The 64,944-nt window shown below is 45.6% G+C and overlaps 5 protein-coding genes across 6 annotated transcripts; 4 read left to right on the top strand and 1 right to left on the bottom strand.

Moving 5' to 3' along the window:
- Nucleotides 1-5,224: 5,224 nt before the first annotated feature.
- On the bottom strand, nt 5,225-10,395 carry LOC121186576 (lysosomal thioesterase PPT2-A-like). Its single transcript, XM_041045350.1, has 8 exons — nt 10,008-10,395; nt 9,018-9,171; nt 7,478-7,573; nt 7,187-7,294; nt 7,008-7,091; nt 6,838-6,922; nt 5,956-6,010; nt 5,225-5,778 (listed from the first exon to the last, which is right to left on the bottom strand). The coding sequence occupies exons 1-8, from the start codon at nt 10,164-10,166 to the stop codon at nt 5,635-5,637; spliced, it is 885 nt and encodes a 294-aa protein (XP_040901284.1). The 5' UTR covers nt 10,167-10,395; the 3' UTR covers nt 5,225-5,634.
- A 244-nt stretch (nt 10,396-10,639) lies between these two features.
- On the top strand, nt 10,640-25,455 carry dhx16 (DEAH (Asp-Glu-Ala-His) box polypeptide 16). 2 transcript variants are annotated; one of them, XM_041043635.1, is made up of 21 exons: nt 11,144-11,510; nt 12,246-12,448; nt 12,611-12,843; nt 13,176-13,344; nt 13,464-13,520; nt 13,638-13,892; nt 14,006-14,239; nt 14,880-15,071; nt 15,308-15,418; nt 15,625-15,740; nt 16,026-16,236; nt 16,499-16,597; nt 16,716-16,868; nt 17,339-17,479; nt 18,033-18,195; nt 18,336-18,454; nt 19,812-19,879; nt 20,640-20,802; nt 21,895-22,056; nt 24,051-24,224; nt 24,565-25,455. In XM_041043635.1, exons 2-21 carry the CDS (start codon nt 12,251-12,253, stop codon nt 24,691-24,693), a joined length of 3,147 nt encoding a protein of 1,048 aa, XP_040899569.1. In that variant the 5' UTR covers nt 11,144-11,510; nt 12,246-12,250; the 3' UTR covers nt 24,694-25,455. The 2 variants fall into 2 exon arrangements, with proteins under 2 accessions (XP_040899570.1, XP_040899569.1); XM_041043636.1 differs by lacking the exons at nt 20,640-20,802; nt 21,895-22,056; nt 24,051-24,224; nt 24,565-25,455 and adding an exon at nt 10,640-10,788 and having other exon boundaries at nt 19,812-19,883.
- Nucleotides 25,456-26,529: 1,074 nt separating this feature from the next.
- On the top strand, nt 26,530-29,008 carry rnf183 (ring finger protein 183). The gene is made up of 2 exons (XM_041043637.1): nt 26,530-26,736; nt 27,390-29,008. Exon 2 carries the CDS (start codon nt 27,456-27,458, stop codon nt 28,428-28,430), a length of 975 nt encoding a protein of 324 aa, XP_040899571.1. The 5' UTR covers nt 26,530-26,736; nt 27,390-27,455; the 3' UTR covers nt 28,431-29,008.
- A 108-nt stretch (nt 29,009-29,116) lies between these two features.
- On the top strand, nt 29,117-31,839 carry LOC121185470. Its single transcript, XM_041043638.1, has 2 exons — nt 29,117-31,038; nt 31,144-31,839. Exons 1-2 carry the CDS (start codon nt 30,286-30,288, stop codon nt 31,234-31,236), a joined length of 846 nt encoding a protein of 281 aa, XP_040899572.1. The 5' UTR covers nt 29,117-30,285; the 3' UTR covers nt 31,237-31,839.
- A 726-nt stretch (nt 31,840-32,565) lies between these two features.
- mgat1a (alpha-1,3-mannosyl-glycoprotein 2-beta-N-acetylglucosaminyltransferase a) lies at nt 32,566-36,309 on the top strand. Its single transcript, XM_041045230.1, is given in 4 exon segments — nt 32,566-32,823; nt 33,806-34,407; nt 34,409-34,736; nt 34,950-36,309. Coding segments are annotated over 3 exon segments (1,332 nt in total). The 5' UTR covers nt 32,566-32,823; nt 33,806-34,102; the 3' UTR covers nt 35,649-36,309.
- The last annotated feature ends 28,635 nt before the right edge of the window (nt 36,310-64,944 follow it).

Below are 64,944 nucleotides of genomic sequence, written 5' to 3'. Positions count from 1 at the left end.
AATTACGGATTATGGAAAAACCGCATCCTTCAGTGCAAACCCTGTTGCCCAGCAGATGGCACTGTCCTCCAGTACTTTCATGCTTATTGACAATCAGTAAACAGTAACTGCTATCTTTGAACTGAGCTGTTAATTAATACCCAACTATCCCAACAGTATTGTGAATGACTGGGAATGCTAAAGAAGTCCGAACTTAACAGTGATTCACTGATGCATAACTGGCAGAATGATGATTACCAGTCCAGGCCTGATAATAGAAGACCATGTTTGTTATTTGGCATGGCTGATTGTAACCCTACATAATCTTGACTTATATTTTGTGTTGTGAAGCATTGAAATGGTGCTGTTACATTCATGAGATGTGCTCTACAAATACAGACTTATGTCATTTTCAAAGGGTAGTGGTGCTAATACAGATAATATGGTATGTGTTGGGCTTCATTGGTAAAGAGGTTTATGTGTACGTGGGTAAAGAGGGTGTGCTTGAAGAACAGGGCAGTGGGTGTGCTTGTGTAACTGTTTATTTGTAACTGAGTTTTTATTAAGAAACAACAGTTTTTCTACAGTTTTTGGACTCAGTCGGTTTCTTCATTTACAAACTATTTCCCCAGCCTTGGAAAAAAACCCGTTCAGACGGCACAGATGAGGCTGGGGTGGGCATGTGTGTGTGTGTGTGTATTTATATGTACTGAATCTATATGTCTTATCTTTATCTAATGTTTTCTAGGATCATATATCTATATACATATCTATATAACTCTTTATCTATATCTATCTAATTTATATATTATATATCTACTGCTCTATCTACACTGATTCTCCAAAAATACACTATCAAAACTACTAACTCTCAAAACACCTCACAACCGCAACAAACCGATATACTCTGCAAAAAAAATTAAAATAAAATAAAATAAAATAAAAAATAAAAAATAAAAATCAAATGATCGCCACTATGCGGAGCTATTCTATCTCTGAACACACTCGATCCCGCCACGTGATTCACATGACAAACTGAACCAATCAGGTGACCAAATCACACCCCGGCACAGTGGTCCAGTACAACTTCCTCATGAGCTACCGTGCATGTGTCGGAGACTCAGGTGTCGGAGAACCATCGCTAGCTACGACTCCCACACTCTTCCAACCTAACCACCACCATGAGTCAGGGTGCTGTTTCTACATGCATAAGCTGGTGGTGCATGCTGGGAGATGGGGACGGTGCCAATTCCCCACACAGTAATATGATAGATAATAGAAAACAGCTTAGCAGCGCAGATGATTTTTTTTTCACGTGGTTGTGCTGCCCCCCATGTGATGCCACCCAGGGCGGCTGCCCCGTTCGCCCCTGCCAAAAACCACTATCACTGTTTGGCACCCAAGGGGGGAGTTGTAGGTTTCAGCAGTGAGGATCACTTCCGCGTTCAAAAAGCTGCAGTTCCTCGGCTGCCGCTGGGGGCTGGCTCCAGAAGTGAGCAATTCTCCATTGACCCCCATGTTAAAATAGCCAACTTTACAGCCTAAAAAAACATATTTACAGCCTGGTACATTTTTTGTTTTTGGTCTCTATTGATAGTTTCCACCTCCGTGAACACTGTGAGGGGGGTGAATTTTTTTGTACCACAACCGTTTTAGTGTTATTTAGGCTTAATAAATTGGGGCGTGGTTACGTTGAGTGACAGTCCGTAGACAGGCACTGACAGTTAGCGCGTTGCTAAAGCATCGGCTGGGCTAGGCGGCTACATCCAGAGGCCTACGGCTACCTCCAGCGGTTGACAGGAGTTGCAGTGTCCGTGTTTGTTTACCAATGTTCGGATAGGTTTTTGTGACAGTATGGCTTGTTGTAGTGTGGACTGTACTAACCGACCGTCGAAGGAGTCTGTGTTGCAGTTTTTTCGGTAAGTAAATTTCTCAGTATTTTACCTGGATGTTTGCACTAATTAGTACCGGCATATTTTGCCGCTGGCTTATGACTTAATTGCCGATTTATGGTCGCTGCTGATACAGATAGGGGACCGGAGCGGATAATGTTAGGAACGCTGAAATATTAAACATTTTAATATATTATCATCATCATTATTTTTTATCGTTCACTCATTATATATCATTAATAATAACGGCAACAATAACAATAATAATAACAATAATAATAATAATGTTTTAACTTTTTAATATATTTTATGAATATGAAATAATAATGATTGTTTCACAGTTAAATAACAGGCTAGAAATAAATCCCCCCCCCCCCCACAACTCCACCAAACCCTGCAGCTCCACCTAAAACCTCTCTATCTGAAACAGTCATGTTTAAAACACAGCAGCAACATTATGATCTCTGTTGTATGTTCTGTGTCGCGGTTACACGGGGTCGAGCTAGTCGGGTCGGACTCGGGGACTGGATGTAGCTGCGTGTAGCTGCCGCTTAGCTTGTTAGCCTAGCTGATTAGCTGATTAGCTTTAGGCTAGCTCGGTTGGTCCGAGCTAAGTGGCCGGATTCTCGGCCGGCTGACCCGTAGAGTAACCGCCTCTTCGCCAAATATGGAAAGTACACTCCCACTAAAATCCAAGATGGCGCAGCTCAAATGCCCATGGTTTGGTCACAAAAACGACTCTCCAAAACCAATGGGTGACGTCACGGGTGCTACGTCCATGTCTTATACAGTCTATGTTGGCACCATGTTTAACTACCTCGATTAGAAATCCAAATCCTTCATTTAAAATGATATTAAAATGATAAAAATAGTTACAAATGTAAGTGTTCAAATATGTATTGTTCATGTAACTGTTTTTAATGTTTTAATGTTCATGAAATGAACAGAATTTCTAAAGGAAATTGTATTCTAAAACAGCGCACAGGCCAGAGGGCTGTGAGGGCGTGTCCCTGAGTCGAGCCCCCTGAGCAAAGAGCATGTTCACTGTGAATGGGAGAGATGCGGAGGGCACACGCTGGAGGGCACTTTGTGGTACAATGCAATAGAATGCAGTCCAATACAACAACAACACAAACTACAGTGTCAAAAAATCAACTCTTCTGACAGTGTCATCGACTACTGAAAATGTTATGCACTGGGCCACATGACAGTGTAGAGGAGTTTCATTTTTGTGTGTAGCCAGGGCTTATAACTAAAGGTCAACAGTTATGGATGTTTTTTATTTTATAGTTTGGGCGAGTGTCTGTCAAATGAACGTAACCGTTGAAAAATTTAAATAAAAAATAAACAAACATGCCAATAAGAATTTAGAAACGAACATTCTCACAAAAGACTTTAATACAGATACAAAGTACAACATTTTAGATATTCTTTAATGGCGTTTCCCCCTTTGAGTTTAGGTTTCTGTTTCTGTTTCTTAAGCAATCTTTCTTTCATCTCTTTTTTTTCCTTTTTTTCCGAATTTTATTTCTAACCAACTGGGTCAAATTGGGTCAAGTTATAACTAAAGACTGCAAAGTGAAACTCTAGCAGAGCTGCTGATGCTGGCCCCAATGAGCTTCCTTGTCTCTTTGTGGAGGCTGAAAGTGGCAGTCCCGCTCGTTTTCCTCCAGCTCAGCGCGGTGTCACCGGCTTCCATTCCACGCAAGCGCAGGTGACATTAAATCATAACAAGATGATAAAAGCTTGACATTGGCTCATGTTTCCAGCACTCAAAACCACTAAACAGCACTGCAGTGGCAGCTGTGGCCACATGAGATGTCATCTGGCCCGCAGCCCACCTCCCCCAATCAGCACAGAAGCCATAAAAAGTTCATATTTGATGCATATGTCATGATCATTTTCAACACATTCATTTAAAACGGCGGCATTAGGACTTTCCCAGAATTCCAAAGGGCAGTCTCAGCCAAATCCAAGCTAATAATTTGAAAATTCATGCAATTTCAATCTTAAAAAAATGTCTGGCAGGTGACTGTGACATGCAGAGTGTGACAGCTATGGAAATGGCCAAAGGAGACAAGCGGTAACCATCAGTGAGACGAGTGAGACGAGGATGGGCCTTGTGCCCTTTAAATACGGGTGGAACATCTGGGGTTTGTAGAGGTCGCACAGGCCGCTGTTGCTTTGGTTCTACGGTGACGTGCCGTCCGCCAACCTGCAGGAATCGGAGTCCCAAAAAAGGGAGGTTTGTAGACGTCCTGTGGTTGAAGACGCAGTCAAGAGCTGTTAGTGCACACATTCCGGTACCAGGGTGCGACTGCACTTTTGCTATTGTTTGAGTGTTGTGAGTTTGTCATTAAACAAATATTTTCAGCTATAATGCAGATCATATTTAGTGATTTTTAATAACCACCTGCAATTTCATTCTGATGTGGTGGGGAATAGAATAGAATAGAATAGATCTTTATTGTCATTGTCACAGGTACAACGAAATTTAAAGTGCTCTCCAGTCAGTGCATTAAGAAAAATATTAAAAACAATAAATAAATAAAACATATAGAACATATAGTAACATTAGCAGCATACACAACAGACATACACACGCAGTCATACGCACCAAATCATTGCCTAAAAAAACAGAGTATTGCATATTATTTTTTTGCAGTATTGAGGGTTGTTATTGCGGTTGGATAAAAACTGTGTTTGAGTCTGTTTGTCCTTGCATTTATTGACCTGTACCTTCTGCCTGAAGGCAATAGTTCAAACAGGGAGTGACCGGGATGGTGGGTGTCCTTTATAATGTTCTGTGCTTTTTTCAAACAGCGAGAACTGTGTAGCTCTTCCAGTGTGGGAATACTCCCCTAGTCTAGGCAGAGCTGCTGAATGCAGCCTTGAGCCAGCCCCTCCCAAGTCCACTTAATCAGGGTCAGGTTATATGAGACACCTGTGTGCTTTTGTCCGTCTCTCTCTGCCTCCCGCTCTGTCCCTGCTGTGGCTGTGCGTGTGCTGTATGGCATGTGAAGGATTTAGGTGCAAGTTCTGAACATCCTGTGGTGAGTTGGCCTACGACTGTTCTTTTTAATACATTTTCAATAGGCAGTGTGATGAGCTTTGTTAAAATCAAATGACATAAGGCACAAACATCACTAACCTACTGTCTCTACAACACTCTAAAGTACCATAAAGTTCCACCAGAGGGCAGTGATTGATTCACCATTGCTCATGAACTGCCATGATGCATGGTTCAACTGTTACCCGCAGACTATTACCCGTAATAATAACATTAAGGAGCATGTGAGGATGTTTCAATAAACAGAATTTCACTAAAGCAATAAAAACCCAAGACCATCGACTTTTGGTTGAAAGACTTTTTTTTCTTTTATTCATAAGAAATCAAACATATACAGACATGCACCAGATTTAAGAGCTGTTTCAAATACACACATCTGAACACAAAACTGATCATTGAAAAAATATTCATGCTGATTGAACCTTAGCTAATTTGTCAAATATACTATACTATGGTAACTGTTAATTTAAAAACTGGGTAGTTGAACGTACTGGAGTAAGGAAAGAATCCATTGTAATCTCACAAGGAAACCTGTCTCCATAAGGTGAAGGAGAGGCAAAGGAAAAACTATAGATGCTTATAGAGTATTCAAAAACATTAGAGTGTCTGTATGCGTAACCAGTGCTCATCATGTAGTCTATTTCACTTCACTAATACATTACACATATCACACACTCTGTAGGTGAGCTGTTTTCATGTGAGCCATTTCTCCATGCAGCTCATGAACACCGTATGGTTGGAGTGCCAATGAACGTGCTTCACTCCAGACTGAATACACGTCGACACGTCCCCACGACTGTCCAGTGTCTTCAGCCCAAACGTATCATTCCTGTAAAACTTTCAAAGGCAGAGGAGAAGAGAGGGACAGGTGACCCTACACAAAATGCACAAAATGCTGCTGTACCATTTGGTGGAAGGTCTAAAATAAAAATAAACTTGGGTTTACAATACATTTTACTATAAGTGTAAGTTTCACAGAGTTCACACACATACATATGTTGGTCTGTTACTTACCTGCTGGTTCCTCATTTCTACAACATTTTCGTTGTTGTCGTAGAATCCAAAGTGGCTGTGTAGAAAAGAGGAAACAGTTCAGGGAAATCGGTCTCGAAACCTGTGCTGCTGTTCTGACCACTAACAGTTCACCTACCCACCATTACCCACGTAATGAAGGCTCTGTTAGTAACTGCTGCATTGCCATGCACCTGGGTGTCTATCTAAGCCAGTGGCATAATTTTCACTGGGGATTTTCAAAATCCTATTTTTGTGGCACTCACTTTCAAGGTTTCAGCTTGATTTAGTTTCAGTGGTAGCCAAAATCCAGAGGAGAGAAGGGAGATGCTAATAAAAATGTTGATGTGTTGATACTGGTTGATTTCACATATTACAGTGCATTCACAGTACTTAGGCTTTAGAATCCACAGGAAGTGGTTAATGGACTTTTTTAAAAATTCAGGTGCTGTCAAAAAAAAAGCAAAGTAAGATCTGTGCATTTTTAAAACAGTGAAAAAATGGTCTTTCTTTTAATGGTAGGAAAAAAAACTGTCATATTATTGTGGCCACCCATTTTGGATTAAGCTGATATTGTATGTATTAACACTACTGAGTCCAATGTTTTACCCTCTTGTTATTTATAGCAAGTGTTATAATGAGTAATATATAGTTCGAGCATCTTCGCTATGTTTAAGTGTTACCCAGTTAATTTGAAGCAGTTTCACAGCCATATATTTCTTTATATTTTATTATGACACTGATCAGCTTTGCACAGTCTCTATAGAAATGAGGGGAAAAGTTTATAATTTACCATTACACACCTTTATTTTAGTCTTTTCTGGTGGTGATATTATTATTGGCACGGTAAGAAATTATAAAACTTAATTTAAAAGACAGTGAAACCTGGACTGCCATGGCGTGATGACTCCATCATCTGGTCCTCCAATCAGCACAAGCTTCTTAATGCGTAGAAAATTTCCCCTCCATGCTGAGGAAGTGAAATAGATGCACATTCAGTGCACATCCACAGGTTTACATTACTAAATAACCATGACAGTGATTCATTCAGTTACCTTTTATATCCCTGTGAGGTGTCTCACCATTAAGCTTTGGCAGAAAGTTGTTCTTCTCCAGATACAGGGACCTATGGTGAGGGTCTGTGGAGACAAAATAAACAGTAAGGGGTAATGCAAATCCTCCTCAGTTGAAGGTAAATCGTCAAATCACTGATGGCCACCTCCCTCATTCTTACCATTCCAGTATTCGCAAATGGACACTTTCTGTCCTAATGTGTTGTAGCAAAGTTTATACACTGTCTTCTTAAGGCAATCAGGAAATACACACTTCAGGTATTCTGTGTCTGTGGAGTAAGACAGTGAGAAATACTGCATTATGTTGCAGTTGACTATCTATTTCAAATCAGTATTGCTGCTTGACATTTTAAAGGTTCATGTGAATTAATTGAGTCCTAAAATGCCATTGTTCCCTGAAGGACAAGGGTTAAATGTGGACATGCTGTAAACATAAAATGAAGCTCTCCGACCTCCATATTGCCCAGCTAGTGGGGATGACAGCGAAATGAAGGTGTGCACGTTGTGGTCTGGAATTGTGGAGAGAAGTGCTCGACAAATTAGACCACCTACGAAAAATGGAGAGGCAAAATTAGTAACAACATCAGGAGAGTTCAGCCTTATTAATGTTTAATCCCTCAGTGGAGGCCTACCAGTGACGGTTCTACATTGAATTACTCCTCATTGGGCGACCATCACCAGAGGCCCAGCCTCCCTCTGTCGGGGTGCCACTCTTATACACTTCCTCATCGGGTGGCCATCACTAGAGGCCCCGCCCAGCCTCCCTCTGTCGGGGTGCCACTCTTATACACTTCCTCATCGGGCGGCCCCGCCCGGCCTCCCTCATTAATGAAAAGTGAACGACATGAATGTGCTCCTAAATATACATTTTTGCTGTTGAAAATTAGCACACAGTTGTATGTCCAACTTGAGGTTAAAAGTTTGACTTTCCTGTTTGCAAATGTGTTTTTTTCTGCTTCCAAATCTTTGGGTACATAAGATGTGCAAATGTAGTATGAAAATGTAAAAAAATGGTACTTATCTTGGTATGCTAGAAATGTGGAAGTGGAAGGCCTGTGTGTCTCTGATGTGTGTGTCCGTTTTTGTCTACTTCTTCTTGTTAGTGTGAATTAATATTTGGCCACATTTGCTCGTACTGTACTGAGACCTTGTGAAAGGTAAATATGATCAACATCAACAGCCTTTTCACATCCTCCTCAGAGTTTTTTGCTCTGTGTGTACTTTATATTCCTACATATACTCTGTCCCCTTTTATTCTGTGTGATCTAGTGTTGTCCTTGTTAGCGTGTAAAAATTTTACAACAATCCATATTATCACACAGTGAGAAAAGACCTTGGTCTCTGACAGACTAACGCCTCACTTCTCATTATCTTTTCACTAACAGTCCTGCATTAAATCTTCCCTTCATGAAGGTTATGATACTCACTTTGTGGTTGACATTATTTTAGAGAGGTGTTGATTCAACTTTTTGAATGTATTTTTATTTACTTTTGTAGATTGCAGGCTGGAGGCTTTTGTGTTGCCTAATACAGAGAGGTGTTTGTTTCATTTTGACTACCATAATTATAACAACAAAGGTTGGCTAAATAACCCTGCAAATCGCTCTCTTGACAATCGAGAACAAGAACCATTTATTGATGCAGCAGAACCAGGTCTGTTTCATTCCTCATCAGACCCAAATGACGCTGACTCAAAAGACATACTTTGAGGTCGTGGTGAACAACTGTGCCAACTCTGTCATACCAGAGATATATATCCCCTCTTGACGTGCCTGGGGCGATGACTGTTTGTTCACAGAAATTTGCTGCTGCCTCCAAGTTCCCATGAAACACATATGCTAGTAGTTTGATTGCTTGTGACTGCTTTGTTTCCCGGTCTTAAAATATGATGAAGCTGCTAGCATCCTATGTGTTTAAATATATACACACATGCATTTAAAAGTGTTTGCAAGTAGACATACAGCGGCTGTGTGAGTGGGAGAGACAGAGGACCTTGTGAGAAGCACAGAAGATGGATGCCATCGGGAGCCTTTTGCATGATGGGGCTGATGGCATTCCTGAAGCCTTGGACCTGCTTCCACAGTGGCATCAGACTGGCCTTGTTGTTGTACAAGTCAATCACTGACACCTCAGTGCCTGGATGTGTCTGGAAATTAGATCAAAATTTAAAAAAGAACTGAGAAATAAAACTTTTGACCTTTTGATTCTAAAAAAATGGACCGAGTAACAGAAACGGTAAATACTGATTAAAATAAACTATGAGCAAACTATCAGCCTGATGACTGTTAATGCTATCAGCCAACTCAGACAGTTTTCTCAAAGTAAATCTAATCTTGAGGAATAGAAAATAATGAAGGAACAGAAATCATTACCTTGAAACAGCTTGCCGATTTTCACTTCATATAAAATCTGACCACCTTTAGAAAAAACTGTCTACTGTGGTTCAAAAAAAGTTTAACCACTTCCTACTTGAGGGTTGAGGAGGACTTTTGACCACTCACACAATTAAAATTGTCAACATTAAGCCTCGCTGGTGAGTGAAAATATGAAACCAAAGAAGGTTAATTTAATTAATTAATCATTAAAAGTCAAGTATTTTTTTCCCCTGAAATGGATTGCTCTGCATACTGTGGAATTCTCCTGTGGGAGGTGCCGTAGGACTTCGGTCGACCCCGCAACCTGGGCCTGGACCCAGATAAGCGGCAGATGATGACATGACTGTGGAATTCTCAGATAAATTTGTCCTTCTGCTAAATAAAGTTTTGAATGCAGAACACATTTGTCTATACTGTTTTAGTGGTATCTTTATTTTAGTAAAAGATATGAGTATTGCACCCATGGTACCCACTTTTGGAAGTTTCCTTAAATAGAATGCAAAGGATAAAACAGGTAGACCAAATTGCCCAAAATGTATGTATGTATTTTAAAATAACACATTTTTCACTTGTGCACTTTATTCAGCTACATGTCAACTTGACTTACCTTCGTTATGTACAGAGACAGATTTTTTAATTGTGGTGGTCCATCAAAAATGCCATGCACGATGACCACAGGCTTGTACGCGTCAGTGCAAACCCCTGCAAGCAGCAGCACCACCACCACCACCACCGGTGAGCCTCCAATGATCTGCAGAGTCTTCATCTCTATCCGGTCTCAGGTTAGACTTTCGGCCGAGCACAGGCACAGTGGAGGAGCTTACGATGGTCCCAGAGAGAGACTTGGCGCCGGAGGATGAGGTTTTCAGTAGTGCTGATGAGTAATTATTGATCTCCGTGAACTTTTGTGTGTGGACTTAAAGAGCGTGTCCCCGCTTCCTTCCTTCCTTCCCCGCATATCGTGTCACTGCGTCTGCAGACTTGAGTCGTTCGTGATGCTTTTTAAGATCACATCCGTTTTCAGTCTTCACTTGTATCATCCCACTAAACACTCACGCTGCCTTTTAGGATGATTTTTATTCAGTGATGGAAAGTAACTAAGTACATGTACTCAAGTACCTTACTTAATTATTTCCAGTTTCTGCTGCTTTACACTTCGTCTCTTGTGAAGTTCAGAGGCAAATAATGTATTTTATGCTTTACTACATTTACTTTTTAACTTTTGTTACCAGTTACTTTGCAGATTCGGTTTGATATAATAAACCAATAAATTGTGATGTATTAGCCCATATCTCAAAGTAATACTTTACTGATCCCTGGATAGAAATTCACAAGCTACCCAGCATTATATAGAAATTACGCCAGTACTCATTATGTCATTCTGCATGGTGAGTATACTTTCACTTTTGGTACTTAAGGTATATGCTAATTCTTTTACTTAAGTAACATTTTGAAGACAAAGCTTTCACTTGTAAGAGAGTTTTGTCTGTACTATTGTTTTGCTGCTTTTACTTAATTTGCACACTAAACAGCCTTCATTTTTGTCATGTTTTTTTATTTTGAAATTTGCAAAATTCTTTTCGTCTACCTCATTTCAATTTAGTTAGATACAATAACTGATGTTATCAGGATAGAGAGACAGCAAAAAGAAGAATTTCATTACATTGATAACTTGTTTATTTCTGCATTTGGCAATGTTCAGCCTTTGAGCTGAACTGGTTTTAAAATATTTTCTGAAAACAGGTGCAGAGCAGAGCCGATGATTGTTGTCATTCCTCAGATGGCCGCAGGGGGCAGTGAGCGCTGCACCCACTGATGCAGCGGTGCTCTCCTTCCCTAACTTCACATGACGTGTTTCCGCTTTCAACTCCAGCGTGGGCTAAGCTAAGTTAGCAAACACGTATTGTTTATTTAATGTGTTGTTTTGAAGCCACACATAAATACTTTTACATGGCCGTGGAGGGATGTACTTGTTAATTAAATGTCCTTACTGGGAACTTGTGAGCTACAGCTAAAACTAACGCTTATTTTGTAGCTGGAGTTAGCTGAGTTAGCTAACTCACGTCCCTGCTACCATAACAGCAACGCTGTTTGAGCGTTTTGAAAAGCGGTAAGTAAAATTAATCATGGTCTTTTGTCTCAAATAAAGTGTGGGGACGTTTTTAAAATAGACTGCATAAGAAATAGAAGATTAGCTCACTATTTTATCAGTGAATTTGAGGGTCTGACAACAAATACACAGGCACAAGTAAAGTCCGCGAAAGGAAGTTTGTGAATAAGCCAGCTGGTGTCTGGTTTGGATCTTATTCCTGAGATTTGTCGGGGACAGAGCCAGTGTAGTTTGTAGTGCAATTACAGGCGAGGAAGCTATTCATATACACCTCAGACTGTTACTGTGTACTGTGTGTACAGGGTATATGTGCTCTAAGATTGTGTGGCTCGGCACTGTCCTCAGTGTTACTTAAAAAGCTTCCCAGTCACTTATACAATGGTTTGTTTTTGTAATTCAACATGAAATGCAACAAAGCTCAGTATAAATATATATAATTTGTGTATATATATGTAGACACACACACATAGTATGAACTGAAATTAACTTAATGTTGACAACGCTTTAACTGACAAATAGTTTTAGTACAGTGAGCTATGTAACTACACTGTCAGAGAAAATTACGGGCATTTGACCCTTGCCGGGTTTTTGATTTACAGGCTTCCGCAAAAGGGAATGGTAAACAATACCTTTGGATGTTTGGTTTTAACCAGCAGTTTCTGTAACTACATGGCATTAATCTATACCTGGATTATGTGTAACCATGTTCTTGTGTTGTGGCTGCTCCCTTAACAGGCATCATGGCCCATCTAGAGCAGTGGGTTAATGACCGTCTCCATGACATCCTCGGGCTGAGTGACAGATATGTGTCCCAATTCATGATTGGCACTGCCCGGAAAGCACTGAGTCCTCAAGACTTTGTGACTCGCCTTAAGGAGACAGGCACAATTGACATCAACCAGAGTGTGCTTGCTTTTGCGCAGGAGCTCTTTGATAAGGTATAGTTGTAACATTTTGTTGACAGTCCTGCTGAGATTTTGCTTTAACATGTATAAATGAACTTTAAGTGCCTCACATGTTACCATACGTGCTTGCATGTTTGATCTGGGATGTTTTGGTGGGATTGAAACCTCTATTAATATATCATCACTGTGCTACAGATTCCTCGCAAGCAGGTTGTTGAGAAACCATCCCGGGCAATAGAACGACAAGCCATTGAAATGGACAGGAGGAACCGGACATACACGTTACTAGAGGACAGTGACAGTGATGGAGACACTGTGCGGGAGAAACAGAAAGGGAAAAAGAAAAGCAAGGACAAGGACAGAGGAAATAAGAGGAAGCACATCAGACAGAAGAAAGAGTCGTCCAGTGAGGATGAAGCACCTAAACAGTAATACAAACATTTTGACATTTTGCATTTTGTACTGATTTTGTTATGCTTGATTGTTGTTGTTGTTGTTGTTTTTTTTGGCTTAGTATTTTTTGTGAAGTAATATTAGAGTAAGATATGCTTAAACCTCTAGAAAAGAGAACCTCTGTAAATATGTATCATCACAGAACCATTCAGAGCCTTTAAAAATACTAATAAAAAGTTTAAATCAATGCTTAGTTTTGTAATGAAGCTGCTCTTTTCCCCTAACATCAGGAGTAATAAAAATATAATATATTATTATTTATAATTATTTATAATAATAAAGCTTCTGATTGTTTTCCTAACATCAGGGGTAACTCAGGCCAGTCTGTCAAGAAAGAAGAGGAGGAAGAGGAAGAGTGGGAGAAGGAAGAGAGAGAACGACTGCAGGACATTGTAGAGAGAGACGCGTTTGCTGAGCGAGTGAGGCAGAAAGACAAAGACAAGACCCGCAACATAGCAGAGAGGACTGACAAAAAGGTGGGAGACAAATGAATTACAACACAGAATTTTATTTATTTATTTATATATTTTATTTTCAAAGATGACCCTTTATGTCCCTCAGGTAAACAGCTTCATATTTTCTTTGTTTTTTCCAGGCTTATGAGGAAGCTCAGAAGAGGCTGAAGATGGCTGAAGACGATCAGAAGAATATGGTGAGTGCTCGAGCTGGGAGACAAGTTTCTGTGTGTGCTAAAAAAGAATCAGCTTATGTTTATGAACAGAATATTTTGCGGCTCTCAGATTGTTTGTCCTTCTCTTTCCATCTCTAGTTGCCAGAGTTGCGGAAGCGCTCTCGCTGGGATTATCTGAAGAAGAGAGAGGCAGAAAAGCTGGAGGACCTGGAGGCAGAGATCATTGATGATGAGTACCTTTTCGCTACAGATGAGCTGACTGAGAGGGAGAAAAAGGAGTTAGAATACAAGCGCACCCTTCGGGACCTGGCTAAGGATTACAAAAAGGCAGGTGCCAAGGAACAGGAGGAGAGGAAGAACAGATACTATATGCCGGAAGAGAAGAGAAGCAAGGTAGGAACAAGAGATGCTACATATGGTACTAACACAATGTGCAGAAACAGTCACTTAAAGTGCACATAGGTTAAATTGTTCATTTCAACCCTCTCCTTTTCCCCACTGACCAGGAGGTGCCCCAGAGGGACCTGGAGCTGGAGGAAACTCCCATGGAGCTGGGAGGAGAGCAAGGCCGCTGGGAGGAGGAGAGGCTGAAGACGGCCTCCCTCAGCTTTGGGGCCAAGAGAGAGCGAGAGCAAGGGATGAGGCGGGAGCAGGAGAAATACCAGCTGATCCTGGAGGAGGATGAGATGATTGACTTTGTCAGTACTGCCATTACTATGAAAGGAACTCGGACAGAAAAGGTGGGCTTCGTCTGGTGCTTTCTGATTCTTCATTATCATTCGTCTTATTTTATAACTTTTTTATTTCAATTTTAATTTCACTTTCCCAATGATGAAAACACTTTGACTAGTGCATTGGTTTCTCGTCCTCTTGCCACAGTTCAGTTCAGTTTGGAGTCAATCAGTCGATTTTTGGCTAAGATAAGTTTAAAAAAAAAGCTGTTGCAATAATGAAGGCATCAGGAAATTAAAGCATAAAAAACTGTGTCTGTGTCTTGAAGAGCAAGGAAAGATTGTATTTTGGAAGTATTCTTATGATGATAAAAACATGACTGGACCATCTTTGTGGTTTACTTCTCAAAATCTAAATTACTATCAAATAAAACACTAATATTTCTTGCAACAGTCAGTGACCGGGATCTCTGTTTTACTGGTGGAAAAACAGTGGATCTTTGATCTGATTGACTTTTATCAAGAGTTTTTTAGCATTGAAGAGAAAACCCCCACCTGTCTTCTCTCGATATGAAACGGAGGGCAACCAGAAAAAGATACGCAAGTATAATCCTTGCAAGAGCCAGTACGTCCATATGTCCTGTCAACAAATCCCAGAGCAAGACAAAAAGTCTTCCACAGTCATTCATTGCATTTCTGTTACGTTCAGGATCAGGAGGCCCCGGTTCTGTCGCAGGCAGAGCTGAAGAAACAGTCCATGCAGGAGGTCCGACGCAGCCTTCCCATCTTCCCTTACAGAGATGACCTGCTCGCTGCCATCCATGAACACCAGATACTGGTCATTGAAGGAGAGACAGGCTCCGGAAAAACCACCCAGATCCCACAGTACCTCCTGGAAGATGTGAGTGCAGAATCTAATCATGGAGTCATACACGTCCATATTCAGCACATTATTCTATGCTATAAAACTGTGATTAGTATACACAACAAAATCTGTGGATGGGCTACGTAGTATCCTGCAAGAGAGAAGTCAAAAAGAAATCCAAGTCAATTGAAACACCTTAACAAAACTACAACAATCGGCATAACAAGATCTATCGGTCACCAGTGAAAACGAACCTGTTGTTCCTCTCTCAGGGCTACACTAAAGGAGGCATGAAGATCGGATGCACACAGCCTCGCAGAGTGGCAGCAATGTCAGTTGCAGCCAGAGTGGCACAAGAAATGAGCGTCAAGCTTGGGAATGAGGTGAGCTTGGCACATTATCATGCCGATTCAATTTTTCACTGTATTACACACACAGTTTACAATCTGTGTAACAATGAATTCTATATTATACTATAATTCATGTTTTTGTGCGTTCTTTAGTTATTTCTTAGCATTGTTGACTCTTTCTTCAAACAATTTGAAGTGGTTAAAAATTAAAATCATATAAACTTTATTGCTTGATCCAGGTGGGTTACAGCATTCGTTTTGAGGACTGCACATCAGAAAGAACAGTGCTCAAGTACATGACAGATGGTATGCTGCTCCGAGAGTTTCTCACTGAGCCCGACCTGGCCAGCTACAGGTAATGCAAAGAAGGGGAATTACTAAGAGTCGCTAAGCAGATGCTGTATAAATTTTTTCCTGCATCTTTGTTCTTCTGATCTCACCTCTCATTGCATTTTACAAGTTCAGCTTTCACTTTGGCTCAGGTGTCTTCGAATACTTTCCTTCCACTGTTTGACATTCCAGATTTTGAATAAATATGTATGTTCAATTTGTTTTGATAACTTGAAGATATTTACCCTATCTGTTGTGCTTAATCATCTGCTTTCCCAGTGACACTCTTTCTCTGTCTGTCTCTATTTAGTGTGATCATCATAGATGAAGCCCATGAGCGAACCCTTCACACAGACATCCTGTTTGGTCTGATTAAGGACATCGCCAGGTTCAGACCAGACCTGAAGGTGCTGGTGGCCAGCGCTACTCTGGACACTGAGCGCTTCTCTTGCTTTTTCGATGATGCGCCTGTCTTCAGGATCCCCGGCAGGAGGTTCCCTGTTGATATCTTCTACACTAAAGTAGGAACTAGCATGTTATTTAAATGATTTTATACAGTTCACATTACATTTTTTTGTAGATCAACTGACAAATTTATTTATTGATGGTCCCTTTTTTGGTGGAAAAAGGACAGCAATATATGAATGAATGATGAACAATAAAGAAAGAAAGAAACACCAAATTTTTTAAGGATTGTAAATGTTGTCATGGTCAAATAAATCCAGAACACTTCTCCCCCCAGAAATTGAACTAACTCTGTTGTAAATATGTTGTGTTGCCCAGGCTCCAGAGGCAGACTACCTGGAAGCGTGCGTGGTTTCAGTGCTCCAGATCCATGTCACCCAGCCCCCAGGAGACATCCTGGTCTTCCTCACTGGACAGGTATTGTTTACATCAAGAACAGGATTCTGTTTTGTTTTTTGTTTTTTCAACATCCTGGACACATTACAGCACATTGCAGTTGTAATGGGAGATTGTTGGTCTCCTTCTCCTTTTGCAGGAGGAGATTGAAGCATGTTGTGAGATGCTCCAGGAGAGATGCAGGCGGCTGGGATCGAAGATAGCCGAGTTGCTGGTCCTTCCCATCTACGCCAACCTACCATCTGACATGCAGGCGAAGATCTTCAACCCCACTCCACCTGGGGCCCGTAAGGTGAGATGATGTCTTATTCCTGTGCAGAAAATGTTAATTGTTTCCTAATACAGTTGCCCTGGATGTAGTAGGTCGCTAGAGGATTAATATTTCAGCCTGGCAGACGCTAAATAGTCAGGAAACTACCATAATAAGTTTATTCCTCAGAGATATAAATGAAGACAATAGACCTCGTATCAGTTTTTTCTATCAGTTGTGTATTAAGCAAGAGCCTTCTCATATTTACCCAGATTAAATGTCCATGCTATTATTCACCAACAGAGGCTGCTGTAGTACAATGAGATTTGATAGAAAAACTTATCCTAGTTTTTTTTAAGCACTGTTTGATGGGAAAAGCCATTTTTTTGGGATTTTGTCACATTTTTCTTCCTGTTTCTAACAGCTGGGTTTAATCTTTATTCTGCTTTGTTTGAGCGGTGCTTATTCACTTTATCATTTGGCACTGTGTGTTCTCTTCCCATCAATCCAAGGTGGTGGTGGCTACCAATATAGCAGAAACCTCATTGACCATAGATGGCATCATCTACGTCATTGATCCAGGGTTCTGCAAACAGAAGAGTTACAACGCCCGCACTGGCATGGAGTCGCTCATTGTCACGCCCTGCTCACGGGTAACTGCTCACTGTTTTTCTTAACCTTTTAAAAGCAGGAATTCAACGTTGAAATCATGTCATGGTAAATTTTGTCAGAGAGTGTAGTGACTGCAGGTTTTCAGAATACCACAATTTGCATATATTGTATTGACCTTATGTTGCTTTTTTATTTCCTCCATTTCTGGTTTTGTCTTTTAAGTTCCGGCTTCTATTTCTGTCTGTTAAAAAGTCACAGTCCAGATCGGCGCACACAACCTGCTGAACATTTCTCAGAGTTAGAAACACAGGTGCACATTAAAGACACCATCCACTGCAGAAATCAGATTAAAAAACGACAAAATTTGGCACAAAGTAATGTTCTTAGTTGCTTACTGTGAGCTGCTGCTTCTGTAGTGAAATGTTTCTAGGACCTCTGATGCACTAAAACCACAAACGGTCACGAAACCTGATTAGTAACATTGGTTGATGGTGCAGTTGTTACTGTCTGACTTTTGCGGGTACATTGTTAGTCTTTGTTTTTGTTCCTAAATGTCTTACCAGCTTACCCTGTGTGTTTCTGTTTCGCTCTCAGGCTTCAGCCAACCAGAGAGCAGGCCGTGCAGGCAGAGTGGCTGCTGGGAAATGTTTCAGGCTTTACACAGCCTGGGCCTTTAAACATGAGATGGAGGAAACAACCGTGCCTGAGATTCAGAGGACCAACCTTGGAAATGTGGTACTGCTGCTGAAGAGTCTGGGTGAGGGGAGGACCTGCTCTTGGGTGTGATTAGAGTGAAGATTTAACAATGTTTAAAATATGTTATTTTATACACTAAGTCATTAAGATTGATATTTGGTGGCTGTGACTGTGCAATAAGCTAATACTTTTTGCTCACAGGCATCAATGACCTCATACATTTTGATTTCATGGACCCACCTCCTCATGAGACTCTGGTCTTAGCGCTGGAGCAGCTCTACGCCCTGGGAGCTCTCAACCACCTGGGGGAGCTCACCAAGGTACAAACTTTCTTAAACGTCTATTTAGACTTAGTCAATATTTTTGTAATTGTATGAAAAGTGGCATTAATGTGATATGGTTTGCTGAAAGTGACAAACCTGAATCCTGAATCTGCAGCTCCCTCTGGCTTTACCGAACTATGTTAAGATAAATATGGCTGTCAGGTCTGTATCTTTACAGTTCTGGCTCACTCTCATAGCCCTGTTTATGCTTGCCGTAGGCAGCTGTTTTCGAAAAACCCACTGTTTACTACCTGCTCAGCACTAAACAGCAGACAAGGTTAGAGATTATCTAGTGAGCATAGCGGAGCATTTAGAAACGGTAGAGACAGACTCCTTCAGGAGTTGATAGAGACAGGAAAAAAAAGTGAATACTGGACTTACATTCAACAGTTGCACAGAAACACAACTCTAAATAAAAGAAAATCTTGCTTTGTAACTGCTGAATGTGCAGATAAGCAAATGTTTGCTAATAAGTTCACCATATCAACTTCAATGGTGATTATGCAACGTGTCAATGTTGTGTTTACACACTGACAAATCTATGCCCCTAAGCAGCCAGCAAAAATCAGTTATTGGAGGTTTAAGCTCTAATACAGTGAACTCTGGAGCTAATTTCCTGCCAAAACCTAACAAAACAAACAAGCAAAGCATGTTTAACAAATGCCCTACAATTCACCAACACCAAACACAGAGTGGTTCACAAGTACCAAAACATCATTAACAAGCTAATTCATTTTGATTTGCAAATGCTAAACGTACCTATCAAACAAATGCACAACATATTTCTCATACATCATGCTTCACAAACAAACACAGCGTGTCTTACAAGATTTATTTTAAAAATCATGTGACTTTTGGTACAATCTTTCCGCTGTGATTATGCTGAGGATTATTTAATCATTCCCGCTCCATCCCCTGCTGACAGTCAAATCTGTAACGGAGGGTCATAAGTAAACAGACGAAACCTGTTTTTTGTTTTTGCATTCTTAACTTTAATCACAGAACAGAGACATGTAACCTTTGCTTTGGCGTGCATAATCTGTGTCCATCTTCACTCACTGCATATTTGCATGACATACTGTACATACCAAAAGCTTCATATGCTTTGTCATGGCTTCCAGCGCCTGAGAGTCGCTCACTTCCTTGATTCAAAGTGTTGATACATAGAATGGATGACTCATTGTGTTTACAACTCAGGGCTTATACGACCAAGCTAGTCTTGTCAGTCAGTGATTATAAAGGACTCGATAATCTTTTTCAGAAAGTTTGGCTGATTGCATCATTGTTAACTATTACAGGTCACTATTTATTAAATGAATAAATTAAGTGTTTGTTCTTTTTTTTTTTTTATCAGCTGGGCCGCAGGATGGCTGAGTTACCCGTGGACCCCATGCTGAGCAAGATGATCCTGGCCTCTGAGCAGTAAGCGTCCAGTCTGATACCTGCATAAACCATTTGTTCATTTATCAGGACACATTGCCTGCCTAAATACTGTATGGTGCATTAAATGTGTTAAATCAGTTAAAGACATTGGTTTTCTTACATATGATCGTGCAGCTGCGGTTTAAAGTCATGACAATTACTTCAGAAGCAATTCATCACTGTGCCTCCCAATGTGCTGCTAATATGAGTATATGTGAATATATGAATATATGTGTTTGGAGGCCTGAAAGGTTCTGTGGAAGATTTTTATCGCCAGATTGTGCAATAGATATGGATGATAACAGACAAGCCAGAAGAATATTTACACGGGATAAACAACAAAACGGGCACTGGATAAGGAACTTGAATGATATGTGTTGTAAATACGGGTTTAAAGATCACTTCTTCTAGCAGGAGAACACTGATATTGTATCTCTAAGGGATATAGTGATTCAGAAAGTCAAAGGGAGACTGGACAGACGAGATGGGGAGTAAACCAAAGCTGCGTACTTTTTTTTAAAATTATGAAACGATTGTTTTACTGTAAATGACGTACTTTATAATCTATCAAAGACAAAGAGATCTCAGATTTGTGCTGCTATACTCCCCTCTTGCATTGAAATGGTTTGGTAAACTTGGAGAAATAGAAAATTAATATTATTTTGTTTATTGTTTGTTTTTTTATTGACCTTTCTACTGTGAATGTTTGTGTAATGGTATAAATAATATAAAGCGCTTTACAATATGTAAATCTCTCCAGGTACAAGTGTTCAGAGGAAGTGTTGACAATAGCAGCCATGTTGTCGGTGAACAACTCTATTTTCTACCGGCCCAAGGACAAGGTGGTGCATGCCGACAACGCCAGGATGAACTTTGTGGTGCCGGGGGGAGACCACCTGGTGCTGCTCAACGTCTACACGCAGGTATAAACACTACTGGATAACAGCAGTCAGACTTATGTTCAAAATACCTGCTCGAGTGTAACTGTTCGGTCCGATGCCATCCAGTCCAATAAACCTGCATGAAAACACGTATTTATGACGCTTATGATGTATAAATGCGTCCGAGAGGTGTTCATTAGCTTCTACATAAATCTTTTAGGCTTTAGTTAAGTGTTGCTTTTGTGCATTTCATTACAGAATTTTTTCCATTTACCTACATGAGGAGAGAATATTAGAGTTGATCTCTCTGGCAGAGTCTCAATTCAGAATTCAGCATTAGGAGTTAGGAAGGATTAATGGCTTGGTTACTGTTATGAACTGCACAGCTGTTCATGGCTTGTGTCTAACCCTCTTGCAAGGAAATAGGAAGCCACCAAATTTTCAGGTTTTCTGTCACCTGCTATGCAAATATTTGGTGTATCCACAGTTAAAAAGGTTCTGTAGTCAAACTGACCTGTCCTCCTGTTCCTAACCTAGTTTCCTACTTTACCTGCTAAACTGAAAATTTAAACATTTAAAGAGTTTATGACCTGTAACTTACTTTCAAAGTGAATTTTTAAAGGGCAGAATTGATCTTCTAAAACTACGAATTAACAATTACTTGAAAAGCACCAAATTAGCTGTACTCTTTATATAAACATATTGAACACTGGGACTTTGCTTTTCTTTTTTTAATTATGTATTTATTTACAATTTATAGTTCCTAGCCTTTTTGGTTTGTAGATGTATGAGTTTACCATGTGTGATCATCAACCAAATAGTGATTTATTGTTTTATTTTTAAGTTATACAGTGATTCTCAAGAAAACAAGACTAATGTCAGCATACTAACATTTGTCAATACATTTCACTCAAAACACAAACAAATTAAGGTTCTACCGAAGTCATAGTGTTCCTCCTCTGAGGACCATGAAAACCCTTGTTTTGCAGCCCCTTGCAGAATCCAAACCCCCAAATTAGGAGCCACTATTTTACAGCTATTCACTGTGGAAACTAAAAAGCCCTGAAATATTCCCATTCTCACCGAGAACTCAGGTGTTGTGCTAACTGCTGTCATGATGCCTTTCTCCTTCAGTGGGTGGAGAGCGGCTTCTCCACACAGTGGTGCTATGAGAATTTTATCCAGTTCCGCTCCATGAGAAGAGCCCGGGATGTCAGGGACCAGCTGGAGGGTCTTATGGATCGCATTGAGGTGGAGGTGGTCAGCTCCCAAGGAGACAATGTGCCCATTCGCAAGGTTAGTGCTACTGTGAAAGTCATCCAGAGTTTTACCACAGTTCCCTGGCAAAAACATGGCGCCTCAGCTTTGGTGTCTGATATAAATTTAGTGTATGAGTCTGTGTTTGTGGCTCAGTGTGAACATGGCTGCTCTTGAGTTTGGCCACATCTGACGAGCATGTTATGTAGATCCATCTTTTAGCCTGCATATCTCCATACATCATGAGATACAGCCCCCGTTTTTACCCAAGAACACTTCACACAAGAGAATTTTGACAACAGACTGGGCTGTAGTAAAAGTACATTGTTCTGAAAATTGAAAATATGTGAGAAGATCCAAGAGGAAAGCTGTAAGTTATCACTGAACAGAAGCTGTGTGAATAACCTTCTCATATCAGGCTGTGTGTGAGTTGTGAACTCACCCCTAAACCACTTGAGATAAGCAAAGGCGTTTGTTTTATTAAATGGGTTACGCCTTTTTCCATCATGCGCTGTCTTTTCCTGTGTCAAAATCTTGAAGTCAAATAGGTAAAAGCAATCTCACAACATACGTTATTATTATGAATTAAAACTAAGGTAAAAGTAAATCAATAAACAAATGTATAGTTAATATTATTACTGGCTTTAGAAGAAAACTCATTGCTTTATAAGGCTTTGTTGCTTATATTTCTTTTTCACTTTGAGTTGTGTAAAGCGGCTTCTGTAGCATTGAGTGAAGTCCTTGTTTTAAGCCAGGGAGCACTGACTTCTCTATGCTTACTGTACATACAAACACAAACAAAGGGAATTAGTCATTTGAAATTGTTTATATTATTTAAAGCGAAATGACAGACAAACGTATATTTACTCTTTCCGCCACATGAGTGACGGACATTTTCTGTCAGATGAATTTCAGGGTCATGCATTTGTTTTGTGAGCACACCCAGCACCACCTGGCCTGAAATATAGCAGGTGTGAACTGATCAAGTGGAACTGAGGAAAGAAGATTGGGGAAACAGGTCTAAATATTTTGAGTGGAGATGCCTTCGTATGGTATCTGTTAGCCAGTCCCACACCAAACCCACCGTCAGTACAAAACTTGTGAATAACTTGTTCTATACTCAGGAGATGCACTGATATTTCAGTCACAGTATGAATTATGTTCTTTTCCTGCTTCCTGATTCCTGTTGTAGTTTTCTTGAGCAAGACACTGATTCCTGGCAGCTCCACACTGAACAATGAACAATGTATTGTTTCTGCCTTGTTGTGGTTTATGAATGTGTAACAGCACATCAGAGGTTTTTATTACACTTTTATGACGTCTGTCAGGAGGAAAGACAACATAGCACAATGCATGATCCACATAATAATAATAATAACAAGACCAAAGACTTATAATAATAATGTTAAGACAATAATAGGACTAGTATTAGAACGCATAATAAGACTAACCATAATAAGACAAATAATGATTTGAGTAATAATAATTAATGAGACTATTAATGGGGGCGGTAGGTGGCCCACAGCTGGAGATACAGACTCCGGACACAGAAGTACCCGCGGAAAGCAACATGTAAATGAAATGAAAATGGAAGCTCTGACTTGTTTGAAAATGTGTATACATATTAAGCTTAAGGGAAAACCAGCAGAGGCGCTGACTAATTCTAACTAAAAATACCATCAACCATTTGTTGAAATAACACAATTTAGTCTCTTCTCCCTCACCATTAAGCCCTTTCTGTAAAGTCTTTCTGTGAATTATGTTGACTCATCCAGAGTATTGAATAGCTGCTTTATTTGCCCTTCTGTTTCCTTCTTTATCAACTTATTTCTGGAGTTCCAGATAACTTACAAATGTGCCCATGGAAGGAATAATCTGAATAGGGTTTTTTTTTTTTAATTTGACTTTAGATTTATCCCTGAACACGTCACAAAAAACACCAAAATATAGTCAACTGGTTGTTATTCCAAGCACATAATAGTTTTTCTTTTTAAATTTTGTGTCTATCAACCCTGCACCCGTGTCTTTCCCAGGCGGTGACAGCAGGATATTTCTATCACACGGCGCGGCTGAGCAAAGGCGGCTATAAGACGGTGAAGCACCAGCAGACGGTCTACGTTCACCCCAACAGCTCTCTGTTCGAGGAGCAGCCCCGCTGGCTCATCTACCACGAGCTGGTCTTCACCACTAAGGAGTTCATGAGACAGGTCTGCCTGCTCAGCATGTGATATAGCTTCCTTCTAAATGTCTCTCAAATATCTCCAGTGTTAGGAGATGGTAGGTAGTAGCTGCGGTCTGTTTTTCAGAGGCTTGTTTGCTAATGTGGTAGAAAATCATTAAACACAGAAAACAGCTACAGTTTAAAATGTAAATAACATGGTCACACCTCCCATTGAGTCCAGTATGAAGGCTTCCACAGAATAAACTACTAGTGGGCATGAGATAGCACATTGATGAGGAAGTATGACGATGGTTCCTGTACAATATTTAACTGTGTTCCTACTTGTATCAGTATCACATTGCGTATTCTCTCTCCCGTGCATCCAGGTGATTGAGATAGAGAGCAGCTGGCTGCTTGAAGTCGCTCCTCACTACTACAAAAGCAAAGAGCTGGAGGACAGCAGCAGCAAGAAGATGCCCCGCAAGCAGGGGAAAACAAAAGAGGAACTGGGCTGAAGAGAAGACCAAGCCTCAGGGCTCAGATGGCAGAAATAAAAAGTACAGGGGCACGCTCCCGTCCTCTCTCAGGGCAGGGTAAAAGTAGGAAAAAGGACTTTGAAAGCTGGAAATTGCATAAAATAAAGAGGAAAAGTGTGGTAAATGTAGTTGTATGGCACCAATTCAGGACATGAACAGCTTCGTGTTTGTAGCCTGTCTGTACATGTGAAATAATTTTCTGCTGTAGCTTGATAAGGTATTTATCAACCGCGCTTTCTCATGATCAACTTTCAACATAGTAAATTTGGACCAAATTTGGTTGCACAAAGGCAGCCTCAACACAGACGCATGGAGCCGAGTGATGGATTCAGGGAGAAGTGGGTCACAAATGTACCAACTGGTTTAATGATGAACTAGCTGTGTCAGAGGGGCCACTACAGAGACACATGAATGCACTTGGATCTGAGTTTCCTGCATCAGCAGCAGTTCAGACTCACCGTGTGGGTTTTTCAGCCCATTAATCAGCGTGAGAGTTTTGATTTGTTTTTCGGGTGCTTGTGAACACCCACCAGACTGTTTGTGGACTTGCCCTAAATAAATGGGCTTTGTCCGATTTTGCATTTATGAAAGCAGCGCGCTGTTGAAGTGTACAAATGGACTATTACTGAGACGTCTCCACCGAGCTGAAACGACTAATGTCCAAATAACGAGTTTCACTCACATGTGAGGCTCCTTATCTTGTTTTTCATTTTTCTAGAGCAATAAAGTTTTACAACCATCTTTTTTTGTCCTGAGTGATTTGCTGGATAGAATGTTTATATATATTTAGACACCATCTTTGATTTGAACGGCTTCCTATCATCCTGCCGTCATGCTGGTTAAGTTTCACTACAAAAGGACTAACCGTGCAACTTTGGAAATATTTTACAGAATCACTACTGGCACTTTAACATGTCTTTGTAATACCACCTGTGTGTTCATTTTCAACTTGTAAGCCAATACAAAACATGCCATATCCTGCCATCATGACCAGTAATTTCTTCCTTCCTGAAGTCCCTTCTCATGCAGCAGCATGTTTCTGTTGCTTAAAGAGTGACGCATCACTAAGTTTCAGGAAGAGCTGTTCGACAAAGCAAACAAAACTGTTCTGTGTGTGTTTTTAATGCTGTTGATATTTAGTGTAAAATATGTCATGAGTCGTTATCTCAGTCAGGGCGTATTCTCGTATATTCAAAAGGCTCAGATGAAAAGTGAGTAACTAGGACTGTGCGGAGAGAAAAGGTTAAGCTACGTAGCTGTTCTTGTTTGGGTGGTAAACCCACAAAGTGACAGGCAGAGGTATGACAGGTATGAGATGCTGATACGTGCAGTGTTGACAGTACTGTACCTTTGTCTTTTTATGCACCAACAGTGGAATTTTCCCCAACAATCACCACTGCTTTTCTTGATTTGTATCTCACACACAGTCACATGATTGAAAAAAATCATGCCACAGACATCAGCTCTGATGTTTAAAGTTCAGTTAAACAGCAAAGGCTGATATATAAAACAACAGTGGATTGATTATAAAGAGGAAATTGAGTTGTAATCACTGACAGCGCTGCCTCTAAGTAGTAATGTGATGGCAGTATGATACAGCTTCTGCTGTGTGAGCGAACGCATAAGAATTATCTGAGTAAATGGCCTGATTATCTACATATCCCACACAGACCATAAAAAGCACAGCCTCACGACAGCTGGTTCAACTGGTCTGACGAGAGAGGGGAAGAAGGGAGGGCATGAGGCAGCAAGGAGGAGGGTTCAGAGGAGGCAGTACTATGTTACAATTAGACAACAAGATATGAGAGTAAAGAAACTAACAGAAGGGGAAAGCAGGGAGGAGAACAGAGGGACCAAAGATTCCTGAGAGTTTCTGAGTTAACTTTTAGTTGTTTTATTTTTCTTTCTTTCTTTTTTTTTGTAATGAAGTTTAGTGATGTGCACGTTTTTACCGCATTGATACTGGTTGATTACTTGCCAGATCATCTGACGACGTGATCTGACATTCATCTACCTCAGCAGGTCAGTGTGTGTGTGTTTGAATGCAAATTCTGTCCAATTAATTACTTTATTGTTCTTTGTCATAAAACAGGAAACAAACTTTTCTCTGGGGAACCCGCTATGAGAAACTTCTACACTTTTAACTAAACTGAACTAAACTTTTAACTAAACTAAACAAAACTTTAACTCAAACTAGATTTTCTACAATTTGAAGAAAAACAGCTGCTAAAATGTGAATTGTGAACCTCTTTTGAGTTAAACACTTCAAGTTAATGAGTGACTATGAAAGATCGACGGGTATGATGGAATGTTTGCTATGACATTTCAAAAACAATGACGCTGTGCCACATACCAGTTTCACCCTTAGTTTAGTTTTACAGGTTTTGACCCACTAAGACAGGAAGATATTAAAATCCCCGTCAACTAGAACCTAACTGAAGCAGTTCCCGTTCTGCAGTTCTCACTACGGATATGTTTGCTGATGATTTCTGTGCAGGAAAGCCTATTAAACAAACACAGCATTTTAATACAATAGAGATGTTAGATAGCAAGAGAGGTTAGGCTTTATTGCTTCATCATCATGAAACAGCAATGATAACTGTGCAGCTAGTCTGTTTCTTGCTTATCTAGTTAGTGGGAACCAATCAACTTATCTAAGATCTTATTTTCTGCAGCTCCTGCTGGAAAACTGGGAGTCAGATTCCAGTTGGCATCCTAGCCTCTAACATCATCCCTCCAAAATGAGCGATGGCAATGAGAGGCCACAGACTGATGGAAGTTGGAGCCACAGCCACGGTGCCAGACAGGCCCCCAACGTCAAGCCCAAACTCAGCCAGAAAGAGAGGAACAGCAAGGAGGACCATTGGAAGAAGGAGAAGACCACAAAAGTGAGGCGATCCAGGAGTACTGACTCAGAGCGGACGGAAAGAGGGAGGAGGAGAGAAAGAGACAGGCACCAGGGAGAAAGGAGGCAGCGTGGGAGGAGTGAGGAGGCCCGGAGACGAGACAGGAAAGAGGGGGAGAGTGACCGGGGAAAGGTGAGGCCCCCTGAAAATGATGTGGAAGACACTGAGTGCGCTGTGTGCTTCTGCTCCTATGATAATGTCTTCAAGACCCCAAAGTTGCTGGCGTGTGGGCACACCTTCTGTCTAGAGTGCCTTGCTCGCATCAACGTGACCTCCTCTGAGCTCAAGACTCTGTCATGCCCCGTGTGTCGTGAGCTGACTGAGCTCCCCCACGGCCAGGACCTGCCCCGCCTGGGAAACAATCAGGACATCATAGGCAAACTGCCACCAGACATGCAGAGGGCACTGTCCATCCGCTTTAAGCGCAGAAAGGGCAAACTGGTCCTGAAAAACCCTCCTCCCACCAGCCCCACCACATCTAACACCATCACCCTGCCTAAAAAGAGTCAGGATGGCCAGGTGACAGCAGGTGGTGACCTCCACTTGCACACAATGGAGCAGGGAATAGTGCCAACCACTGTGGTGGATGTAGGCAGGCCTCCAAACAGGGTAAGAGGGCGCCTGCGCAGGTTGTTCCGCTCGGACCAGTGCTACTACACCGTGGTGGCGTCCATCATCACCATCACTGTGGCGCTCATGCTGGTGGGGATTCTGGCCTTTGTGATCATACCAAATGTGGTCATTCACCGGAGGCCTGTTCAAATGGTAAACCAAACGGTAGGAAATGGAGATCAATTCACAAGACCCTGAGGAGGCACAGAGGGATGTGCTGTAGAGATGACTCTAAAGTGGGGGGAGAGATTATCACGCTCCTCTTGGGGAGCATTGGTGAAGGAAAAACTAAGCACTGGGACGCACTCAAGCTGGTTCACATGCAGTGAAGAAATGAAGGAAAACGAGGACAGCAACATTTTTTAAATGCAGGACAGACAGGCTTAAAGTTGCACATGAAGGAAACAGGGAAAACTTGCATGTTTTCTTTTCTTTCTTTCTTTTTTTTTTTACCTTTGTGTTCTTTTCTGAGCATGTTTGTGATTACTGTGAAAGTCAGAAACGCTTTGTGTGTGAGGACACTGCTCAGAAGAATTAATAAGCTGTAAATGTTGAAATGCACTAAACTCTGTGGGGAAGGGTCTTGAGTGTCTTTTGATTGCGTCAGGCTGAGCTCAATAACCACTTCAGGGTTTCTAGTTCTTACCTGTTTTGTTTATAGACCAGCTCACTGTACATAGCTATAGATGATTTATATATTTTTAAGTATTCTCTCTTTCCCTCATAAGAATGGACTTTATTCCCTGTCTTATCATCAAATAAAGCCTTTTCTCAGACACTGAGAACTCATTGCTCAGTATTTTCGAAAAATGATGACAATTCTTTTTCTATAAGATAATCTAGATTTTTTTTAAATATCATATTAAACAATGGCTATCTTGCTTTTAACAGTTTCTTTCTTTATGTACTGCTGATTATGGTCTAGAGAGGACTTCCTGACATTTGCCCCCTACTGAGTCAACAGATTTGATGCTTATTTCAGAAACCTGCATGGCTTCTTCAGACACCTGATACCCTCTAGTGGTGTAAACATACCAGTTAAGATGGTGGCTTGAACACTGAATTTCACCTGTTTCTCCTGCTGTGCCTCCCGGCTTTGAGGCTGGCTAACCTGTTTGACAGCATGAGTGTCTCTACCTGCGTGGCAGGTTTTTTTCAGCTGTAATTTTTGACAGTGTGTTGAGATATGTGATCACTTTTGACAGTGTGTTGAGATATGTGATCACTTGCCAGCCAACTCTTTGATGTGGGGAGGACAAAACATCTTAAACATAAATCATGGACGTCCACAATAAAACACTGCAGGAATGACAGAAGAGAACATGAACCCAGTCAGAAGTTAAGTCATCTGACCTTGACTATTTCCATTTGATGCTACTTTAGACTGGAACTCCACCACTTCTCAGCTAGAAATGTTGTACTTTTGATTCCACCACTTATCAGACATCTGGAGCTGCTTCAGAGATTAAGATTTTACATGAAAATCATACTGTGAGTCAACAAATACTCAGATCTTTTACTTTCGAAAAAGTACCAATACCACATTAAAATTAAAAGTTTTGCATTTATAAAAAATTAAAGTTAAAAAAAATAATAAAATAGAACACAGTATATTTATCAATAATAACGCAAATACATAATATAGCAGCTTTACAGTAGTGTGTTAATACACTGTGAAAGGGGCGAGTCTGTATAATGAGTAGTTTTTGTACTTATGGTTCTTAAGTAGATTTTGCTGATGATACTTATGTATGTGAATGCAGGGCTGTACCGGTAACAGTATTTTTACAGTGTGTCGTTAGTACTTATGTGTACTTTTTCCACCACTGCCTAAAGACACACCCCCTGACCCTGCCTTCAGGACCATCGAGGCAAATATGGTCGGGTGAACCAGACCAGAAGAGACCCCCGCCCCCCCTCCCCTGACCCACTCCTTACGCAAATAAACCTTTATACGTTATGTGACTGCTTGGATAGAGTCTGAACATTAGAACCAGTAAACCAGAAAGTCCCCCAAACAGAAAGGGGTCTTTTGTGGACATTATCGACCACCATGGCTTCCACTCCCTCCGCCTCTGCCTTGTCTGCTGTTCTCCGGTGCCGGGGGAATCTCTGGACCAGAAATCCGCAGACCAAGCGGCCTCCCTCCTCGGCGTACAGCCTCGGACTGGCCGGCGGGGCGCTGCGCGACTCGCCGGCTGAGCGCAACCGGGCAAACCAAGCGTCAGTGTGGGAAGCTTTTCTGCGGGGAGAGCGTGTTGTGGTGGGAGGAAGACTGACCGTGGAGTATAAATTGTGCCATGTGGACGGTAAAATTTTAAGAAAAAAAGATTTCAGGGAAATTAATAACTTATATTGTTCAAAGCTTTCGTATTCCTCAGAGGACGCGCATTCAGCTGCGCCTGGTGTCCAAAACGCGCTGGTGCGTCAGCAGACTCACAAACTGACGTCTGACCTGCCCGGAATAGATAAATGCTCTACAACGATCCAAATGAATAAATATGCAGCACGTGTTTGTAAAATGGTATCTCTTAAGGAAGTCACTGAGTTCCCGGCTGGCGTTTTGAAAGTGTCCATAACGGCCCCATGCTTTAAGGAAAATGCAGGACAATCACCGTCTTTCGTCTTCACGGGCTGGTCAGCGCTGAAGAGCACCTGCTTATCTTTGACCAGTCTGGTGTCAGAATTTATGTTCTTGAGGCTGGCCGTATTGTGGAGGTCAAGCAGCAGCCTGGCGTGTGGCGATGCGCCACAGCATCTGCTGTGCCAACAACACGAGAAAATCATCGAAGTCGATGCCCTGCAGGTGGCTTTTCTAAGACTTAAGCGTATGGTTTAAAAACAGAATACGTAATTTACAGTATGCTGTACAGTATGTCACTGTAGACTAAATAATAATTTCCTCTTTCAGGCAGATAGACAGATCCACAGTCCTACTGCCCTCACATCTTCCAAGGACAACTCCGGCTGTGAACAGAAGCTCACAGAGGACAGACCAGACTGAGACAGAGTCCAAGGCTTCAGCACTGAAACTACACACTGTGATCTAACCTTATTTATTGATTTTTACTTGGCTTTCACAATACACATCAGGACTCTGACCCAGTGATAAAAGAAAACAGACGGTTGTTTTTAGGGTATATCTTTTTACTTTTGCTTTAGTCCTCAATGAAAAGTAAGTGATACTATAATAAGTCAATTGTACTTACAACTGTAGCCCTACCTTTTACTTAGGCAGCTCAAATGATGGCAGTAAATTTTATTTTTGAATGCACCCTGTATGTTTAGCACTTAAAATATTACAAACCAGAACTATTCAAATCAATTCCAAGTAAAAACTGGATACTGCAAATGTGGTGGAATAATTGAATTTTTTTTTTTTTTTGCTTACTCTTTCCTCTTTTGTCTTGAAGGTGCTTGCTTTTTTTTCATGCATTGGACTAAAAATATAGAGCCTCACAAACATTCAGTTTCACTAACATAATTCCACTTAAGGATGTATTAATGTCATGTATGTAAAGTATTAATGTCATGATTTCTATCATTGAAATACAAAGGTGGAAAAAGTAATTAAGATCTTTCACTTAAGTAAAAGTGGCTACAAATACTCCTGCTTTCAAAATCTTCCATCTTTTTGTGTTACTTCACATTTCACATTTTTAGAACTCTTCTGTCACAGGATAAGATTTAACCTAAAATATATAATATATATATGATCATATATGATGCATGAGTACATGCACATTATTTGATAGCTGTAGTTACTTTGATTTGATTTTAGAAACAAAACACAATCAGTTTCCCATTGAACAGTCCAATGGGCTGTTACTAAGAACTTACTTAGTAAAAAGTTTTGTTTTTTTTGTTTTTTTTACGAAACAGAAACAGGGAGAAATAGTGCACTGCTTCAGGAGTCATGTTTACTTCTGTACACTTCAAAAATCCACAAAATATATAATTTGCCTAGACTTTTGCATACAAGGTGTATATTAAAAAAAGGGAGGGGGGGGATATGTCGCCTGTGATCAGTTAGGTAGAAGACACAAAGGAAATTTGCATTTGCAGCCAAGCCAGAAAAAAAGGAACATTGTCTCAGTAGCTTGGTTTATATTTAATTCAAATCCACACCCACACACACTCGTCGCTCCCCTTTTCTTGCCTTCCTGCCCCTTCGTTGCCATATGTAGAAGCCACAGTGTGTAAAAGCAGACAGTAAATCCTGGCAGAAACACCAAACGCTGACGCTTTTGTAACGAGCTCCGCAGAGAGCAGCGCACACGTCAAAGTGTTGTGTAATTTCTCAAGGTGACAGTTAGGGCGGGACTTCCCCTCACTGCCTCTGCCCAGGAAGTCGTCGTGTTACTTTTTCTCCTCCTCCTCCTCCTCCAGCCTTGCGAGACACAGCAGAAACTACAGGGGTCTTAAGTTGGTTTAGCAGCTGGAAAACTGGCAAGAGGGCAGTTTTACGCCGGCTCCACCCGTGCTCACGGTTTCTGGCGTTCAGCTTGGCCGGTTGTCATCGAAGAAACGGAGGCTGGGGAGGGGGAAAGAAATGGCCACAGGAGGAAGAAGTAGTGGTCCCACTGTTACGGTAAGGGCTAATTTCAGCACGCTCCTCAAGCTTCAGTATTTACATCTGTCGAGCTGCGGGGAGGTCGAAACTCGGGATTTAGAGTTGGTTATTTTTTCTTCTGTCCGAATAACCCGTTGTTCGGTCTCTTTGACGAGGCAGCCACAGGTGATAGGAGACAATCGATCGCCGACAGTTGGGTGATTCATCACTCAGTAGTTCACGTAAACTTCCAGCGAAAGCGAAATTTGTACATGCCTGCTCGTTTTTTTTCTTTTTTTTTTTACAGCGTTGTTGTGATATTTCAGTGTTTTTTTAAGGCTGCATTCTTTATTCGCATTATTGATTAATCAGCCGATTATTTTCTCGATTCAGTAAGTAGTGCGGAATAAATCACTTAGTCGATCAACAGAAAAAAAAAACATCGGGAATTATTTTTAGTAGTTTATTAATTGAGGAAACTTATAAAATTGTGAAAAAGACACATTCTCAGGTTCCAGTTTCCAGCAAATGGTTGTTCCTCTTTTTGTCACGTGATATTATGGACTTTTGGACTTACGGTCACACAAAAACAAAAAAAAATAAAATAAAGACATTTGAAGAATTCAGCTTAGATCCTATCCTTACTTGTCAGAATAATCAACAATGAAAATAAATATTAGTTGCAGCCAGGATGTAATGTTAGCAAATAGTGAAAATTACCCATTTTAGTTTCCCAGAGTCTAAGATCATATCCTCACATGGCTTGTTTTGTCCAATCAGCAGTCCAAAACACACAGATATTTAGTTTACAAAGAAAAGCAGCAAATTCTCTCATTTGAGAAGCTGGAACCAGAGACAGTTTGACATTTTTGCTTTTTAAAAAAAAGCACTTTGGGGATTAATCTGTTGTCAAAATAGTTGCAGACTAATTTTCAGTTGATCAACTAATTGAGTAAGTACTACTTGTTGCAGCTCTAAAATTGTTATTTTCTTGAAGTACGTTATGTTCTTATTATTTCAGATGGAAGAAGATATTGAAAGTTGAGGATCTCCTAGAATCACAGCTCTGCTCCAAGATGAATCCTGCCCCTCGTCATATTTCATCCATCTTCACCTTCAGTGACACGGTATTGTGTCCTTATAACTTAAGTAGCTGCACAGTGAGCTAACAAGGTGTGACTCCTCGTGTCTGACCATGCACTTGTGATGATACACAGGCTCTTCCCATATCCCATTTTTATTGTCTGTAACAAGGACAAGTCTTCCTATTTAGACCCTGTCCTCCTAACACCCCTCCCTCTCTCTGAGTCTCTGGGCCATGCTCCGCAAGAAAGGTTCCCTCATTCTTTGTGGTACGTTCCTGTTTATCACCTGGAACGCCATACTGGTGCATCTGCTGTGGGGCAGACCCTGGCCTGGGCAGCCGGACGAGCCTGGCCAAAGGCACATCGACGTGGCTGAAAGGCCTACCAATGATGTGGTGGGAGATGTGCTCCGAATGGCAGACACGTTGGAAGCAGAGCTTGAACTGCAGAAACAAATCCTGATCCAGATCCAGAATCACCAGTCACTGTGGGAGCCACCAAAGAAAAACAAACCGAAGGCTGTAGTACCCCCCTGACCCTGTCATTCCTATCCTGGTTATTGCCTGTAACAGGGTCACCGTGCGGCGCAGCTTGGACAAACTCCTGCAGCACCGTCCTTCAGCAGAGCTTTTCCCAATCATAGTGAGTCAGGACTGTGGACATGCTGAAACTGCTGAGGTGATTCGTTCTTATGGAAATAAAGTAACTCACCTGAAACAGCCAGACTTGTCAGACATCGCTGTGAGGCCAGAGCACAAGAAGTTTCAGGGTTACTACAAAATCTCCAGGCATTACCGCTGGGCTCTCAATCAAGTGTTCAAGACCCTTTCTCATTCCTCTGTTGTGATTGTTGAGGATGACTTGGAGGTAAATATGTTGGCAATTACTGTCATTAAATTGCTCCAGTTAATGCGTCTAAAATACAATAAATACATCTAAAAGATAAATTCATTTATAAATGAGTTGATAAACATTGCATAGCTTCCATATTTTACAACTAATAAGTTGTCGTGCTCAGAACAATTGGTTTCACTTGTTGGCATGTGTCTCACAAACTGAATTATTCATCTGCTACTGTAGGTGGCGCCAGACTTCTTTGAGTACTTCCGAGCTTTGCTGCCACTCCTGAAATCCGACCCCAGTCTGTGGTGTGTGTCAGCCTGGAATGACAATGGCAGGGATGGCTACGTGGATCCTGGCAAGGCTAGCCTGCTCTACCGGACAGACTTCTTTCCTGGTCTGGGGTGGATGCTCCTCAGGGAGGTGTGGGAGGAGCTGGAGCCAAAGTGGCCCGCTTCATTCTGGGACGACTGGATGCGTCAGCCAGAGCAGCGCCGCAACCGTGCCTGTATCCGCCCAGAGATTTCACGGACTTTTACATTTGGCAGGCAAGGTGTGAGTCTGGGCCAGTTTTATGACAAGTACCTGCGTTATATTAAACTGAATACCGAATTTGTGCCTTTCAACAAATTAGACCTGAGTTACTTGAAGGAGGAGACGTACAGAGAAAATTTTGAGAAGGAAGTTTACAGTGCCCCTGTGGTTACATATGAAGATGTTAAGCAGGGTCAGCTAAAAGGACCCGGGCCCTTTCGCCTTCAGTACTCAAGTAAGGACAGTTTCAAAGTGTTGGCCAAAAACCTGGGAATCATGGATGACTTGAAGTCTGGAGTCCCAAGAACAGGATACAGAGGAGTTGTCAGTTTCATCTCAAGAGGAAGGAGAATCTATTTAGCCCCTCCTCCTGGATGGACCCAGTATGATCCCACCTGGAGCTGATAATCCAGGAGATTATCAGTACTATGTGCAGTAGCCTTTTTGTAATCTCCAAATGATAGCTGGGGAGAGCATTCCAGACCAAAGAGTGATGTCCTTAAACTTTCTCTTGGATCAAATGATATGTTCTCTAGTTCATTGTCTTTGACAATGCAGAATGGATTGTCCCTCTTTTTGGTGTAGGGATCATTGCCAATGCTACTCAGGTCTTCTTCATTATTCCAAAACATTTCTTACAGTGTAGGATACAGCCTAAACAGTTTGTAAGACAGAACTGCTGTAATTCACCAGAGATCTATTTTTATATTATGCAAATTGTGCACATGACATTCATTAATGCATTCAATGCAGTTACCTAATTTGCCACTTTTGTTTAAATTATTTGTAATTTCTGGTAGCCTATGGTATGAACTGTTTATGTCTGGTATAAATATGAAATCATAATCTGTGGTATGGTTGCTTATGGTGTTGGTGACTGGTCATAACTGTAGTATAATCCGTCATTTGATTCTCATTGTTTTTGTTGTCTATGAAAATCACTTCTTCCGCCTTACATTTTAATTTTGTGAAATGATTCTTCAGTGTTGTACTCCTTGTAAGTTTGTTGCAAACTACAACATTTGTGTGTTTGTATATTTTTTGAATAAAACAACAATACACAATTTTTAATTAGTTAGTTAAATTAACTTTTACAAAAAGAGCAATATGTTCTCAGTTCATATTATTTCATTTGTTACACAATTACTGGTTAATATCCTTTTAGGGAGTTATTACAAACTCAGCATGTGCATCTAAACAGTCAAAGCCAACAAAACATTAGTTTAAATTATATTACAGTTCTGAAATATACCAAATATGTGGGGCTGAAACTTGGGGGTAGCAGCTTAGAGTTTCTATCCCAGTTTCTACTCTTGATTTAGGCTTCTTCATTTCAGGGCCTCAGGAGTGGTTTGGACCCCCCTTTTTGTGGTACTTTTTGTCAAGCTGAAGTTGGTGTTTCGGGTGGTTAAGAGTGTACAGGGCTCACAGGCCCTGAACACGCCTGTGAGCCCTAGAAAGTGTCTAGGAGTGCGTTTCGGGGCCTCAGGAGTGGTTTGGACCCCCCTTTTTGTGGTACTTTTTGTCAAGCTGAAGTTGGTGTTTCGGGTGGTTAAGAGTGTACAGGGCTCACAGGCCTAAGTGTGAGAGGCCAAAAGTGTTCCCCCAGAAAGTGTCTAGGAGCGCGTTTCGGGGCCTCAGGAGTGGTTTGGACCCCCCTTTTTGTGGTACTTTTTGTCAAGCTGAAGTTGGTGTTTCGGGTGGTTAAGAGTGTACAGGGCTCACAGGCCTAAGTGTGAGAGGCCAAAAGTGTTCCCCCAGAAAGTGTCTAGGAGCGCGTTTCGGGGCCTCAGGAGTGGTTTGGACCCCCCTTTTTGTGGTACTTTTTGTCAAGCTGAAGTTGGTGTTTCGGGTGGTTAAGAGTGTACAGGGCTCACAGGCCTAAGTGTGAGAGGCCAAAAGTGTTCCCCCAGAAAGTGTCTAGGAGCGCGTTTCGGGGCCTCAGGAGTGGTTTGGACCCCCCTTTTTGTGGTACTTTTTGTCAAGCTGAAGTTGGTGTTTCGGGTGGTTAAGAGTGTACAGGGCTCACAGGCCTAAGTGTGAGAGGCCAAAAGTGTTCCCCCAGAAAGTGTCTAGGAGCGCGTTTCGGGGCCTCAGGAGTGGTTTGGACCCCCCTTTTTGTGGTACTTTTTGTCAAGCTGAAGTTGGTGTTTCGGGTGGTTAAGAGTGTACAGGGCTCACAGGCCTAAGTGTGAGAGGCCAAAAGTGTTCCCCCAGAAAGTGTCTAGGAGCGCGTTTCGGGGCCTCAGGAGTGGTTTGGACCCCCCTTTTTGTGGTACTTTTTGTCAAGCTGAAGTTGGTGTTTCGGGTGGTTAAGAGTGTACAGGGCTCACAGGCCTAAGTGTGAGAGGCCAAAAGTGTTCCCCCAGAAAGTGTCTAGGAGCGCGTTTCGGGGCCTCAGGAGTGGTTTGGACCCCCCTTTTTGTGGTACTTTTTGTCAAGCTGAAGTTGGTGTTTCGGGTGGTTAAGAGTGTACAGGGCTCACAGGCCTAAGTGTGAGAGGCCAAAAGTGTTCCCCCAGAAAGTGTCTAGGAGCGCGTTTCGGGGCCTCAGGAGTGGTTTGGACCCCCCTTTTTGTGGTACTTTTTGTCAAGCTGAAGTTGGTGTTTCGGGTGGTTAAGAGTGTACAGGGCTCACAGGCCTAAGTGTGAGAGGCCAAAAATGGTTCCCCCAGAAAGTGTCTAGGAGCGCGTTTCGGGGCCTCAGGAGTGGTTTGGACCCCCCTTTTTGTGGTACTTTTTGTCAAGCTGAAGTTGGTGTTTCGGGTGGTTAAGAGTGTACAGGGCTCACAGGCCTAAGTGTGAGAGGCCAAAAGTGTTCCCCCAGAAAGTGTCTAGGAGCGCGTTTCGGGGCCTCAGGAGTGGTTTGGACCTCCCTTTTTGTGGTACTTTTTGTCAAGCTGAAGTTGGTGTTTCGGGTGGTTAAGAGTGTACAGGGCTCACAGGCCTAAGTGTGAGAGGCCAAAAGTGTTCCCCCAGAAAGTGTCTAGGAGCGCGTTTCGGGGCCTCAGGAGTGGTTTGGACCCCCCTTTTTGTGGTACTTTTTGTCAAGCTGAAGTTGGTGTTTCGGGTGGTTAAGAGTGTACAGGGCTCACAGGCCTAAGTGTGAGAGGCCAAAAGTGTTCCCCCAGAAAGTGTCTAGGAGCGCGTTTCGGGGCCTCAGGAGTGGTTTGGACCCCCCTTTTTGTGGTACTTTTTGTCAAGCTGAAGTTGGTGTTTCGGGTGGTTAAGAGTGCACAGGGCTTGGAGTTTTAACCAGGGTCTGTTTTGACCGATTCTCAGGGGAGCAAGATAGAGACATGGGACCTTGTCCTACCCCCCCATTTGTGTGTACCCCGAGTCCAACGGTACCACCCTCGAGTCTCTAGGACTTAGGGTTCTGGAGTTATGAGCATTTGAAGTTCCCCCAAATAAGGGATTTGGGAGAGTGAAAATTTGGGGTTTTAACCAGGGTCAGTTTTAACCGATTCTCAGGGGAGCAAGATAAAGACATGGGACCTTGTCCTACCCCCCCATTTGTGGGTACCCCGAGTCCAACGGTACCACCCTTGAGTCTCTAGGACTTAGGGTTCCAGAGTTATGAGCATTTGAAGTTCCTCCATATAAGTGAGTTGGGAGAGTGAAAATTTGCCGAAGTGTGAGAGGCCAAAAGTGTTCCCCCAGAAAGTGTCTAGGAGCGCGTTTCGGGGCCTCAGGAGTGGTTTGGACCCCCCTTTTTGTGGTACTTTTTGTCAAGCTGAAGTTGGTGTTTCGGGTGGTTAAGAGTGTACAGGGCTCACAGGCCTAAGTGTGAGAGGCCAAAAGTGTTCCCCCAGAAAGTGTCTAGGAGCGCGTTTCGGGGCCTCAGGAGTGGTTTGGACCCCCCTTTTTGTGGTACTTTTTGTCAAGCTGAAGTTGGTGTTTCGGGTGGTTAAGAGTGTACAGGGCTCACAGGCCTAAGTGTGAGAGGCCAAAAGTGTTCCCCCAGAAAGTGTCTAGGAGCGCGTTTCGGGGCCTCAGGAGTGGTTTGGACCCCCCTTTTTGTGGTACTTTTTGTCAAGCTGAAGTTGGTGTTTCGGGTGGTTAAGAGTGTACAGGGCTCACAGGCCTAAGTGTGAGAGGCCAAAAGTGTTCCCCCAGAAAGTGTCTAGGAGCGCGTTTCGGGGCCTCAGGAGTGGTTTGGACCCCCCTTTTTGTGGTACTTTTTGTCAAGCTGAAGTTGGTGTTTCGGGTGGTTAAGAGTGTACAGGGCTCACAGGCCTAAGTGTGAGAGGCCAAAAGTGTTCCCCCAGAAAGTGTCTAGGAGCGCGTTTCGGAGCCTCAGGAGTGGTTTGGACCCCCCTTTTTGTGGTACTTTTTGTCAAGCTGAAGTTGGTGTTTCGGGTGGTTAAGAGTGCACAGGGCTTGGAGTTTTAACCAGGGTCTGTTTTGACCGATTCTCAGGGGAGCAAGATAGAGACATGGGACCTTGTCCTACCCCCCCCCATTTGTGTGTACCCCGAGTCCAACGGTACCACCCTCGAGTCTCTAGGACTTAGGGTTCTGGAGTTATGAGCATTTGAAGTTCCCCCAAATAAGGGATTTGGGAGAGTGAAAATTTGGGGTTTTAACCAGGGTCAGTTTTAACCGATTCTCAGGGGAGCAAGATAAAGACATGGGACCTTGTCCTACCCCCCCATTTGTGGGTACCCCGAGTCCAACGGTACCACCCTTGAGTCTCTAGGACTTAGGGTTCCAGAGTTATGAGCATTTGAAGTTCCTCCATATAAGTGAGTTGGGAGAGTGAAAATTTGCCGAAGTGTGAGAGGCCAAAAGTGTTCCCCCAGAAAGTGTCTAGGAGCGCGTTTCGGGGCCTCAGGAGTGGTTTGGACCCCCCTTTTTGTGGTACTTTTTGTCAAGCTGAAGTTGGTGTTTCGGGTGGTTAAGAGTGTACAGGGCTCACAGGCCTAAGTGTGAGAGGCCAAAAGTGTTCCCCCAGAAAGTGTCTAGGAGCGCGTTTCGGGGCCTCAGGAGTGGTTTGGACCCCCCTTTTTGTGGTACTTTTTGTCAAGCTGAAGTGGTGTTTCGGGTGGTTAAGAGTGTACAGGGCTCACAGGCCTAAGTGTGAGAGGCCAAAAGTGTTCCCCCAGAAAGTGTCTAGGAGCGCGTTTCGGGGCCTCAGGAGTGGTTTGGACCCCCCTTTTTGTGGTACTTTTTGTCAAGCTGAAGTTGGTGTTTCGGGTGGTTAAGAGTGTACAGGGCTCACAGGCCTAAGTGTGAGAGGCCAAAAGTGTTCCCCCAGAAAGTGTCTAGGAGCGCGTTTCGGGGCCTCAGGAGTGGTTTGGACCCCCCTTTTTGTGGTACTTTTTGTCAAGCTGAAGTTGGTGTTTCGGGTGGTTAAGAGTGCACAGGGCTTGGAGTTTTAACCAGGGTCTGTTTTGACCGATTCTCAGGGGAGCAAGATAGAGACATGGGACCTTGTCCTACCCCCCCATTTGTGTGTACCCCGAGTCCAACGGTACCACCCTCGAGTCTCTAGGACTTAGGGTTCTGGAGTTATGAGCATTTGAAGTTCCCCCAAATAAGGGATTTGGGAGAGTGAAAATTTGGGGTTTTAACCAGGGTCAGTTTTAACCGATTCTCAGGGGAGCAAGATAAAGACATGGGACCTTGTCCTACCCCCCCATTTGTGGGTACCCCGAGTCCAACGGTACCACCCTTGAGTCTCTAGGACTTAGGGTTCCAGAGTTATGAGCATTTGAAGTTCCTCCATATAAGTGAGTTGGGAGAGTGAAAATTTGCCGAAGTGTGAGAGGCCAAAAGTGTTCCCCCAGAAAGTGTCTAGGAGCGCGTTTCGGGGCCTCAGGAGTGGTTTGGACCCCCCTTTTTGTGGTACTTTTTGTCAAGCTGAAGTTGGTGTTTCGGGTGGTTAAGAGTGTACAGGGCTCACAGGCCTAAGTGTGAGAGGCCAAAAGTGTTCCCCCAGAAAGTGTCTAGGAGCGCGTTTCGGGGCCTCAGGAGTGGTTTGGACCCCCCTTTTTGTGGTACTTTTTGTCAAGCTGAAGTTGGTGTTTCGGGTGGTTAAGAGTGTACAGGGCTCACAGGCCTAAGTGTGAGAGGCCAAAAGTGTTCCCCCAGAAAGTGTCTAGGAGCGCGTTTCGGGGCCTCAGGAGTGGTTTGGACCCCCCTTTTTGTGGTACTTTTTGTCAAGCTGAAGTTGGTGTTTCGGGTGGTTAAGAGTGTACAGGGCTCACAGGCCTAAGTGTGAGAGGCCAAAAGTGTTCCCCCAGAAAGTGTCTAGGAGCGCGTTTCGGGGCCTCAGGAGTGGTTTGGACCCCCCTTTTTGTGGTACTTTTTGTCAAGCTGAAGTTGGTGTTTCGGGTGGTTAAGAGTGTACAGGGCTCACAGGCCTAAGTGTGAGAGGCCAAAAGTGTTCCCCCAGAAAGTGTCTAGGAGCGCGTTTCGGGGCCTCAGGAGTGGTTTGGACCCCCCTTTTTGTGGTACTTTTTGTCAAGCTGAAGTTGGTGTTTCGGGTGGTTAAGAGTGTACAGGGCTCACAGGCCTAAGTGTGAGAGGCCAAAAGTGTTCCCCCAGAAAGTGTCTAGGAGCGCGTTTCGGGGCCTCAGGAGTGGTTTGGACCCCCCTTTTTGTGGTACTTTTTGTCAAGCTGAAGTTGGTGTTTCGGGTGGTTAAGAGTGTACAGGGCTCACAGGCCTAAGTGTGAGAGGCCAAAAGTGTTCCCCCAGAAAGTGTCTAGGAGCGCGTTTCGGGGCCTCAGGAGTGGTTTGGACCCCCCTTTTTGTGGTACTTTTTGTCAAGCTGAAGTTGGTGTTTCGGGTGGTTAAGAGTGTACAGGGCTCACAGGCCTAAGTGTGAGAGGCCAAAAGTGTTCCCCCAGAAAGTGTCTAGGAGCGCGTTTCGGGGCCTCAGGAGTGGTTTGGACCCCCCCTTTTTGTGGTACTTTTTGTCAAGCTGAAGTTGGTGTTTCGGGTGGTTAAGAGTGTACAGGGCTCACAGGCCTAAGTGTGAGAGGCCAAAAGTGTTCCCCCAGAAAGTGTCTAGGAGCGCGTTTCGGGGCCTCAGGAGTGGTTTGGACCCCCCTTTTTGTGGTACTTTTTGTCAAGCTGAAGTTGGTGTTTCGGGTGGTTAAGAGTGTACAGGGCTCACAGGCCTAAGTGTGAGAGGCCAAAAGTGTTCCCCCAGAAAGTGTCTAGGAGCGCGTTTCGGGGCCTCAGGAGTGGTTTGGACCCCCCTTTTTGTGGTACTTTTTGTCAAGCTGAAGTTGGTGTTTCGGGTGGTTAAGAGTGTACAGGGCTCACAGGCCTAAGTGTGAGAGGCCAAAAGTGTTCCCCCAGAAAGTGTCTAGGAGCGCGTTTCGGGGCCTCAGGAGTGGTTTGGACCCCCCTTTTTGTGGTACTTTTTGTCAAGCTGAAGTTGGTGTTTCGGGTGGTTAAGAGTGTACAGGGCTCACAGGCCTAAGTGTGAGAGGCCAAAAGTGTTCCCCCAGAAAGTGTCTAGGAGCGCGTTTCGGGGCCTCAGGAGTGGTTTGGACCCCCCTTTTTGTGGTACTTTTTGTCAAGCTGAAGTTGGTGTTTCGGGTGGTTAAGAGTGCACAGGGCTCACAGGCCTAAGTGTGAGAGGCCAAAAGTGTTCCCCCAGAAAGTGTCTAGGAGCGCGTTTCGGGGCCTCAGGAGTGGTTTGGACCCCCCTTTTTGTGGTACTTTTTGTCAAGCTGAAGTTGGTGTTTCGGGTGGTTAAGAGTGCACAGGGCTTGGAGTTTTAACCAGGGTCTGTTTTGACCGATTCTCAGGGGAGCAAGATAGAGACATGGGACCTTGTCCTACCCCCCCATTTGTGTGTACCCCGAGTCCAACGGTACCACCCTCGAGTCTCTAGGACTTAGGGTTCTGGAGTTATGAGCATTTGAAGTTCCCCCAAATAAGGGATTTGGGAGAGTGAAAATTTGGGGTTTTAACCAGGGTCAGTTTTAACCGATTCTCAGGGGAGCAAGATAAAGACATGGGACCTTGTCCTACCCCCCCATTTGTGGGTACCCCGAGTCCAACGGTACCACCCTTGAGTCTCTAGGACTTAGGGTTCCAGAGTTATGAGCATTTGAAGTTCCTCCATATAAGTGAGTTGGGAGAGTGAAAATTTGCCGAAGTGTGAGAGGCCAAAAGTGTTCCCCCAGAAAGTGTCTAGGAGCGCGTTTCGGGGCCTCAGGAGTGGTTTGGACCCCCCTTTTTGTGGTACTTTTTGTCAAGCTGAAGTTGGTGTTTCGGGTGGTTAAGAGTGTACAGGGCTCACAGGCCTAAGTGTGAGAGGCCAAAAGTGTTCCCCCAGAAAGTGTCTAGGAGCGCGTTTCGGGGCCTCAGGAGTGGTTTGGACCCCCCTTTTTGTGGTACTTTTTGTCAAGCTGAAGTTGGTGTTTCGGGTGGTTAAGAGTGTACAGGGCTCACAGGCCTAAGTGTGAGAGGCCAAAAGTGTTCCCCCAGAAAGTGTCTAGGAGCGCGTTTCGGGGCCTCAGGAGTGGTTTGGACCCCCCTTTTTGTGGTACTTTTTGTCAAGCTGAAGTTGGTGTTTCGGGTGGTTAAGAGTGTACAGGGCTCACAGGCCTAAGTGTGAGAGGCCAAAAGTGTTCCCCCAGAAAGTGTCTAGGAGCGCGTTTCGGGGCCTCAGGAGTGGTTTGGACCCCCCTTTTTGTGGTACTTTTTGTCAAGCTGAAGTTGGTGTTTCGGGTGGTTAAGAGTGTACAGGGCTCACAGGCCTAAGTGTGAGAGGCCAAAAGTGTTCCCCCAGAAAGTGTCTAGGAGCGCGTTTCGGGGCCTCAGGAGTGGTTTGGACCCCCCTTTTTGTGGTACTTTTTGTCAAGCTGAAGTTGGTGTTTCGGGTGGTTAAGAGTGTACAGGGCTCACAGGCCTAAGTGTGAGAGGCCAAAAGTGTTCCCCCAGAAAGTGTCTAGGAGCGCGTTTCGGGGCCTCAGGAGTGGTTTGGACCCCCCTTTTTGTGGTACTTTTTGTCAAGCTGAAGTTGGTGTTTCGGGTGGTTAAGAGTGTACAGGGCTCACAGGCCTAAGTGTGAGAGGCCAAAAGTGTTCCCCCAGAAAGTGTCTAGGAGCGCGTTTCGGGGCCTCAGGAGTGGTTTGGACCCCCCTTTTTGTGGTACTTTTTGTCAAGCTGAAGTTGGTGTTTCGGGTGGTTAAGAGTGTACAGGGCTCACAGGCCTAAGTGTGAGAGGCCAAAAGTGTTCCCCCAGAAAGTGTCTAGGAGCGCGTTTCGGGGCCTCAGGAGTGGTTTGGACCCCCCTTTTTGTGGTACTTTTTGTCAAGCTGAAGTTGGTGTTTCGGGTGGTTAAGAGTGTACAGGGCTCACAGGCCTAAGTGTGAGAGGCCAAAAGTGTTCCCCCAGAAAGTGTCTAGGAGCGCGTTTCGGGGCCTCAGGAGTGGTTTGGACCCCCTTTTTTGTGGTACTTTTTGTCAAGCTGAAGTTGGTGTTTCGGGTGGTTAAGAGTGTACAGGGCTCACAGGCCTAAGTGTGAGAGGCCAAAAGTGTTCCCCCAGAAAGTGTCTAGGAGCGCGTTTCGGGGCCTCAGGAGTGGTTTGGACCCCCCTTTTTGTGGTACTTTTTGTCAAGCTGAAGTTGGTGTTTCGGGTGGTTAAGAGTGTACAGGGCTCACAGGCCTAAGTGTGAGAGGCCAAAAGTGTTCCCCCAGAAAGTGTCTAGGAGCGCGTTTCGGAGCCTCAGGAGTGGTTTGGACCCCCCTTTTTGTGGTACTTTTTGTCAAGCTGAAGTTGGTGTTTCGGGTGGTTAAGAGTGCACAGGGCTTGGAGTTTTAACCAGGGTCTGTTTTGACCGATTCTCAGGGGAGCAAGATAGAGACATGGGACCTTGTCCTACCCCCCCATTTGTGTGTACCCCGAGTCCAACGGTACCACCCTCGAGTCTCTAGGACTTAGGGTTCTGGAGTTATGAGCATTTGAAGTTCCCCCAAATAAGGGATTTGGGAGAGTGAAAATTTGGGGTTTTAACCAGGGTCAGTTTTAACCGATTCTCAGGGGAGCAAGATAAAGACATGGGACCTTGTCCTACCCCCCCATTTGTGGGTACCCCGAGTCCAACGGTACCACCCTTGAGTCTCTAGGACTTAGGGTTCCAGAGTTATGAGCATTTGAAGTTCCTCCATATAAGTGAGTTGGGAGAGTGAAAATTTGCCGAAGTGTGAGAGGCCAAAAGTGTTCCCCCAGAAAGTGTCTAGGAGCGCGTTTCGGGGCCTCAGGAGTGGTTTGGACCCCCCTTTTTGTGGTACTTTTTGTCAAGCTGAAGTTGGTGTTTCGGGTGGTTAAGAGTGTACAGGGCTCACAGGCCTAAGTGTGAGAGGCCAAAAGTGTTCCCCCAGAAAGTGTCTAGGAGCGCGTTTCGGGGCCTCAGGAGTGGTTTGGACCCCCCTTTTTGTGGTACTTTTTGTCAAGCTGAAGTTGGTGTTTCGGGTGGTTAAGAGTGTACAGGGCTCACAGGCCTAAGTGTGAGAGGCCAAAAGTGTTCCCCCAGAAAGTGTCTAGGAGCGCGTTTCGGGGCCTCAGGAGTGGTTTGGACCCCCCTTTTTGTGGTACTTTTTGTCAAGCTGAAGTTGGTGTTTCGGGTGGTTAAGAGTGTACAGGGCTCACAGGCCTAAGTGTGAGAGGCCAAAAGTGTTCCCCCAGAAAGTGTCTAGGAGCGCGTTTCGGGGCCTCAGGAGTGGTTTGGACCCCCCTTTTTGTGGTACTTTTTGTCAAGCTGAAGTTGGTGTTTCGGGTGGTTAAGAGTGTACAGGGCTCACAGGCCTAAGTGTGAGAGGCCAAAAGTGTTCCCCCAGAAAGTGTCTAGGAGCGCGTTTCGGGGCCTCAGGAGTGGTTTGGACCCCCCTTTTTGTGGTACTTTTTGTCAAGCTGAAGTTGGTGTTTCGGGTGGTTAAGAGTGTACAGGGCTCACAGGCCTAAGTGTGAGAGGCCAAAAGTGTTCCCCCAGAAAGTGTCTAGGAGCGCGTTTCGGGGCCTCAGGAGTGGTTTGGACCCCCCTTTTTGTGGTACTTTTTGTCAAGCTGAAGTTGGTGTTTCGGGTGGTTAAGAGTGTACAGGGCTCACAGGCCTAAGTGTGAGAGGCCAAAAGTGTTCCCCCAGAAAGTGTCTAGGAGCGCGTTTCGGGGCCTCAGGAGTGGTTTGGACCCCCCTTTTTGTGGTACTTTTTGTCAAGCTGAAGTTGGTGTTTCGGGTGGTTAAGAGTGTACAGGGCTCACAGGCCTAAGTGTGAGAGGCCAAAAGTGTTCCCCCAGAAAGTGTCTAGGAGCGCGTTTCGGGGCCTCAGGAGTGGTTTGGACCCCCCTTTTTGTGGTACTTTTTGTCAAGCTGAAGTTGGTGTTTCGGGTGGTTAAGAGTGTACAGGGCTCACAGGCCTAAGTGTGAGAGGCCAAAAGTGTTCCCCCAGAAAGTGTCTAGGAGCGCGTTTCGGGGCCTCAGGAGTGGTTTGGACCCCCCTTTTTGTGGTACTTTTTGTCAAGCTGAAGTTGGTGTTTCGGGTGGTTAAGAGTGTACAGGGCTCACAGGCCTAAGTGTGAGAGGCCAAAAGTGTTCCCCCAGAAAGTGTCTAGGAGCGCGTTTCGGGGCCTCAGGAGTGGTTTGGACCCCCCTTTTTGTGGTACTTTTTGTCAAGCTGAAGTTGGTGTTTCGGGTGGTTAAGAGTGCACAGGGCTCACAGGCCTAAGTGTGAGAGGCCAAAAGTGTTCCCCCAGAAAGTGTCTAGGAGCGCGTTTCGGGGCCTCAGGAGTGGTTTGGACCCCCCTTTTTGTGGTACTTTTTGTCAAGCTGAAGTTGGTGTTTCGGGTGGTTAAGAGTGTACAGGGCTCACAGGCCTAAGTGTGAGAGGCCAAAAGTGTTCCCCCAGAAAGTGTCTAGGAGCGCGTTTCGGGGCCTCAGGAGTGGTTTGGACCCCCCTTTTTGTGGTACTTTTTGTCAAGCTGAAGTTGGTGTTTCGGGTGGTTAAGAGTGCACAGGGCTCACAGGCCTAAGTGTGAGAGGCCAAAAGTGTTCCCCCAGAAAGTGTCTAGGAGCGCGTTTCGGGGCCTCAGGAGTGGTTTGGACCCCCCTTTTTGTGGTACTTTTTGTCAAGCTGAAGTTGGTGTTTCGGGTGGTTAAGAGTGCACAGGGCTTGGAGTTTTAACCAGGGTCTGTTTTGACCGATTCTCAGGGGAGCAAGATAGAGACATGGGACCTTGTCCTACCCCCCCCATTTGTGTGTACCCCGAGTCCAACGGTACCACCCTCGAGTCTCTAGGACTTAGGGTTCTGGAGTTATGAGCATTTGAAGTTCCCCCAAATAAGGGATTTGGGAGAGTGAAAATTTGGGGTTTTAACCAGGGTCAGTTTTAACCGATTCTCAGGGGAGCAAGATAAAGACATGGGACCTTGTCCTACCCCCCCATTTGTGGGTACCCCGAGTCCAACGGTACCACCCTTGAGTCTCTAGGACTTAGGGTTCCAGAGTTATGAGCATTTGAAGTTCCTCCATATAAGTGAGTTGGGAGAGTGAAAATTTGCCGAAGTGTGAGAGGCCAAAAGTGTTCCCCCAGAAAGTGTCTAGGAGCGCGTTTCGGGGCCTCAGGAGTGGTTTGGACCCCCCTTTTTGTGGTACTTTTTGTCAAGCTGAAGTTGGTGTTTCGGGTGGTTAAGAGTGTACAGGGCTCACAGGCCTAAGTGTGAGAGGCCAAAAGTGTTCCCCCAGAAAGTGTCTAGGAGCGCGTTTCGGGGCCTCAGGAGTGGTTTGGACCCCCTTTTTTGTGGTACTTTTTGTCAAGCTGAAGTTGGTGTTTCGGGTGGTTAAGAGTGTACAGGGCTCACAGGCCTAAGTGTGAGAGGCCAAAAGTGTTCCCCCAGAAAGTGTCTAGGAGCGCGTTTCGGGGCCTCAGGAGTGGTTTGGACCCCCCTTTTTGTGGTACTTTTTGTCAAGCTGAAGTTGGTGTTTCGGGTGGTTAAGAGTGTACAGGGCTCACAGGCCTAAGTGTGAGAGGCCAAAAGTGTTCCCCCAGAAAGTGTCTAGGAGCGCGTTTCGGAGCCTCAGGAGTGGTTTGGACCCCCCTTTTTGTGGTACTTTTTGTCAAGCTGAAGTTGGTGTTTCGGGTGGTTAAGAGTGCACAGGGCTTGGAGTTTTAACCAGGGTCTGTTTTGACCGATTCTCAGGGGAGCAAGATAGAGACATGGGACCTTGTCCTACCCCCCCATTTGTGTGTACCCCGAGTCCAACGGTACCACCCTCGAGTCTCTAGGACTTAGGGTTCTGGAGTTATGAGCATTTGAAGTTCCCCCAAATAAGGGATTTGGGAGAGTGAAAATTTGGGGTTTTAACCAGGGTCAGTTTTAACCAATTCTCAGGGGAGCAAGATAAAGACATGGGACCTTGTCCTACCCCCCCATTTGTGGGTACCCCGAGTCCAACGGTACCACCCTTGAGTCTCTAGGACTTAGGGTTCCAGAGTTATGAGCATTTGAAGTTCCTCCATATAAGTGAGTTGGGAGAGTGAAAATTTGCCGAAGTGTGAGAGGCCAAAAGTGTTCCCCCAGAAAGTGTCTAGGAGCGCGTTTCGGGGCCTCAGGAGTGGTTTGGACCCCCCTTTTTGTGGTACTTTTTGTCAAGCTGAAGTTGGTGTTTCGGGTGGTTAAGAGTGTACAGGGCTCACAGGCCTAAGTGTGAGAGGCCAAAAGTGTTCCCCCAGAAAGTGTCTAGGAGCGCGTTTCGGGGCCTCAGGAGTGGTTTGGACCCCCCTTTTTGTGGTACTTTTTGTCAAGCTGAAGTTGGTGTTTCGGGTGGTTAAGAGTGTACAGGGCTCACAGGCCTAAGTGTGAGAGGCCAAAAGTGTTCCCCCAGAAAGTGTCTAGGAGCGCGTTTCGGGGCCTCAGGAGTGGTTTGGACCCCCCTTTTTGTGGTACTTTTTGTCAAGCTGAAGTTGGTGTTTCGGGTGGTTAAGAGTGTACAGGGCTCACAGGCCTAAGTGTGAGAGGCCAAAAGTGTTCCCCCAGAAAGTGTCTAGGAGCGCGTTTCGGGGCCTCAGGAGTGGTTTGGACCCCCCTTTTTGTGGTACTTTTTGTCAAGCTGAAGTTGGTGTTTCGGGTGGTTAAGAGTGCACAGGGCTTGGAGTTTTAACCAGGGTCTGTTTTGACCGATTCTCAGGGGAGCAAGATAGAGACATGGGACCTTGTCCTACCCCCCCATTTGTGTGTACCCCGAGTCCAACGGTACCACCCTCGAGTCTCTAGGACTTAGGGTTCTGGAGTTATGAGCATTTGAAGTTCCCCCAAATAAGGGATTTGGGAGAGTGAAAATTTGGGGTTTTAACCAGGGTCAGTTTTAACCGATTCTCAGGGGAGCAAGATAAAGACATGGGACCTTGTCCTACCCCCCCATTTGTGGGTACCCCGAGTCCAACGGTACCACCCTTGAGTCTCTAGGACTTAGGGTTCCAGAGTTATGAGCATTTGAAGTTCCTCCATATAAGTGAGTTGGGAGAGTGAAAATTTGCCGAAGTGTGAGAGGCCAAAAGTGTTCCCCCAGAAAGTGTCTAGGAGCGCGTTTCGGGGCCTCAGGAGTGGTTTGGACCCCCCTTTTTGTGGTACTTTTTGTCAAGCTGAAGTTGGTGTTTCGGGTGGTTAAGAGTGTACAGGGCTCACAGGCCTAAGTGAGAGAGGCCAAAAGTGTTCCCCCAGAAAGTGTCTAGGAGCGCGTTTCGGGGCCTCAGGAGTGGTTTGGACCCCCCTTTTTGTGGTACTTTTTGTCAAGCTGAAGTTGGTGTTTCGGGTGGTTAAGAGTGTACAGGGCTCACAGGCCTAAGTGTGAGAGGCCAAAAGTGTTCCCCCAGAAAGTGTCTAGGAGCGTGTTTCGGGGCCTCAGGAGTGGTTTGGACCCCCCTTTTTGTGGTACTTTTTGTCAAGCTGAAGTTGGTGTTTCAGGTGGTTAAGAGTGTACAGGGCTCACAGGCCTAAGTGTGAGAGGCCAAAAGTGTTCCCCCAGAAAGTGTCTAGGAGCGCGTTTCGGGGCCTCAGGAGTGGTTTGGACCCCCCTTTTTGTGGTACTTTTTGTCAAGCTGAAGTTGGTGTTTCGGGTGGTTAAGAGTGTACAGGGCTCACAGGCCTAAGTGTGAGAGGCCAAAAGTGTTCCCCCAGAAAGTGTCTAGGAGCGCGTTTCGGGGCCTCAGGAGTGGTTTGGACCCCCCTTTTTGTGGTACTTTTTGTCAAGCTGAAGTTGGTGTTTCGGGTGGTTAAGAGTGTACAGGGCTCACAGGCCTAAGTGTGAGAGGCCAAAAGTGTTCCCCCAGAAAGTGTCTAGGAGCGCGTTTCGGGGCCTCAGGAGTGGTTTGGACCCCCCTTTTTGTGGTACTTTTTGTCAAGCTGAAGTTGGTGTTTCGGGTGGTTAAGAGTGTACAGGGCTCACAGGCCTAAGTGTGAGAGGCCAAAAGTGTTCCCCCAGAAAGTGTCTAGGAGCGCGTTTCGGGGCCTCAGGAGTGGTTTGGACCCCCCTTTTTGTGGTACTTTTTGTCAAGCTGAAGTTGGTGTTTCGGGTGGTTAAGAGTGTACAGGGCTCACAGGCCTAAGTGTGAGAGGCCAAAAGTGTTCCCCCAGAAAGTGTCTAGGAGCGCGTTTCGGGGCCTCAGGAGTGGTTTGGACCCCCCTTTTTGTGGTACTTTTTGTCAAGCTGAAGTTGGTGTTTCGGGTGGTTAAGAGTGCACAGGGCTTGGAGTTTTAACCAGGGTCTGTTTTGACCGATTCTCAGGGGAGCAAGATAGAGACATGGGACCTTGTCCTACCCCCCCATTTGTGTGTACCCCGAGTCCAACGGTACCACCCTCGAGTCTCTAGGACTTAGGGTTCTGGAGTTATGAGCATTTGAAGTTCCCCCAAATAAGGGATTTGGGAGAGTGAAAATTTGGGGTTTTAACCAGGGTCAGTTTTAACCGATTCTCAGGGGAGCAAGATAAAGACATGGGACCTTGTCCTACCCCCCCATTTGTGGGTACCCCGAGTCCAACGGTACCACCCTTGAGTCTCTAGGACTTAGGGTTCCAGAGTTATGAGCATTTGAAGTTCCTCCATATAAGTGAGTTGGGAGAGTGAAAATTTGCCGAAGTGTGAGAGGCCAAAAGTGTTCCCCCAGAAAGTGTCTAGGAGCGCGTTTCGGGGCCTCAGGAGTGGTTTGGACCCCCCTTTTTGTGGTACTTTTTGTCAAGCTGAAGTTGGTGTTTCGGGTGGTTAAGAGTGTACAGGGCTCACAGGCCTAAGTGTGAGAGGCCAAAAGTGTTCCCCCAGAAAGTGTCTAGGAGCGCGTTTCGGGGCCTCAGGAGTGGTTTGGACCCCCCTTTTTGTGGTACTTTTTGTCAAGCTGAAGTTGGTGTTTCGGGTGGTTAAGAGTGTACAGGGCTCACAGGCCTAAGTGTGAGAGGCCAAAAGTGTTCCCCCAGAAAGTGTCTAGGAGCGCGTTTCGGGGCCTCAGGAGTGGTTTGGACCCCCCTTTTTGTGGTACTTTTTGTCAAGCTGAAGTTGGTGTTTCGGGTGGTTAAGAGTGTACAGGGCTCACAGGCCTAAGTGTGAGAGGCCAAAAGTGTTCCCCCAGAAAGTGTCTAGGAGCGCGTTTCGGGGCCTCAGGAGTGGTTTGGACCCCCCTTTTTGTGGTACTTTTTGTCAAGCTGAAGTTGGTGTTTCGGGTGGTTAAGAGTGTACAGGGCTCACAGGCCTAAGTGTGAGAGGCCAAAAGTGTTCCCCCAGAAAGTGTCTAGGAGCGCGTTTCGGGGCCTCAGGAGTGGTTTGGACCCCCCTTTTTGTGGTACTTTTTGTCAAGCTGAAGTTGGTGTTTCGGGTGGTTAAGAGTGTACAGGGCTCACAGGCCTAAGTGTGAGAGGCCAAAAGTGTTCCCCCAGAAAGTGTCTAGGAGCGCGTTTCGGGGCCTCAGGAGTGGTTTGGACCCCCCTTTTTGTGGTACTTTTTGTCAAGCTGAAGTTGGTGTTTCGGGTGGTTAAGAGTGTACAGGGCTCACAGGCCTAAGTGTGAGAGGCCAAAAGTGTTCCCCCAGAAAGTGTCTAGGAGCGCGTTTCGGGGCCTCAGGAGTGGTTTGGACCCCCCTTTTTGTGGTACTTTTTGTCAAGCTGAAGTTGGTGTTTCGGGTGGTTAAGAGTGTACAGGGCTCACAGGCCTAAGTGTGAGAGGAGGCCAAAAGTGTTCCCCCAGAAAGTGTCTAGGAGCGCGTTTCGGGGCCTCAGGAGTGGTTTGGACCCCCCTTTTTGTGGTACTTTTTGTCAAGCTGAAGTTGGTGTTTCGGGTGGTTAAGAGTGTACAGGGCTCACAGGCCTAAGTGTGAGAGGCCAAAAGTGTTCCCCAGAAAGTGTCTAGGAGCGCGTTTCGGGGCCTCAGGAGTGGTTTGGACCCCCCTTTTTGTGGTACTTTTTGTCAAGCTGAAGTTGGTGTTTCGGGTGGTTAAGAGTGTACAGGGCTCACAGGCCTAAGTGTGAGAGGCCAAAAGTGTTCCCCCAGAAAGTGTCTAGGAGCGCGTTTCGGGGCCTCAGGAGTGGTTTGGACCCCCTTTTTTGTGGTACTTTTTGTCAAGCTGAAGTTGGTGTTTCGGGTGGTTAAGAGTGTACAGGGCTCACAGGCCTAAGTGTGAGAGGCCAAAAGTGTTCCCCCAGAAAGTGTCTAGGAGCGCGTTTCGGGGCCTCAGGAGTGGTTTGGACCCCCCTTTTTGTGGTACTTTTTGTCAAGCTGAAGTTGGTGTTTCGGGTGGTTAAGAGTGTACAGGGCTCACAGGCCTAAGTGTGAGAGGCCAAAAGTGTTCCCCCAGAAAGTGTCTAGGAGCGCGTTTCGGAGCCTCAGGAGTGGTTTGGACCCCCCTTTTTGTGGTACTTTTTGTCAAGCTGAAGTTGGTGTTTCGGGTGGTTAAGAGTGCACAGGGCTTGGAGTTTTAACCAGGGTCTGTTTTGACCGATTCTCAGGGGAGCAAGATAGAGACATGGGACCTTGTCCTACCCCCCCATTTGTGTGTACCCCGAGTCCAACGGTACCACCCTCGAGTCTCTAGGACTTAGGGTTCTGGAGTTATGAGCATTTGAAGTTCCCCCAAATAAGGGATTTGGGAGAGTGAAAATTTGGGGTTTTAACCAGGGTCAGTTTTAACCGATTCTCAGGGGAGCAAGATAAAGACATGGGACCTTGTCCTACCCCCCCATTTGTGGGTACCCCGAGTCCAACGGTACCACCCTTGAGTCTCTAGGACTTAGGGTTCCAGAGTTATGAGCATTTGAAGTTCCTCCATATAAGTGAGTTGGGAGAGTGAAAATTTGCCGAAGTGTGAGAGGCCAAAAGTGTTCCCCCAGAAAGTGTCTAGGAGCGCGTTTCGGGGCCTCAGGAGTGGTTTGGACCCCCTTTTTGTTGTACTTTTTGTCAAGCTGAAGTTGGTGTTTCGGGTGGTTAAGAGTGTACAGGGCTCACAGGCCTAAGTGTGAGAGGCCAAAAGTGTTCCCCCAGAAAGTGTCTAGGAGCGCGTTTCGGGGCCTCAGGAGTGGTTTGGACCCCCCTTTTTGTGGTACTTTTTGTCAAGCTGAAGTTGGTGTTTCGGGTGGTTAAGAGTGTACAGGGCTCACAGGCCTAAGTGTGAGAGGCCAAAAGTGTTCCCCCAGAAAGTGTCTAGGAGCGCGTTTCGGGGCCTCAGGAGTGGTTTGGACCCCCCTTTTTGTGGTACTTTTTGTCAAGCTGAAGTTGGTGTTTCGGGTGGTTAAGAGTGTACAGGGCTCACAGGCCTAAGTGTGAGAGGCCAAAAGTGTTCCCCCAGAAAGTGTCTAGGAGCGCGTTTCGGGGCCTCAGGAGTGGTTTGGACCCCCCTTTTTGTGGTACTTTTTGTCAAGCTGAAGTTGGTGTTTCGGGTGGTTAAGAGTGCACAGGGCTTGGAGTTTTAACCAGGGTCTGTTTTGACCGATTCTCAGGGGAGCAAGATAGAGACATGGGACCTTGTCCTACCCCCCCATTTGTGTGTACCCCGAGTCCAACGGTACCACCCTCGAGTCTCTAGGACTTAGGGTTCTGGAGTTATGAGCATTTGAAGTTCCCCCAAATAAGGGATTTGGGAGAGTGAAAATTTGGGGTTTTAACCAGGGTCAGTTTTAACCGATTCTCAGGGGAGCAAGATAAAGACATGGGACCTTGTCCTACCCCCCATTTGTGGGTACCCCGAGTCCAACGGTACCACCCTTGAGTCTCTAGGACTTAGGGTTCCAGAGTTATGAGCATTTGAAGTTCCTCCATATAAGTGAGTTGGGAGAGTGAAAATTTGCCGAAGTGTGAGAGGCCAAAAGTGTTCCCCCAGAAAGTGTCTAGGAGCGCGTTTCGGGGCCTCAGGAGTGGTTTGGACCCCCCTTTTTGTGGTACTTTTTGTCAAGCTGAAGTTGGTGTTTCGGGTGGTTAAGAGTGTACAGGGCTCACAGGCCTAAGTGAGAGAGGCCAAAAGTGTTCCCCCAGAAAGTGTCTAGGAGCGCGTTTCGGGGCCTCAGGAGTGGTTTGGACCCCCCTTTTTGTGGTACTTTTTGTCAAGCTGAAGTTGGTGTTTCGGGTGGTAAAGAGTGTACAGGGCTCACAGGCCTAAGTGTGAGAGGCCAAAAGTGTTCCCCCAGAAAGTGTCTAGGAGCGCGTTTCGGGGCCTCAGGAGTGGTTTGGACCCCCCTTTTTGTGGTACTTTTTGTCAAGCTGAAGTTGGTGTTTCGGGTGGTTAAGAGTGCACAGGGCTTGGAGTTTTAACCAGGGTCTGTTTTGACCGATTCTCAGGGGAGCAAGATAGAGACATGGGACCTTGTCCTACCCCCCCATTTGTGTGTACCCCGAGTCCAACGGTACCACCCTCGAGTCTCTAGGACTTAGGGTTCTGGAGTTATGAGCATTTGAAGTTCCCCCAAATAAGGGATTTGGGAGAGTGAAAATTTGGGGTTTTAACCAGGGTCAGTTTTAACCGATTCTCAGGGGAGCAAGATAAAGACATGGGACCTTGTCCTACCCCCCCATTTGTGGGTACCCCGAGTCCAACGGTACCACCCTTGAGTCTCTAGGACTTAGGGTTCCAGAGTTATGAGCATTTGAAGTTCCTCCATATAAGTGAGTTGGGAGAGTGAAAATTTGCCGAAGTGTGAGAGGCCAAAAGTGTTCCCCCAGAAAGTGTCTAGGAGCGCGTTTCGGGGCCTCAGGAGTGGTTTGGACCCCCCTTTTTGTGGTACTTTTTGTCAAGCTGAAGTTGGTGTTTCGGGTGGTTAAGAGTGTACAGGGCTCACAGGCCTAAGTGTGAGAGGCCAAAAGTGTTCCCCCAGAAAGTGTCTAGGAGCGCGTTTCGGGGCCTCAGGAGTGGTTTGGACCCCCCTTTTTGTGGTACTTTTTGTCAAGCTGAAGTTGGTGTTTCGGGTGGTTAAGAGTGTACAGGGCTCACAGGCCTAAGTGTGAGAGGCCAAAAGTGTTCCCCCAGAAAGTGTCTAGGAGCGCGTTTCGGAGCCTCAGGAGTGGTTTGGACCCCCCTTTTTGTGGTACTTTTTGTCAAGCTGAAGTTGGTGTTTCGGGTGGTTAAGAGTGCACAGGGCTTGGAGTTTTAACCAGGGTCTGTTTTGACCGATTCTCAGGGGAGCAAGATAGAGACATGGGACCTTGTCCTACCCCCCCATTTGTGTGTACCCCGAGTCCAACGGTACCACCCTCGAGTCTCTAGGACTTAGGGTTCTGGAGTTATGAGCATTTGAAGTTCCCCCAAATAAGGGATTTGGGAGAGTGAAAATTTGGGGTTTTAACCAGGGTCAGTTTTAACCGATTCTCAGGGGAGCAAGATAAAGACATGGGACCTTGTCCTACCCCCCCATTTGTGGGTACCCCGAGTCCAACGGTACCACCCTTGAGTCTCTAGGACTTAGGGTTCCAGAGTTATGAGCATTTGAAGTTCCTCCATATAAGTGAGTTGGGAGAGTGAAAATTTGCCGAAGTGTGAGAGGCCAAAAGTGTTCCCCCAGAAAGTGTCTAGGAGCGCGTTTCGGGGCCTCAGGAGTGGTTTGGACCCCCCTTTTTGTGGTACTTTTTGTCAAGCTGAAGTTGGTGTTTCGGGTGGTTAAGAGTGTACAGGGCTCACAGGCCTAAGTGTGAGAGGCCAAAAGTGTTCCCCCAGAAAGTGTCTAGGAGCGCGTTTCGGGGCCTCAGGAGTGGTTTGGACCCCCCTTTTTGTGGTACTTTTTGTCAAGCTGAAGTTGGTGTTTCGGGTGGTTAAGAGTGTACAGGGCTCACAGGCCTAAGTGTGAGAGGCCAAAAGTGTTCCCCCAGAAAGTGTCTAGGAGCGCGTTTCGGGGCCTCAGGAGTGGTTTGGACCCCCCTTTTTGTGGTACTTTTTGTCAAGCTGAAGTTGGTGTTTCGGGTGGTTAAGAGTGTACAGGGCTCACAGGCCTAAGTGTGAGAGGCCAAAAGTGTTCCCCCAGAAAGTGTCTAGGAGCGCGTTTCGGGGCCTCAGGAGTGGTTTGGACCCCCCTTTTTGTGGTACTTTTTGTCAAGCTGAAGTTGGTGTTTCGGGTGGTTAAGAGTGCACAGGGCTTGGAGTTTTAACCAGGGTCTGTTTTGACCGATTCTCAGGGGAGCAAGATAGAGACATGGGACCTTGTCCTACCCCCCCATTTGTGTGTACCCCGAGTCCAACGGTACCACCCTCGAGTCTCTAGGACTTAGGGTTCTGGAGTTATGAGCATTTGAAGTTCCCCCAAATAAGGGATTTGGGAGAGTGAAAATTTGGGGTTTTAACCAGGGTCAGTTTTAACCGATTCTCAGGGGAGCAAGATAAAGACATGGGACCTTGTCCTACCCCCCCATTTGTGGGTACCCCGAGTCCAACGGTACCACCCTTGAGTCTCTAGGACTTAGGGTTCCAGAGTTATGAGCATTTGAAGTTCCTCCATATAAGTGAGTTGGGAGAGTGAAAATTTGCCGAAGTGAGAGAGGCCAAAAGTGTTCCCCCAGAAAGTGTCTAGGAGCGCGTTTCGGGGCCTCAGGAGTGGTTTGGACCCCCCTTTTTGTGGTACTTTTTGTCAAGCTGAAGTTGGTGTTTCGGGTGGTTAAGAGTGTACAGGGCTCACAGGCCTAAGTGTGAGAGGCCAAAAGTGTTCCCCCAGAAAGTGTCTAGGAGCGCGTTTCGGGGCCTCAGGAGTGGTTTGGACCCCCCTTTTTGTGGTACTTTTTGTCAAGCTGAAGTTGGTGTTTCGGGTGGTTAAGAGTGTACAGGGCTCACAGGCCTAAGTGTGAGAGGCCAAAAGTGTTCCCCCAGAAAGTGTCTAGGAGCGCGTTTCGGGGCCTCAGGAGTGGTTTGGACCCCCCTTTTTGTGGTACTTTTTGTCAAGCTGAAGTTGGTGTTTCGGGTGGTTAAGAGTGTACAGGGCTCACAGGCCTAAGTGTGAGAGGCCAAAAGTGTTCCCCCAGAAAGTGTCTAGGAGCGCGTTTCGGGGCCTCAGGAGTGGTTTGGACCCCCCTTTTTGTGGTACTTTTTGTCAAGCTGAAGTTGGTGTTTCGGGTGGTTAAGAGTGTACAGGGCTCACAGGCCTAAGTGTGAGAGGCCAAAAGTGTTCCCCCAGAAAGTGTCTAGGAGCGCGTTTCGGGGCCTCAGGAGTGGTTTGGACCCCCCTTTTTGTGGTACTTTTTGTCAAGCTGAAGTTGGTGTTTCGGGTGGTTAAGAGTGTACAGGGCTCACAGGCCTAAGTGTGAGAGGCCAAAAGTGTTCCCCCAGAAAGTGTCTAGGAGCGCGTTTCGGGGCCTCAGGAGTGGTTTGGACCCCCCTTTTTGTGGTACTTTTTGTCAAGCTGAAGTTGGTGTTTCGGGTGGTTAAGAGTGTACAGGGCTCACAGGCCTAAGTGTGAGAGGCCAAAAGTGTTCCCCCAGAAAGTGTCTAGGAGCGCGTTTCGGGGCCTCAGGAGTGGTTTGGACCCCCCTTTTTGTGGTACTTTTTGTCAAGCTGAAGTTGGTGTTTCGGGTGGTTAAGAGTGTACAGGGCTCACAGGCCTAAGTGTGAGAGGCCAAAAGTGTTCCCCCAGAAAGTGTCTAGGAGCGCGTTTCGGGGCCTCAGGAGTGGTTTGGACCCCCCTTTTTGTGGTACTTTTTGTCAAGCTGAAGTTGGTGTTTCGGGTGGTTAAGAGTGTACAGGGCTCACAGGCCTAAGTGTGAGAGGCCAAAAGTGTTCCCCCAGAAAGTGTCTAGGAGCGCGTTTCGGGGCCTCAGGAGTGGTTTGGACCCCCCTTTTTGTGGTACTTTTTGTCAAGCTGAAGTTGGTGTTTCGGGTGGTTAAGAGTGTACAGGGCTCACAGGCCTAAGTGTGAGAGGCCAAAAGTGTTCCCCCAGAAAGTGTCTAGGAGCGCGTTTCGGGGCCTCAGGAGTGGTTTGGACCCCCCTTTTTGTGGTACTTTTTGTCAAGCTGAAGTTGGTGTTTCGGGTGGTTAAGAGTGCACAGGGCTCACAGGCCTAAGTGTGAGAGGCCAAAAGTGTTCCCCCAGAAAGTGTCTAGGAGCGCGTTTCGGGGCCTCAGGAGTGGTTTGGACCCCCCTTTTTGTGGTACTTTTTGTCAAGCTGAAGTTGGTGTTTCGGGTGGTTAAGAGTGCACAGGGCTTGGAGTTTTAACCAGGGTCTGTTTTGACCGATTCTCAGGGGAGCAAGATAGAGACATGGGACCTTGTCCTACCCCCCCCATTTGTGTGTACCCCGAGTCCAACGGTACCACCCTCGAGTCTCTAGGACTTAGGGTTCTGGAGTTATGAGCATTTGAAGTTCCCCCAAATAAGGGATTTGGGAGAGTGAAAATTTGGGGTTTTAACCAGGGTCAGTTTTAACCGATTCTCAGGGGAGCAAGATAAAGACATGGGACCTTGTCCTACCCCCCCATTTGTGGGTACCCCGAGTCCAACGGTACCACCCTTGAGTCTCTAGGACTTAGGGTTCCAGAGTTATGAGCATTTGAAGTTCCTCCATATAAGTGAGTTGGGAGAGTGAAAATTTGCCGAAGTGTGAGAGGCCAAAAGTGTTCCCCCAGAAAGTGTCTAGGAGCGCGTTTCGGGGCCTCAGGAGTGGTTTGGACCCCCCTTTTTGTGGTACTTTTTGTCAAGCTGAAGTTGGTGTTTCGGGTGGTTAAGAGTGTACAGGGCTCACAGGCCTAAGTGTGAGAGGCCAAAAGTGTTCCCCCAGAAAGTGTCTAGGAGCGCGTTTCGGGGCCTCAGGAGTGGTTTGGACCCCCTTTTTTGTGGTACTTTTTGTCAAGCTGAAGTTGGTGTTTCGGGTGGTTAAGAGTGTACAGGGCTCACAGGCCTAAGTGTGAGAGGCCAAAAGTGTTCCCCCAGAAAGTGTCTAGGAGCGCGTTTCGGGGCCTCAGGAGTGGTTTGGACCCCCCTTTTTGTGGTACTTTTTGTCAAGCTGAAGTTGGTGTTTCGGGTGGTTAAGAGTGTACAGGGCTCACAGGCCTAAGTGTGAGAGGCCAAAAGTGTTCCCCCAGAAAGTGTCTAGGAGCGCGTTTCGGAGCCTCAGGAGTGGTTTGGACCCCCCTTTTTGTGGTACTTTTTGTCAAGCTGAAGTTGGTGTTTCGGGTGGTTAAGAGTGCACAGGGCTTGGAGTTTTAACCAGGGTCTGTTTTGACCGATTCTCAGGGGAGCAAGATAGAGACATGGGACCTTGTCCTACCCCCCCATTTGTGTGTACCCCGAGTCCAACGGTACCACCCTCGAGTCTCTAGGACTTAGGGTTCTGGAGTTATGAGCATTTGAAGTTCCCCCAAATAAGGGATTTGGGAGAGTGAAAATTTGGGGTTTTAACCAGGGTCAGTTTTAACCAATTCTCAGGGGAGCAAGATAAAGACATGGGACCTTGTCCTACCCCCCCATTTGTGGGTACCCCGAGTCCAACGGTACCACCCTTGAGTCTCTAGGACTTAGGGTTCCAGAGTTATGAGCATTTGAAGTTCCTCCATATAAGTGAGTTGGGAGAGTGAAAATTTGCCGAAGTGTGAGAGGCCAAAAGTGTTCCCCCAGAAAGTGTCTAGGAGCGCGTTTCGGGGCCTCAGGAGTGGTTTGGACCCCCCTTTTTGTGGTACTTTTTGTCAAGCTGAAGTTGGTGTTTCGGGTGGTTAAGAGTGTACAGGGCTCACAGGCCTAAGTGTGAGAGGCCAAAAGTGTTCCCCCAGAAAGTGTCTAGGAGCGCGTTTCGGGGCCTCAGGAGTGGTTTGGACCCCCCTTTTTGTGGTACTTTTTGTCAAGCTGAAGTTGGTGTTTCGGGTGGTTAAGAGTGTACAGGGCTCACAGGCCTAAGTGTGAGAGGCCAAAAGTGTTCCCCCAGAAAGTGTCTAGGAGCGCGTTTCGGGGCCTCAGGAGTGGTTTGGACCCCCCTTTTTGTGGTACTTTTTGTCAAGCTGAAGTTGGTGTTTCGGGTGGTTAAGAGTGTACAGGGCTCACAGGCCTAAGTGTGAGAGGCCAAAAGTGTTCCCCCAGAAAGTGTCTAGGAGCGCGTTTCGGGGCCTCAGGAGTGGTTTGGACCCCCCTTTTTGTGGTACTTTTTGTCAAGCTGAAGTTGGTGTTTCGGGTGGTTAAGAGTGCACAGGGCTTGGAGTTTTAACCAGGGTCTGTTTTGACCGATTCTCAGGGGAGCAAGATAGAGACATGGGACCTTGTCCTACCCCCCCATTTGTGTGTACCCCGAGTCCAACGGTACCACCCTCGAGTCTCTAGGACTTAGGGTTCTGGAGTTATGAGCATTTGAAGTTCCCCCAAATAAGGGATTTGGGAGAGTGAAAATTTGGGGTTTTAACCAGGGTCAGTTTTAACCGATTCTCAGGGGAGCAAGATAAAGACATGGGACCTTGTCCTACCCCCCCATTTGTGGGTACCCCGAGTCCAACGGTACCACCCTTGAGTCTCTAGGACTTAGGGTTCCAGAGTTATGAGCATTTGAAGTTCCTCCATATAAGTGAGTTGGGAGAGTGAAAATTTGCCGAAGTGTGAGAGGCCAAAAGTGTTCCCCCAGAAAGTGTCTAGGAGCGCGTTTCGGGGCCTCAGGAGTGGTTTGGACCCCCCTTTTTGTGGTACTTTTTGTCAAGCTGAAGTTGGTGTTTCGGGTGGTTAAGAGTGTACAGGGCTCACAGGCCTAAGTGAGAGAGGCCAAAAGTGTTCCCCCAGAAAGTGTCTAGGAGCGCGTTTCGGGGCCTCAGGAGTGGTTTGGACCCCCCTTTTTGTGGTACTTTTTGTCAAGCTGAAGTTGGTGTTTCGGGTGGTAAAGAGTGTACAGGGCTCACAGGCCTAAGTGTGAGAGGCCAAAAGTGTTCCCCCAGAAAGTGTCTAGGAGCGCGTTTCGGGGCCTCAGGAGTGGTTTGGACCCCCCTTTTTGTGGTACTTTTTGTCAAGCTGAAGTTGGTGTTTCAGGTGGTTAAGAGTGTACAGGGCTCACAGGCCTAAGTGTGAGAGGCCAAAAGTGTTCCCCCAGAAAGTGTCTAGGAGCGCGTTTCGGGGCCTCAGGAGTGGTTTGGACCCCCCTTTTTGTGGTACTTTTTGTCAAGCTGAAGTTGGTGTTTCGGGTGGTTAAGAGTGTACAGGGCTCACAGGCCTAAGTGTGAGAGGCCAAAAGTGTTCCCCCAGAAAGTGTCTAGGAGCGCGTTTCGGGGCCTCAGGAGTGGTTTGGACCCCCCTTTTTGTGGTACTTTTTGTCAAGCTGAAGTTGGTGTTTCGGGTGGTTAAGAGTGTACAGGGCTCACAGGCCTAAGTGTGAGAGGCCAAAAGTGTTCCCCCAGAAAGTGTCTAGGAGCGCGTTTCGGGGCCTCAGGAGTGGTTTGGACCCCCCTTTTTGTGGTACTTTTTGTCAAGCTGAAGTTGGTGTTTCGGGTGGTTAAGAGTGTACAGGGCTCACAGGCCTAAGTGTGAGAGGCCAAAAGTGTTCCCCCAGAAAGTGTCTAGGAGCGCGTTTCGGGGCCTCAGGAGTGGTTTGGACCCCCCTTTTTGTGGTACTTTTTGTCAAGCTGAAGTTGGTGTTTCGGGTGGTTAAGAGTGTACAGGGCTCACAGGCCTAAGTGTGAGAGGCCAAAAGTGTTCCCCCAGAAAGTGTCTAGGAGCGCGTTTCGGGGCCTCAGGAGTGGTTTGGACCCCCCTTTTTGTGGTACTTTTTGTCAAGCTGAAGTTGGTGTTTCGGGTGGTTAAGAGTGTACAGGGCTCACAGGCCTAAGTGTGAGAGGCCAAAAGTGTTCCCCCAGAAAGTGTCTAGGAGCGCGTTTCGGGGCCTCAGGAGTGGTTTGGACCCCCCTTTTTGTGGTACTTTTTGTCAAGCTGAAGTTGGTGTTTCGGGTGGTTAAGAGTGTACAGGGCTCACAGGCCTAAGTGTGAGAGGCCAAAAGTGTTCCCCCAGAAAGTGTCTAGGAGCGCGTTTCGGGGCCTCAGGAGTGGTTTGGACCCCCCTTTTTGTGGTACTTTTTGTCAAGCTGAAGTTGGTGTTTCGGGTGGTTAAGAGTGCACAGGGCTTGGAGTTTTAACCAGGGTCTGTTTTGACCGATTCTCAGGGGAGCAAGATAGAGACATGGGACCTTGTCCTACCCCCCCATTTGTGTGTACCCCGAGTCCAACGGTACCACCCTCGAGTCTCTAGGACTTAGGGTTCTGGAGTTATGAGCATTTGAAGTTCCCCCAAATAAGGGATTTGGGAGAGTGAAAATTTGGGGTTTTAACCAGGGTCAGTTTTAACCGATTCTCAGGGGAGCAAGATAAAGACATGGGACCTTGTCCTACCCCCCCATTTGTGGGTACCCCGAGTCCAACGGTACCACCCTTGAGTCTCTAGGACTTAGGGTTCCAGAGTTATGAGCATTTGAAGTTCCTCCATATAAGTGAGTTGGGAGAGTGAAAATTTGCCGAAGTGTGAGAGGCCAAAAGTGTTCCCCCAGAAAGTGTCTAGGAGCGCGTTTCGGGGCCTCAGGAGTGGTTTGGACCCCCCTTTTTGTGGTACTTTTTGTCAAGCTGAAGTTGGTGTTTCGGGTGGTTAAGAGTGTACAGGGCTCACAGGCCTAAGTGTGAGAGGCCAAAAGTGTTCCCCCAGAAAGTGTCTAGGAGCGCGTTTCGGGGCCTCAGGAGTGGTTTGGACCCCCCTTTTTGTGGTACTTTTTGTCAAGCTGAAGTTGGTGTTTCGGGTGGTTAAGAGTGTACAGGGCTCACAGGCCTAAGTGTGAGAGGCCAAAAGTGTTCCCCCAGAAAGTGTCTAGGAGCGCGTTTCGGGGCCTCAGGAGTGGTTTGGACCCCCCTTTTTGTGGTACTTTTTGTCAAGCTGAAGTTGGTGTTTCGGGTGGTTAAGAGTGTACAGGGCTCACAGGCCTAAGTGTGAGAGGCCAAAAGTGTTCCCCCAGAAAGTGTCTAGGAGCGCGTTTCGGGGCCTCAGGAGTGGTTTGGACCCCCCTTTTTGTGGTACTTTTTGTCAAGCTGAAGTTGGTGTTTCGGGTGGTTAAGAGTGCACAGGGCTTGGAGTTTTAACCAGGGTCTGTTTTGACCGATTCTCAGGGGAGCAAGATAGAGACATGGGACCTTGTCCTACCCCCCCCATTTGTGTGTACCCCGAGTCCAACGGTACCACCCTCGAGTCTCTAGGACTTAGGGTTCTGGAGTTATGAGCATTTGAAGTTCCCCCAAATAAGGGATTTGGGAGAGTGAAAATTTGGGGTTTTAACCAGGGTCAGTTTTAACCGATTCTCAGGGGAGCAAGATAAAGACATGGGACCTTGTCCTACCCCCCCCATTTGTGGGTACCCCGAGTCCAACGGTACCACCCTTGAGTCTCTAGGACTTAGGGTTCCAGAGTTATGAGCATTTGAAGTTCCTCCATATAAGTGAGTTGGGAGAGTGAAAATTTGCCGAAGTGTGAGAGGCCAAAAGTGTTCCCCCAGAAAGTGTCTAGGAGCGCGTTTCGGGGCCTCAGGAGTGGTTTGGACCCCCCTTTTTGTGGTACTTTTTGTCAAGCTGAAGTTGGTGTTTCGGGTGGTTAAGAGTGTACAGGGCTCACAGGCCTAAGTGTGAGAGGCCAAAAGTGTTCCCCCAGAAAGTGTCTAGGAGCGCGTTTCGGGGCCTCAGGAGTGGTTTGGACCCCCCTTTTTGTGGTACTTTTTGTCAAGCTGAAGTTGGTGTTTCGGGTGGTTAAGAGTGTACAGGGCTCACAGGCCTAAGTGTGAGAGGCCAAAAGTGTTCCCCCAGAAAGTGTCTAGGAGCGCGTTTCGGGGCCTCAGGAGTGGTTTGGACCCCCCTTTTTGTGGTACTTTTTGTCAAGCTGAAGTTGGTGTTTCGGGTGGTTAAGAGTGCACAGGGCTCACAGGCCTAAGTGTGAGAGGCCAAAAGTGTTCCCCCAGAAAGTGTCTAGGAGCGCGTTTCGGGGCCTCAGGAGTGGTTTGGACCCCCCTTTTTGTGGTACTTTTTGTCAAGCTGAAGTTGGTGTTTCGGGTGGTTAAGAGTGCACAGGGCTTGGAGTTTTAACCAGGGTCTGTTTTGACCGATTCTCAGGGGAGCAAGATAGAGACATGGGACCTTGTCCTACCCCCCCATTTGTGTGTACCCCGAGTCCAACGGTACCACCCTCGAGTCTCTAGGACTTAGGGTTCTGGAGTTATGAGCATTTGAAGTTCCCCCAAATAAGGGATTTGGGAGAGTGAAAATTTGGGGTTTTAACCAGGGTCAGTTTTAACCGATTCTCAGGG

The sequence above is a fragment of the Toxotes jaculatrix genome, chromosome 8 (genome assembly GCF_017976425.1).
Source record: "Toxotes jaculatrix isolate fToxJac2 chromosome 8, fToxJac2.pri, whole genome shotgun sequence".
Lineage (NCBI taxonomy): Eukaryota > Metazoa > Chordata > Actinopteri > Toxotidae > Toxotes > Toxotes jaculatrix.
The sequence above is the reverse complement of the archived record's forward strand: the minus strand, read 5'-3'. Positions and strand labels throughout refer to the sequence as shown.

What these genes read in the sequence shown, in the direction of transcription:
- rnf183 (XM_041043637.1), top strand. Translation starts at nt 27,456, where the DNA reads ATGAGCGATGGCAATGAGAGGCCACAGACTGATGGAAGTTGGAGCCAC.
- LOC121186576 (XM_041045350.1), bottom strand. Translation starts at nt 10,166, where the DNA reads ATGAAGACTCTGCAGATCATTGGAGGCTCACCGGTGGTGGTGGTGGTG. An exon ending in TGTCTCTGTACATAACGAAG is followed by an intron (nt 9,172 to 10,007) that starts GTAAGTCAAGTT and finishes TCTAATTTCCAG; the next exon opens with ACACATCCAGGCACTGAGGT. An exon ending in ACCTCACAGGGATATAAAAG is followed by an intron (nt 6,923 to 7,007) that starts GTAACTGAATGA and finishes TCACTTCCTCAG; the next exon opens with CATGGAGGGGAAATTTTCTA.
- dhx16 (XM_041043635.1), top strand. Translation starts at nt 12,251, where the DNA reads ATGGCCCATCTAGAGCAGTGGGTTAATGACCGTCTCCATGACATCCTC. An exon ending in ACTGCTGCTGAAGAGTCTGG is followed by an intron (nt 18,196 to 18,335) that starts GTGAGGGGAGGA and finishes TTTTGCTCACAG; the next exon opens with GCATCAATGACCTCATACAT. An exon ending in TGCTCAACGTCTACACGCAG is followed by an intron (nt 20,803 to 21,894) that starts GTATAAACACTA and finishes TTTCTCCTTCAG; the next exon opens with TGGGTGGAGAGCGGCTTCTC.
- LOC121185470 (XM_041043638.1), top strand. Translation starts at nt 30,286, where the DNA reads ATGGCTTCCACTCCCTCCGCCTCTGCCTTGTCTGCTGTTCTCCGGTGC. An exon ending in TCGAAGTCGATGCCCTGCAG is followed by an intron (nt 31,039 to 31,143) that starts GTGGCTTTTCTA and finishes TTCCTCTTTCAG; the next exon opens with GCAGATAGACAGATCCACAG.